Source organism: Ascidiella aspersa, chromosome 3, assembly GCF_963924565.1.
Source record: "Ascidiella aspersa chromosome 3, kaAscAspe10.2, whole genome shotgun sequence".
Classification (NCBI taxonomy): domain Eukaryota; kingdom Metazoa; phylum Chordata; class Ascidiacea; order Phlebobranchia; family Ascidiidae; genus Ascidiella; species Ascidiella aspersa.
In genome coordinates this window covers 31,093,213-31,150,703 of record NC_139449.1, presented here as the reverse complement: position 1 = coordinate 31,150,703, position 57,491 = coordinate 31,093,213, and the positions used below count along the sequence as shown (strand labels likewise).

Below are 57,491 nucleotides of genomic sequence, written 5' to 3'. Positions count from 1 at the left end.
CAAGCTGCTTAAAATGCCAAGGTTGTGACATAATTTTTCCTGTAATCTGTCGCTCTTTCGCTCGCCAATTTAACGCTGTTGAACTAGCTGAATGGTTTCCATACTTGAGATGGTTACTCAATGTAACCAAAAACGAAATGAGTACAACACAAATAAACGTTGCACAATGTACAAAAACTACTTCATGATCTATTCAAGTTTACTGGTACCGGTAGGCTACACAAAGAATTGCATATAACAGGCTTCCAAAAGTGAAAAAAAACTAAAATAAAGCAGGGATTCGAACCGGAACTTTATCAACCGGTTTTGGGTCAATTTTTTCCGAACCGTAGCCGAACCTGAACCTGTCACAAAAGCGTTTAACTCCAGCATGACGTCATAACTTGTATTTTACAGAGTTAAGTTACAACATGTTCGAAATTTTATGACAAAAATCATAAATATTGATTAAAACAACATTGATATTTTTATTTTTTAGATATTTCAATAATGAGAGCTGATTTTTTAATACGTCACGTAACTTAGATTAAATGACTTACAATTTAAAGATTAGTCTCTACATGAATTGAACAACATTTTATTAACGCAACTTGTAATTGTATCCGAACCGGAACTTTTTGAACCGGTTTTGAAATAACGATGGTCGAACCAGAGCTGAACCGGAACATTTAAATTGCTCGAAACCGAAACCGGAACTGAACCGGATTTCGAAAAATATCCTTGAACCAGAACCGAACCTAAACCGGAATGGTCAAACGGTTCGAATCCCTGAAATAAAGCATCACATCTTTAAACTTTAAAAAGGAATCTCAAAATGCGGCAATACCCTTGTTGTAACCAAATAGTCTTGTCAATACAACGTTGCTGTGGTTACCTCTTTTAAACGTGTTTTGTGTTCTTTTAATTAATTTCTGAACTCGCTAAAATATAATCGAGTTCCTGGTAGTTAATGTTACCTATTGCATTGTAACTTACTTAAAGTCATCTTTCTCAAAAAGTTATTACTAAGAAAACCCAAATTTTACTAATTTAATTGGCAATTATTCATCAGTGGATTTTACCTAAGGATGTCCAGTAATAGTCCAATCAGTTAAGAGCTACACTTGGCAGTAGTATACCCTTAATGTTAAGTTGCTTGTACTGTACTGACAAAATGTAGAAAGCATTGGCTGATGGTTGTTTCTCAACTTAAAAAGACGGTCCGGGTATAACCCGAGGTCGTGAGTTCGAATCTCACTGCAAGCTAATTGTTTTGGTAGCCTGCGTTGCTTGCATCATTAATCGACAGATTCGGTGAGTCTGCGATGACTATCGGTCTACTATCATGATACGGAAGTCGTAATCGTTGGTCAAAAAGCAGCTTTCCAGGGGTTAAATCACAGTTGTTATTAAACACATATGTGTGTGACTGTGTGTGCCTTTCATTGCTAGGCGAAGAACCGAGTTAGTTGATTGTAATCTGTGGTTAGACTCACTACTGTTTATCTGCAGTTACAACCAAAGGCCTACATTTGCTCGAAGAAATCTTTCTCAAATAGGCTAATGTTTAATTAAACCACGCTTCTTTGCCTCTTGTTATTAACTGATTTTTTTAGGAAGGATCTGTTTTAGAAGACACAAGTGGTGCGCGTTAGTTTTAACTTTCAATGAAGAGTTTGTAACAAAGATCTGAGGTAATAATGTCACAATTCACGTCCGTTTTCATATGCTGACAGCGGTGAGTTTTATCCAGTTTAAAAAACACAAAGCAACTTCGTAGTGTCGTGCGAACATGTAAAACACTGAGCTGTTACAATTCGTTACTTCAGTTTCAAAACAGCTTTTCTAAACAGGCATATTAATTTGCAAATAGAACCACCAAATTACAAATACACCTAATTATCGCTACATTATACTTAACCCATCTATATAGTTTTCAATCGTAATAGCCATTGTTGAAAAGTTACAAATAGGGATAATAATACATTTATCGTGTAGAATTCATTTTAAAAAAACGCGTATAAACTAAACATATTAATTGCCAACAATATGACCTGTAGTCAGAAAACATCATAGTATTAAGAGTTGCTGAAATTTAGTGACACTGTAAAGATCGATTAAATTGTCTTGCACAAACATATTGAGTCAGACAAATAATGTTATATACTCATTCGTTCACAAGTTTACAGCCCATATAATTTAAGCAATTGTAATTCGCCTTTGTCCTGTTTCTTTTTCCCACGCAATCCATACATCTTTTCAGGGCTATCTTGGTATCTGAGGAATTTCGAAGTTATAATTATAGACTCCTGGCAGCAAATCCGGCAATTCGCATAATTTCTTCAGTTCAGCCCTGCGAATTAAAATACAAATTGCGTCTGTTTTGTTTGGCCAATTAACGTTCAAAACACACAAGAAGTATTTTGGATAAAGCAAAAATTTCAAACACTGCGAAAAAATCACTATTATTTTCTTAACGACGGATTATCTTCCAAAAAGTTGATAGATTTCACGGTACTTTGTCAATTTTTTTAAATCCTTTTCTTAAAATGTAAAATAAACATATTTTAGCCGTAAATGTCGTGTAATGCCGATAGAATGTGTAAATATATGGCCGCTTTGGTTCGCGTTTTAATAAACGCACCACATTTTCTCGCCATTATATAATAGGTTTGACGTCAACACATGCAATTTGTATCTTGCACATAACTATTGTTTTAACCTGACTTCTTACCACGCATCTTTGCCGCAGAAGTACTTTGCTTTGCAAGTTTGAAAACCATTGAATCCTACAGTCATCATGGCTGTGTAGCATCCCATGTCTGCAAGGGGAAAAAACATTGTGATCTATACATTGGAAACCAGATCGACGACAAATGCGTTTTCTGGGCCCGTGGTCTAATCCATGTACACTTTTTTGACCCGTCGATTTGAAATGTCCCTCACCCCTGTAGTAATTATTATGTGGACATTTGAAGGAATGACCCTGTATTGAAAAATGTGAAGTAGTGACTTCAAATGTGTATGATATGACGTCACGAACTGTGTTATTCGAAAACGGACGTGGTTTCGTACCCTTCCATATAATCCACTCCCCGATGTTTATTTCCGCGAGCTCAGCACTTCTGGTGATGACGTCAATGCCGTCACACGACGGACCAAAAATGGTGGTCGTTATGGTTTCACGGTCGTCTTTTGCGTTCTACAAATGCAAATGTTTTTCAAATAATCTAACCGTACTTAACTTGTGGAAATTCAAAAGCCGGGCGCAATGAGCAATGCTTGTCAAAATCGCTAAACGTGACAAATTAAAAAACACACACCGTGTAACTCAGGCTAAATGTTTTCGGATGAGCAGTCATTCCCTCAATTAAGACATTGCTGAAACTGTTGTAAAGTCCATCGCTCACAACATAGGACATTCCACCTAGGGTAAAAACCATACAAATATATGGTTAATAGTTGTCAATGGCGGCACTGCCCCCCCTGGAATTTCGAAATGCGATTATTATTATTGTTTATATTTATAATACTGCATATTTTAGTCAGTTTTACTAACTTACTAATGGAATAATATTGATTTGTATATAAATTTTTACTGATATAAAATCGTATGTAAGCCAACATATTAATATCATGGGCACTGAAGTTAAATTATGCGTATATAATCACATTGGCCCTATTCTGGAAAATTTTCTGCGGACGCCTCTGATAATTGTTATACATGCTCTGCCATAAAAGCAAAATACCATTGTGATTGCATTTAAAGTTTCTATTACCCTTGATCTTTCGCTTTCCGTGTACGCTAGTCACCAAGTTAAAAGCTTGTCCTGGAAAGAACCGGCCTGGTTCGGCAATTAATTTCACGCCGCTAGATGGCGGAAAGTGCTCGTCCAGCGATTCTCGTATCGCTTCGGTGATCTGAAGCAAAACACCAACAACTAGACGGGGGTGTGGATGTTGTATATTTTGTTGGGGGTATATATTGGGTAGGAGGTTAGTGGACCGTTATAAATAGCGTTACTTATCAGGGTTGTTTTCAAATAGTATAAATTTGACCTTGGTTTGTGGTTTAGTATAAACGTTGTCTGTTCTATAGTTTCCCTAACTTGTTTCTGAGATTTGAAGCAATCACATCAACAATTCGGTGACACATATCAAAAGATAAAATATATATGACAGACGCCTGTTTGCTTTAAAGCCTTTTTTTATGATAAACACCATCAATGTCGTCATCGGACGTAAACAAACGCCAGTTTTAGTATTTAACTCAAGAAATAAACTTTTTGGCGTATAAATTGCCATAATTTAGAATAGGATTTTGGGTACAAAGTTTAGGTGAAATTTTGGCGGCCTTAAATCATGGGTTGTAGTTGGCTAAACGGGTATTTACAGTTTCTGTAGTCGATTAAAACCAACAACAAGACAAAATAAAGCGACAAACCATCTCGAAAGAAATAATTTCGTTGTCGTCTGCAGTTCCGGGAAAGCCACCGCCGATATCCAAAATGTTGAAATCAAAACCACAAGTTTTCGCAAAGTCGAATATTTGCCGGGCTCGCGAATTGGCTTTCCTGAATGAATCCACATCTCTGTTGCCACATCCGACGTGGTAACTGGATTTATCCGAAAAGATAGCTTTAAAAGGGCTTTCGACCCGATCCCCTATATTTATTAACCCAAATAAAATAAAACAAAAGACGTTGCTCAGTGAATTATTACTGAGAAAATATTTGCTTCTGTAAAAAATGTAAAATTAGATAACTTCAAAAGCTGTACTCCCTCTAAAGTGTCTAATACTCAATACAACAAAAACATGTATAAATCATGTTACGTAGACGTAGAAGGAACATCAAATTCATGTAAGTGGGTAAGATTTTAGATGTTTCCAATTTCTCTTTATTTATTTTCAACTCAGATATGTAAAAAATATACGTCCTCTCGTTTTTTGGCAAGTTTGCGGATGTACTCTCAAGCTTGTGTAGAGTGATTTTAGTCTTTTTACAGAGTAGCTGACAATCTCAGCGGCTGTGTTAATTAAATGTGTACTTTTGCAAAATTTTATACTGATTCTACTGATAATTTACACGTCAATAACCTGACTTGAATGCACTTTAGTTTTATTCAATAGACTGGACTTGGCTAAAGACTTTTGGGTAAAATAACATCATTTGACTTCAATTCGTTTGAAGAAATGACTTGATTCGAAATAAGGGTGTTTTCATTATGCATTTTTTTAATTTCGATTTATTTCAAGTTTTGCATACTAAACAATTTACTTGTTATATTATGTATGTTGCGTTTTTTTTTAGCCGAGGTTTAGCTCATGATGAGTCACGTTTAACTGTTCACGTTGTCGATTATGACAAGGACTTGACTTCAAGCTGACATGCATTAATTAATTATTACTTAATCTGGGAAAGTGATTACTTGGACTAGAAATTGACAATATTTTTTCGAACAGCCTTGACCTTATCTTGACTTGTTTAAAACACTGACACTCACCAAACGCCAACAAGGTCCACTCCGAGCTGTTTCGCCTTATTTATCAGGATCTTGCACTGTTCGACGTTGGCGCCAAATTTGCCGGCAAACTTAGAAGTTGTACCTGGCGTGTCGTCCATGTGTAAGCGTAATAGTAACCTGAAAAAAGAATTTTATTATAAGACAATAAACTATTCAACATGCCGCTTCTGAGATCTTATTTGACTTTTTTTAATAATTATTTGCGTTGAAAACCATTCTCAAAAATTAAAACAAATTCTTATTTGGCCCATATACCCTTATTTTATTATTAGTTTATCCAGACATCAATGTTCACTTTCTAAAAATTTGATTTGTAGCTGTATGCCAAACCGTGGTCCAAAAAATTACATACTATTAACTTTATTATGTTAATAGTTTCAAACACTTCCAAAAAATTACAAGTCATTTCGATTATATTGTTGCTATTTCTAACTCTTGTACAAGCAATTGACCTCGCATTAGGGAAATGCCGACTGATCTTCAGGAGTTCTTCCTCGCTGTCCAGCGTCATCATTTTGACGTCACGTGTGCGTGCGACGCAAATGTGTGACGTCATTTTGTAGGTGTTTGCGAAGACGATTCGGTCCGGACTCACACCACAGGACAGCACGTGATTCACCTCGTTCTAATAGAAAATGGTAAATTGGTAGATTTGCGCAAATTACGTTCCTAAGCACACAATCGATTCTTTTTTTTCTTCTACGAATTTTGCGATAAAATTCACATCAAACAGGAACAGCGTATTAGTCTTCTAGGTTTTTTTTTATTTCCGTTGCTTACTTTTTCGTTGATAATTTCGCTATTTGAACAATATCCAATTTTGTAACCGCATAGTTTTTTATTAGTTAGCAGCGCCCCTCTATCAGGGAGGCAGTGTTAAAAATAAGTTGTGAGATTTTAAAATCATGTCAAATGAGAAATTTCTATGACATTTTCTTCAACACACAATTTAGTCACTTTGGATTCGTTTATAAATCTCTAACTCATCAGTATAACACAAATTGCACGCTGTTATTTTATTTTGTTGTACACCTGCTGTGTGATTTCTTGTAAACTTGCTACTTGGTGAGTTGTAAGTATGAACCCAGAGTAAAACATTGATCCAAGTTTTTAGTGCGAAACGAGTGTGGGAACTTGGCTTTCATATAAACAAAAACGTTTGGGACTCACGCGTTCAAGCCAAATCACATCATTATCTTCAAATGCTCAATCAGACGCCTTACTTTACTGGCGCAATCAAATCCAGCGCCGAGAGCCGCCAGGGTATTTATCATTGGAGTGAGAGGGTTGGATTTAACAGCGTAGAATGGTTGTACGTTTGGAAGTTCGCGCATCCAACGCTTGTATTGCGACAAAACGATTCCGAGATCACAGACGTAGAAAGGCTCATCCCAATCCTGAATGCATAAACGACGAAAAAAATCTTACAAAGAATGGGTCAAAAGTAGGCTTACAGTTATGAAAAGGAGGGTTTGGGTCTAAAAGTAAACTTATTGATTTGGGGTTCTTCCCATACACCTTGTTCTTTACAACACACCAAAAAAAGGAATCCATTGGTGTCAGGTCAGGTGAGCGCGGTTGCCATTGAATGCTACCTTGTCTTTCAAGCCAACGCTGTGGAATAACTGTAAGCCTACTTTTGGCCAACCCTGTATTTAGAACGACTTTGTAAATTGTAGCTATAGATGTTGCAAGACAAAATTGGCCTAACCTTATGAATTATATTCGTTTATTACTGCTTCAGTGCCTTAAAATTGGCAAATATAGCAATCCGAGAAAGCGTTTCAACACAATACGACAATATCTGATCACGCTATAAAGATAAATATATCTATCAATGAAATCTATATGTGTCAGGGGGAAAGTAACAAACTAAAAAGCATAATGTCTGGCCAAACATGAATAGAAATATTGGTCCAACTATAACATAATTATTCAAATAGCAATCAAAAATAATTTCGGCAAAATCAAGACATAGGCTATGTCGCAAAAATAATTTTTCGGCCCACATAAACAACAATTACTTCGCATTTGGAATATTCTTTAATAGTCATCCTGGCCACGTCAGTAAAGCTTGATCCATTTTCTACTAGCATCACTTTCTGGGGCCGCGTCCTTATCACTGGGTCAATGAAGAAATCCGGGTGCAACGACATCTTGAATCAGTAAAAATTTGGGGGGGCTGCCTAGCGATCTATTAAAATAAAAGGAAGTAGGGATTTGTTATATGCCGATACCCGATTTCAAGTAGTGGTGTGTGCTCGTTTGATACTTAAGAGTTGTATACCGAATTAGTTTATGCATTTCAATTACGGTTTTGCATTCGGATTAAATTTTCAAAAATTATTTAAAAAAATCAAAAGCTAACCACGTTCCTAGCAGAAATTTAACTAAACTCGCAAGTTTGTTTTATCATTACTGCTTGTATCACCGTATTAGTGACGTCATTTGTCATCGCATCGGGCGCCGCGATTTTTGTCCATATAAACTCGGGGTATCGCTATCTCAATAAAATACGCAGTACACAACACTCCTTAATATCCAACCTTGTCCTAATCCACGTTGTAATGGCTGTTGCTCAACTGTCCTACAAACGATAATTGTTTCGGCAGGATTAGGCTGTCATCTGAATCTAAATTATAAACAACCTGTTCTGGAATATTCCACTGGTGTTTCCATCAATGCAAAGGCTACTATCAATCACGTACAAAAATATTCTTCCTAAAGAGGAAACATGGTCAGCTAATGCTGCACGGGCGACCTCTTGCACGAAGGACGGAAGTCTTGCGGAAATGTTGTCTCATGGTTGTAAGCCTCAACAGGTAGACAAGATAAAGCTAAGCAATTGGCGGTTACAAAAAAAATGTTGCAAGCTTAACAATTTATGGAGAAGCTATTTCTTTAGCCCGTTGGTATTAACTAAAGTATTTGTTCTAATAAAACTTACGTCGTGTAATTTTATATTTTTTTGTTCTTAATGGTTCCATTAAATATTTTCTTACATGGTGCAAATATTTATTTTTTATGTTTATTTTAGCTTCGTGGTATATAAACTAGTAGTACAGCGCAAGAGAGTATATAAACTAGCGGCTTTTTTAGAATGTATAAATGTAGCTGTAATTCGCCAATCAAATGGTCATACTTTTATATGCCATACTTATTGCGAGTTTTAATTAACATTGTATTTTGTCGCTAAGGCGTCACATTTGAAAGTTGCTTTTAACGTGAGATTCAAAAGTGAAGGAAGTCAAATTTTCTGGTATCGCTAAGTCATAATCTTTTTACACAAAAAATGGCGTTAATGGCACACTACTTGGGTTAGGTCATGCAGGTTGGCGCGCATGAAAAAAGAGAAAGGCGATTTCTCTTCTATCCGCGCTAAGGTCTTCGATTCACATGGACTTAGTCACTTAACCCGCATAAGAACGGGTTACAGATGTGTGCTGTTTAACTGTGTTGCAGTTGTTTCCACAATATGATTACTCAATTCTAACAGTTGTTTATACGACAAGTGACAGAAAACTAACGTTATTAATGAGAAAGATATCTCGCCAAAGAACTATGAGAACAGTTCTCCAACTCATTTTGCATATCTTTGAAAATTATTTGGTTCTTTCTTTGGGTCCTGTAATCAATTTTCCGTAGCACATTCTTTTCAAGAACTAACTTCAATAATATATAAATTTCTTCATTTGGTCAATACGCTTTCTTAGTTTCACTTATTTAAAAAAAATGTTCCGTGGATAATGAACATGCTTGCAAAATCTGTACCTTGTCTTTCTGACTTATTGGGCCAGCATTATTCCTAATTGACCAAAACTAAATATCAATTTGTTTCGATTTTTTTACTACAGTTAACTTCTCACAATATTTTCTACTTCAATTGTTAAAAACACAATTTGCCTAAATACATTGTATTTAAAACTATAGGTACTTGCGAAACAGTTCATGGCACCCGCATGGCATGCTCGTTAACTTGCCCGCATGGCATGCGCGTTAACCTACCTCTTACCAGCGGGTTAAACTTGCCGCTAATAAACCCGTAAAAATTCAGTCAACCATAATGACCCAATTCGTGTGTCAAACTATGCGGGCTAAGTATGCGGGTTAACCCGCATATTCGCGCCACGTAAAAAGGCTTTTCACACATAATTCCACCCACAATCGACATTCTACAAAAAGTTGCCAGAAAAAGTTACCGAAAATTTTGTCGAATTTGAATAGGAAAGTTTGAAAAAACCCCAAACTAAATACTAAGTTACCACCATACAAAACATTTTCTTTCGCTGTTATGACTTAAGTCAAAAACTTGACTTTAAGTGCATTTAAGTCACTGTTTGAAAATTACTTGACTTTACATGAGCCTTGTGGACAAATTACTTTTAAATCGGATTTACGGCATTGAGTAAAAATGATTTGGATTGAAATTAAATGTTTTTAAAAATTGCGCTCTTATAAAAAATGCCCTGTTATATTGATAAAATTGCGTTATTATATCAAGTTTTGCACATAAAACGATTAGATTGTTGTTGTATTTTGTAACGGATTAGTTAAATTATTTTTCATAATAGGATACGTGTTAACGAATTTTAATGGTTTATGTATCGTTATATATTTACGTCAGTAATTGGACTTAAAGATGATTTTCTCTAATAATGACTTGACTAGACCTGACTTGTTATTTTGAAAAAGACTTAGCTTAGACTTAAGTTATTTAAAAAATGACTGTTTACAACACTGGCGGTTAGTTAACGCCTTGTGAATCTGCATTCAAATCTTTTCATGTGATGGCTAAGCAATGTAACTTTCTCAAAGTTGTGCTAGACGTCCTTTATTTAAACATATATCTAAGGTTTGTAGTCAAATAGTTAAGGTAAATCTATTCTAGATCAGTGGTTCTCAATCTCAACCGCCGGTCCGCGGACCGGTCCTCATCAACTTTCCTGCCGGTCCTTCAAATATATTACAATTTTATATTGTAGTTGCAAAATGCAAGATGTTAAAAGTTGTCGATCAAATGTAGAGCTTCGCCAGTTCCGTAATTTGATGCATTGTGACGCAACATAGAGTTAATCGTCTACTTTGGATTTTATTGTTTGTCACAATGGTGCAAGTGTTATAGTAGGCTACAAGTCGTTTTAAGTCTTAAGCTTTAAAACCATTTGGAGGTAAAAACTTCTATGAACCACGTAAAACACGTATGATAAAAAAAGACAGAAGCAAATTGCTTAATAAATTGAGGCTTTCATTCTTTGCCTTTAAGTTGCATATACTTTTGTCGTAATTACATTTTGGATTGATTTTGATTTTTGAAGGTCTACCGGTTCGCAAAACTTGTTTTCAAATTTTACCGGTCCGTAAGCTAAAAAGGTTTAGAACCATTGTTCTAGATAATACGTTGCAAACCATTTTTATATAACGAAAATCTGATTTAAGCAAAGCTCTAAAAACAGTTGTTGTCAGTCCTAATAACCTAAACGAAAGTTTGTACATCGCCTTTTCGGTTAAATGTTTTACCAGCAGCTGTTTCAAATACAAAATTCGCCATGGAACAAATCAATATGCTATGTTACGACTGTCGTTGCACTCATATATCAAACACAAGACGGAAATCGTAATTATTCATGCGAGATTCTTTTAGATTTTTGTAGCGCTCTACAGGGGAAGTTTGTATTCGTTCTACAACCTACAAGACATCCTGGTACATAGTTAAATGTATTTTTGTTGTAGCCATACGAAACTTAAAAACGCTCAAACATTGAGAATCGTTGACGCCCTAATATTGCACGTAAACAAGTAATTACCTAAACCAGTGTTTCTCAACCGTTTTTCTTTAGTGGCCCATTTTCGTTGCACAAAAACTCTGTGGCCCAATAAATGTTTATGAAGAAAAAAAAAACTACAAAATAGGTTGAGAACAAAAACAGCAAATCATGTTTCAAAACTGATTATTTATTTAACCGTGCATTAGTGAGATACTTGCTGCTAAATAATCAATTTACATTTCTTCTCAATTCTTCCCCAAGCCGTTATTCCTGTAAAATTAACTATAGTGATAAATGAAACTGAATTCTTAAGTACAGCTAGCTTTTTAAATTGGTCTGTGGCCCACTTCAAAATGTTGCCGTGGCCCACCAGTGAGAAATGGCCCACTGGTTAAGAACCGCTGACCGAGACGCACGGCTAAGGCTTTCTGTCATTTTATACTAACAAACATTTTGAACCATATATTTGACGTTTCCTGAAGAAAGGCATTTTATTTGAGTCGCAATTACATTTTATTTGAGTCGTAATTACATTTTATTTGAGTCGCAATTACATTTTATTTGAGTCGCAATTACATTTTATTTGAGTCGTAATTACGAGAATAAAGCATTTTGCAACAGGAAAGGAAGGGCGCAATTAAATTACGATTTAGCCCATTTAAATTTTTAGTGTTGCAAACCAGGGATTTTGAAATGACTTTAGTCGCAGTCAAGAAACACTATTTAATGAAAACACATAATTTCAACCTAAGTTAAATCACACTTCACACAATGACTAAAATGTAAAATCCAATTGAAGTCATTTGTCCGGTAAATATAAGTCAAGTCAAGCAATTTTGTACAGACCGCTTGAGTCAGGCCAAGTCAATTTAAACAGTGTCTTCAGTGCATTTCAGTCAAGTCATTCATTATTACCTTACAAATTCCTATTACGAAATCGCAATTAGATTCCTATGTAAATGCATAAAGATCGTTTACCCCGATCCTATTATTTTTTTAATTTTTAATTATCTACTTTACCGGTAACATATATTTAGGTCCAATATAGGCTAGTCCTTCTTTTTATACCATTGGCAAAAATGTTTCTCCATTACAAAATGGTTCCAACAGAAAAGGTATTTTCACTGTTTGTTTAAAAATGTGCCCATCTCTTTTTCCGTGTATTTTATTTCAAGTCTTTTCAGTATCTTCGATTTCTATGATCTGGTGATCTGCCTATTGCTTATACAGCTGCGCCCAACTTTGGCAACTGAAGCTGGAAGTGCTCCACGATTGCAACTGGAGGAATATCCATTTCCATTGTTTTCTATAACGCCGGTTGATGATCTGCCACTTTAACAAGTTATGGACAACACTGTTCATATCAACAATAATACTGCATAAGTAGCCGTATTTTTTAAATATGTTCGCTATTTTCGTTAATTCGTTATATATAAAATCTTTCTGGGAGCCGGTCATCGTTTTCTTCTATTTGCGCAAAGCTAATTGTAATAAATATAGTATTACCAGACGACTTTGTTCGAAATTTTGTTTAAATCAGTGCTCCGCAACCGGTGTGCCCGCGACGTTCCTGGAGGTGTGTTACTTTATCTTGACCTTATGCAATATTCCAAGTGTAACTTTATAAACTTTCCTTAATATTTAAAACTTATGTTATCTTCTATCGTTGAAAGTCAAATTTTAAACGCGTATTTTAACTGACTTAACTACAAGGTATGGCTATAAACATAAAACAATTGTTTTCAAACTTTACACCAAAGTGAAAAGGCATATAATTCATATGCTCGAAGCCAGTGATATTATTGTAAATGTGATTTTATAATTGAAAGCTGCTGTTTCCGAAGAAAATAATACAAAGCCAAAATTGTCAGGATTTATTTTCTGAACATGCTATTAAAAACCACTAACGTTTTCTGCTATTGCAAACGGGTGACATTTTTAGGACTTAAGATATTTTAGGACAGACCGGACTTAAGATATTTTTAGGAAAGACGGCTTAAGTTATTTTAGGAAGATCGTTAAACCGCAAAATCAAGATAAACAAAGTAATTTGTCAAATTCTCGACGGCTTTGGCGTGTTTAATCATTGTACTCTCCTTTTCCTGGGTGTCTAGAATAATTTTCTTGTGTTGTTGATCGTCATATATTTCGTAGGTGTCCGGTCGACCTGTTTTGGCCCTGTTGGGGAAAAAGGCGAAAAACGAGTGCGGGCACTGGTTTAGATGGCCAGAATTTGACAACTTTTTTTACGCCTGAATTGTGTACTTAATACGTCACGTTTGAGTTGTTTGTTTAACCAAAAAAGTACCGAAATTCCACCAAGTCTAGCGAAAACCCATTTGCGCCTTTTTCAATATAAGATACTAAACTTAATTTAACTTTCACCTTTGTCCACGAGTTACAACGATAACAACAGTTACTTTACTTTGTCACGGTACGACGTGCTGGTGGCGTCTTCTCTAAAAAAGATCATGTCTCAACCAAAATATAATTATTGGGTTAAGAATTTTGAAAATTCACACGGCCCTCCAAAACATATCTGTTATTCATGGGGGTCCACTTTAAAATGCAGTTGCCATTAGTTGCTTGCTAAAAAAACGCATTGCAAATTCTCACCTATCTGCACAAAATGTGGTAAACAGCCTCCATATTTTAGACTAAGAAACAATAAACATTTTTTTACATTTTGTTTGCCTAAAAGCGCATGTAAAGCGAAACGAGCCTCGCTGAATAAAGTAAACTATGAACTAAAGGTACGTCATTTATTGGTCATCACTGACTTTATTTATATGTTAATTAGCTGCGTAGATATCTCACAACAAATGTTTTTCGTTGTTTGAATAATTCATTCTTCCTAACCATGCATAATGATAGTTATATACATGTATTTTTTTTTAAATAAACGTTTTTAGTCGTTTCACAAAAAAATATTTTGAACACCCTTTGGAAAGCAGTATCTGAAGTTGAGAAATATAACAGACAAACAAAAAAAAGCAGTTAAATGACCCGAAAAAAAACACCTGTAAAATACTTTTATCCCAAAAAAAAGCATCCGATTAAAAAACGGTTCATAAAGAAAATAAAAGACGTTTGAAAAAACACTCATTCCAAAATTGGCAAGCCGGTAACTACTTCATGCATAACTATTTAGTCAAAAAGTTAACTGTGCGGCCACATCGATGTTTAGCATGAGTTTTTAAGAACTGTAAATACAAGTTTAGTTTAAAAACATAAAAACAGTTTCAATTTTGATATAGATGACAAAACACGCATTTAAAGCGCACTTGGGTGATATTTACACAGTTTGCGTCAGTAACTTAATTGGTAACAGCAGTTTGCCTATTCAACAGCACAAATTGGCCGAGCGCCAACTTTGAATCGCTTGCGGCAAATAAGCTTAACAGATGCAAATGAACGCGTGCGCGACACAATTCTGTGAATTTGTTGTTAGATTTCGTGTTTTGAAATCGTGCGCCGCCTTTGCAGATGTAAACGTGATGCCAAAGAAGCAATAGCAGTGAATTAGGTTGTGATTCTTCTGCACGTTTGTCTGTCGAGGTTCGGAATTTTTGAGGAATACAGATAAGAGGTGTTGACAAAAGTGTCTGCATATTCCATGACTTTTTTTGTACCTTAATCACTAATCAGTACTGGCAGAATGTTTTGCAAAGCTAGCAATTCATGTCAGACATTATTCATCGATGCCGAAATATATCTATATCTTTCAATAGTTTTTGACCTGAATTGTTAGCTTTAATTTTTCGTATGTATGCATATTTCGATTAGAATGAGGTTTTCGATTTGTAGCCAAAGTAATATAAAAAAGATCGTATTCCGACTGAAGCATTTTGGCGATTTAAGCAACATTAGCTTAGAAATTTAATAAAACATTGTCCTCAGTACATTAATTTAAAATTCTCTATACATTACTTACTCTTATTGGGAGTAGGACTCGAAAAGCAACCAGGCTATACTCCATTCAAATAAATATTTTTGCCAACTTTTACTATATGTATAGACAATTTGTTTTCCCCTTAGCGTAAGTTTTATTTTTTACTATGTTTTTGTACGTGTAAAGTAAATTTATTCAGCCTAAAGATCATAAGCTCTACCAAACACAATTTCAGTTAATTTAGACCATAACAATTTTAGGTTAATTTTATCCAAATAAACTCAATTTTTACCTCGCCTATACAGTATTTCTACTCGAGATCGCTCGAGGAGAACAGGCGTTTTTTTAAATTAACTGTTTTATAACGCCGCGTTATGATATTACTTGCTGGCAATATCTGTTAAGATTTCATGCATTCCCAAACTGAAATTTTGAGGCCGCTTCTAACTGGAGTTGAGTTTGTTTAATTTGGACTACAGGCCCGGGGTTGAAATGATATGAACGGCCGTTTAAAAGCTTTCCTTATGCGATCAACGGTTTGAAGTCCTTTTCTGTATTTCTCACAGGGTGCCATCATGGCAAATATGAAAATAAAAGGACACAAGCGAATGCGAATCAGCAGTGATGCAACAATAACTGAGGAGAGCGACTACAAGCTTTTTGGGTACATCAGATTGGAATGTCTACGGCACATCAACAATCCCAATGCTTTCCTCATATTTGCAATGGTGTACGTGCTTGCGAACGGTAGGTTTCCAGCTTTTAAATTTTTCCACCGAGGATTAAGTAGCTAACGCCGGCACAACAAGGGTACCTTTTCAAGTTAACCTGACTATTTTCGATTATTATCGTAACATCTTACGACAATGGCAGTCTTTTTTCGGCGATGAATACCGTTTTAAAAACCAGCCCAGTAAAGTGAATGGGTATATACGTGGTACCCATTAACCTGGTAAAAAATTTTCGGAAAAACTCCAAAAAAATGGGGCAAACTAAAATCCATTTACTTTGCTAAACTTTTAAAAAAATAAAGGAGGCATTTGTGTGTTACTGGTAGTAGCTCAATGACTTGCTGGCTGAAAACTCTTTTTTTGTCAGCCACTTTTGTTTAAAGGTTCTACGTTAAAAAATTAATTAGTTTAACATGCTCGAAATGTGAACCTATATTCAAAAAGCTGTTAAGCCTTATTACACCCTTACCAAGAAAGTAATACCTCATTTTTAACCAATTCTATTCTATTTAGTAGATATTCTGAAAGCCTTATTGGTATACCACAAAAGGTCAATAAATCATACCACGACCCACCCTAGAACCTAATAACTATTTTTCAACCAGCTGATTGAATCCATTTTTATCGAGGCGCTTGAACCCCGCGCGTGTGTATCTCCAACAAATGGCCCTTACATAGTGAGCAATCCACTAGCCAAAAAGCTGTAAATTAACTAAGGCTCTCAGCGTACGACTTTTTGCAGGAATGGCCAACACCGGAGTAATAAGCATCAACATAACGCCACTCGAGCTGCGCTTCGGTTTCAGCAGCGCCCAGTCGGCCGCCATCGTCGCCTCCTTCTCGGTGGCTTTCTGTCTGCTCAGCGCCGTCGTCGGGTACCTGGGCGCCCGGCGGAACCGGCCTAGGATTGTGGCCATTGGCAGCCTCGTGTATGGCCTCGGCTCGGCAATATACGCCCTTCCGCATTTCCTAACGCCGCCTTACCACTACGGAGAGTATCGGGCGCCAGGTTAGGTCATCGTGCAACCCTCAATACACATGTTTGCCTATTTAAAGATACGCCAATGCGAAAAGTTGAATCTTGTTTGGCTTTAGAGAAGGTTTCAGTCCGTGGTCTAATCAAGGCGTACAATATCGTTCTGTTCTTGGCATTTTGTATTTAGTTTACACAAATGCGTTTTTTGAGCGCTTGTTTTATCATGATAAAGGTGTATAACAGCCCTAAATCAATGTTCACAGTTTTTAACAATTAGGCTACACTAGTTAAACGATAAATTATATAGTTTCCCGGAAACATGTTTAATAATTTTTCGTTGCGACGATATTGGCCATTGCGCCGTTGACTAAGGGCGGATCCAGGATATTTGATTGGTTGGGTCTGAAATGGTTTAGGGATGACGTCACGCCTTATGACGAGACGTCATGAAACAATTAATCTTAAAAAAACTTGTTTTTCTCGGGAAAACTCATGGGCAAATCGAACGAAGCGCGAAATGTGTTTATTTGGATTACATTGGCAACATTTTTAATTTAAATGGATATTCGTGTCGCATTCCGCACATAAAAGAGATGGGCATATTGCTCTGAATACCAGCATTAATAGTTTAATTTAAAATAAATTGCAATTAATAAGTTTTATAAGTTGGCACGGCGTGATAATATAGCCTGAGTTGGCGCTAATTTTAACTTAGCAGATGTAATGTTGCAATGACCACACGAAAACAATACCCTGGGCTTTACGAAAAAATAAAAAGAATGATTGTTAACTTTTATTTATCGAAATACCCTACATTATTCAAAAAATAGGCAACCTTAGTTTAAGATTTATAATTTCAACGTTTAAAATGGATGAAAAATGTGTTAAAAAAGAAGCGGCAACTGTGTAAACTGGCCTGAAGGGAAAAATACCTACCAAGATAACAAAAACAGCGCTCTGCTCTTAATGATTCACTTATTCACTTTTTCCAACAGCGTTGTGTGTTCCTCTACCTCCTTCGAAGAAGTGCGCCGAGTTCGACTCCATGTTCTGGCTCCTCCTCGTCGGACACACGATCATGGGATGCGGAGTCGCTCCTCTCTGGACCCTAGGTTACGCCCACGTCAACGAGAGCGTGTCCAGGAAGAGGGCGCCCATTTATATCGGTAACGTATATCGACTGAGTCAAGGAATACAGATGGGTGTATATTGAGGTCTTGCCCTGCTAAATATTGCTTATCAGCGGCTACGGTATACTCATTATAGTGATGTCATGTGCATCCTATAACCAGTGTTGTATACAAGTCATTTTGAAATGACCAAATTCCCAGTCAAGTCAATTGTAAAATAATTTTAGTCCAGGTCAAGTCTTTTTAAAAAATAAAAGACCCATTCAAAGTTATTAGTTACCCTAGTCAAGGACCAGTCAGTTCATTACTAGAACAAGTCAAGTTCAAGCCAAGTCATTGATAAAAAATCAAACCTTAAACTATTGCAATAAGCGTATCAAGTCATGTCATTGACTTAAGTCATTACAACACTGCCCAACACTAATGCAATCAACGATCTAATATGAAAATCGCCACTTTTGCACTAATCTATTTGATCAATTTCGCCTATAACGGGAAAGTGCTACTTTGTCCCCAAAATAGGGGTATCAATTTTGAAATAAAACACCAAATATCATCATCAGTGTTATATATCGGTTTCATTCAGTTGCTTGATCCGGGCTGCTGATCCCCTTACCATGACGGTGCATGTACGAACAGGATGCAGCAGGAAACGGGGTTATGATCGTTCCTCTACCATCTACTATTGTTCATACGTATAGCTTATTCGGTATAGCTATGATCCCCAGATTACAAAGGTCGCAAGTTCAATCCTCACCGCAGGCTATAGTTTTTCGACCTTGCCTTGCTTTCGCTACAATCCTGATTAAGAAGAAAAACGATTTTTGGTAAAACAAATTTGCTGCCGGAACGCCATTCCGGTAAAATAATCTTTTTAGGTACTTTAAGTCGGTTAAAAAAATTTCTATTTTTAACAGGCCATTGCCTTTTTTCTTGTCAATTCGGCCCGCCTTTTCCTTTAATGTATTTAAAGTAGGTTTTCCGTTGCATATTTGTGCAGCGAATCAAGCGACAACCTCAGGTTTCCTAAGGTCACTTGTTTTTTGCGACGTTAGAAAGTGACTTGGTGACGTTTTTTTTCCGAAATTTTAATTCGTTTCGTTAAGAAAATCTTTGGACTTACACCACTCAAAAAAATAAGGGCTCCTGTAAAAGTAAACTTTGCGTGTGTGAGTCTACGATAATAGAAATGTGACGTTTATGACATCTTATAAACCATTAACTATTCACCCGGTTAGGTTGGGTTGTATCTAAGCAATGGTTTAAGACGCTTAAGTGTGTGCCAGTATTACGCACATAAACAAGTCATTTTGATTATTACTCCAAACAACTTAAGCACTAATGCACTTAATCTTTTAGTAAACTATGCTGCTTGTTGATATTACTCTAAAGAACTTAAGCTGATTGCAAGATTACAACTTCGCGAGAATTGAGAATTCCATCTCGTGTTTCGAATTGGATATATGAATTGCTGTTTAAAATTTAGTTTACGCCAAGTCCATCAAAATTTCTAGAGTCTCTACGATATGATGGCCATCTCTCAAGTTGATCCAGTGCCTTAAACAAGTAATTTTAAAATGACTTAGCTCCCATTCAAGTCATTTGAGAAATATTTACAAAATTACTTATTTTTACAAATTACTTATTTTTTTCTTTAAACAACAAGTTAAGTTTTACTCCACGTTATATGTTAACTAGTTCCCGTCCAAGTCGTAAGTCAATTCAATGTCAAGTCATTGGCATCACAGATAAATGTAAACTGTTTAAATTTATTAAATTCACCCTAATTGAAGCAATATTTCGCACATTAAACAACAAACAAAACTAATGGCAAGGAGAAGTTTACGTCTAAAAATTAAACATTTTATTAGGATTAATGTAAGTTATTTACATTTTCTAAAATGACTCAAGTCAAGTGAAGTGTCAAAGTGTCGGCAAAAATATTTAATCCCAGTCATATTATTTTAAAACAGTGACTTAACACTTAATATACAATTACAAAATTACAAGCAAAATTTTTAATTTAGGACACATGTTTTACGACGTTTGTGCAAGCGTTTTTTTCGAAGCGACAATCACGTCATAAAAATCGCGCTAAGAATGTTGTGTCACGTAATTACAAAACGTTCTAGACTTAATTAAAAGTCCAACTTATTCTCTTCATCTTCGTTTGTTCAGGAATTCTTAACTGTGGAACTTTTATCGGGCCCATCATCGGATATGTTTTCGGAGGAGTAATTCTACGAGATTATTTTGTCGATTTCGATAAACTATCGAGGTATTGTATATTGTAGCAATTATTAATTACTGAAAAAGTTAGTATAGGACTAGACACCTGTATAAGCAAACGAGGTGACGGCTTTAATTTTGCTTCGAAAATTTGGAACAAAAGTAAAGACGTGTCTATTAATGTAACGTAGCGCAACTTATCCCGAAGATCGAACTTTTTGCGCGAGGGATCTCATATGTTGGAACTGACCGCATACAACTAACTTATTATATCTATGTCTTTGGGCTACATCGTGCAGTCAAAACGGCGTTCACCTTAGGGATTAACGACATAATCAGATCAGAGCCCATACCAGAAGCCTATAGTAAATTGTATGTGCATTATGGCATTTTTTGCGAATTAACGTTAATTTTCAACTTAACAAGGTAAACACAACACCTATCACTTTTTTGTTCAGTTTGCTCATTTCACTTTGGTAATGAAATCGTTTTGTAGCCGATCGGGTGGCGATGGTTTTTCCCCAAATTATCGGTTTCGGTATGGGATTAAAATACCAAGAATCGGACCTTCCTAGTGTTGACAACTATTAAATGAAGCGTTTCATAATCTGCTTTTTCTAATTCCAGCACTCCACTTGAGAACACTGATACACGATGGGTGGGTGCTTGGTGGGTAACCCCCCTAATTGTGGCGGCAATTTGCATAGTGGTTGCCGTACCGCTCATGGGATTTCCGAAAACTATGCCAAGTAAGTTTTGTTTTGATTAACGTGACTTGTCACCACTTAAGTTTATTTACACTATGCTAGTGTTGTAATGACTTAAGTCGTTAACTTGACTTAAGGTCACTATTTTTAAATAACTTGATTAGATCTTAGACTGTTTATTTATCAAAACAGATAAAACATAAAATCATTTCTTAAAATCTTTCAGAAAAAGTATTTTTTTTTTCATCTTTGGATACGAAGACAAGAATCTTTCTTTTACATTTTATTGTCCGCGGGAGATCCTTACTTTTCTAAAGTGTTTCAGCTTAACTTGATTAGACTTACGACTTTTAGGTAAAATAACTTGACTTAAGTCATTCGGACAAATCACTTAACTTAGACTAAAATCATTTACACAGATGACTTGACGCATGTCAAGACGCTTTAATTGAATACTTTTTAGCAAATTGGGATATTTTAGACAATTATTAAATGTAATCTTTGTTAACTTGCAATTATATGGGCCGAAAATTTATTTTCGGGACATATCTTGTTTTTGCCGTTATTATATGGGCCGAAAATTTATTTTCGGGACATATCTTGTTTTTGCCGTTATTATATGGGCCGAAAATTTATTTTCGGGACATATCTTGTTTTTGCCGTTATTATTCTTTTTTGGTTTCCTATGGTTTCCTATGGTTTCCTATGGTTTGTTTCAGACCGACTTTTGTCCGAAGCTTTATAGAAAAAGTAGACATCGTAGAACCTTCAAATTTTCAGACATGGCGTAGAGTGGTATGTAGGTGCTTTGTAAAAGTTTATGAGGCTGCACTCCCAGGGGCCTTTGCTTGGGGGGTAAAAACCTGAAATATTGCGTTTTAGCACTTTGTAGCTAACGACAGCCATCTAGCAGCAGAAAAACTTTCATACAGAATTCGTTCATATTCGCTTGCTTTGTCCAGCTCGCGTCGCGACGAGGCGGCTGCTGGCATCCCTGCTGCGCCCTATTGTCCCGCGCGTGCAACATTTGTGTTGGAAGTGGCTTGCCTAGTAAAACTATGCACATGCGACTTGCCTTTCATAAAGAGGCCTCTCTAAGTAAAAAAACCTATTGCTCTTACAACACAAAATATTTTACCACCGCAAATTTAAATGCGAATCCTACAGGCAGTGTACACATCTCTGTTAGCACATGTTGTAATTGTTGCACCATTCAAACATATCAACACCAGGTCTAAGCAAATATAATTATACAAGGGCCGCAACAACAAAAAGCTTAAGTTTAACGCATTCTTAACGACGACGTTACAAAGCTACGTCATAACATGGCGTCATAAATAAATAAATCTTGCGTTTATTGGATTTAAATTGGCAAAACTTTCAATATAAAACGTGGCTTATTAGGCACATAAACGTGTTTGCATATTGCTCAAAACTACAGATTTAAACTCTGTTTCAACAGTGATTGCTCAGACCAAGGCATGGTAAAAATTTACACAGTAAAAGTTGGAAAAAGTATAGCAAACCATAGACGTTAAATCATTTAGAGAGAATGAAAATATTGACTTTTTAAACATGCTAGCTGACCAAAATGTGATAACATGGCCGTAAGCATTATCTACGTAAATTTTTATTGATCAAATGTATGTTTCGATCATTTGCCAAAATCTACGCCATATTTGAACCCCCTTCGCTTCAAAGCCATAAGTTATTATATTATTATACACAACTTATAATTGTGTGTAGATATGTTGGATTGGAGTAACATACAGAACAGGTGCAAATAGCAAATATTCTCCAAATACGATGTTTCCAATATTCTCCAAATCGTATTTCATCGTATTGTCGCGGTAATACACAAAGAGGTAAGGCCGTGAATAAAGTTTCACCCACCGTACAATTAACGGAGGGAAGCATTTCGAGTAGGGATGTTCAAGGCAGAATATCGGCGACACATTTATAATGCTTGCTTTAAATGCGGCGTCAGCATTTTTGGGGGCGACCAATTACTTCGCGATAAGCTTCGCCTAATAATTAAGTGTCAATAGGGTGTATTTACCGCCGCAAGTTTAAATGCGAAATCTTAAGGCAGTCTACGCCTCTCTGTTAGCACCTGTTGTGCATCTTGCTCCAACCAGCATACCAACATCAGGCCTAAACTTATCTAGCAAAACTTTCGATTTAATAGTTTGCGTATTAGGCACGTAATAGTGTTTTTCATATTGTTTGAAACGACAGATTTAAAGCCTGTTTTAACAGTGATTGCTCGGACCAAGCTATGGTAAAAAATTACCTAGTGAAAGTTTGCAAAAGTATAGCAAACCATAGGCGTTAAACCATTTTTAGTCTTTAAGAGAATGATAATATTTGATTTTCAAACACGTAAGCTGGTCAAAATTTAATAAAATAGCCATATGCATTATCTAAGTAAATTCTATTTATCAAATATATGTTTCGATCATTCCCCAAATTCTACGCCATATTTGAACCCCTTTCGCATCAAAGGCGCCGCAAATTTAAATGCGAAATCTGGTGGCAACTCTAATCCAACATATCAACACCAGGCCTACACAACTTAAAATTGTGTGTTGATATGTTGGATTGGAGTAACATACTATACAGGTGCAAACAGCAAATATTTTCCAAATACGATTTTTCCAATATTCTCCAAATCGTATTTCATCGTATTGTTGCGGTAATACACAAAGAGGTAAGGCCGTGAATAAAGTTTCACCCACCGTACAATTAACGGAGGGAAGCATTGCGAGTAGAGATGTTCAAAGCAGAATATCGGCGACTCATTTATAATGCTTGCTTTAAATGCGGCGTCAGCATTTTTTGGGGCGACCAATTACTTTGCGATAAGCTTCGCCTAATAATCAAGTGTCAATAGGGTGTATTTACCGCCGCAAATTTAAATGCGAAATCTTAAGGCAGTGTACGCCTCTCTGTTAGCACCTGTTGTGCATGTTGCTCCAACCAACATACCAATATCAGGCCTAAATAACTAGCAAAACTTTCGATTTAATAGTTTGCGTATTAGGCACATAATAGTGTGTTTCATATTGTTTAAAACTACAGATTTAAAGTCTGTTTTAACAGTGATTGCTCGGACCAAGCCATGGTAAAAATTTACCGAGTAAAAGTTTTCAAAAGTATTGCAAACCATAGGCGTTAAACCATTTTAAGTCTTGAGGAGAATGATAATATTTGGTTTTCAAACACGTAAGCTCTGGCCAAAATGTAATAAAATGGCCATGTACATTATCTACGCAAATTCTATTTATCAAATATATGTTTAGATCATTCCCCAAATACTACGCCATATTTGAACCCCTTTCGCATCAAAGTGGGGAAGTTTTCGGCCCATATCTGTTTTTGCTTGCAGAAACAAGTTAAGGAAAATGAAAAACAAAATATGAAATATATAATATAAAATACACAATACAAAATACAAAATATTAAAAAATAAAAAGTGTAAAATAAAAAAAATATTAAATAAAAAAAAAATAAAAAAATAAAAAACACACAAAAAAAATAAAAAATAAAAATTAAAAAATGAATATGAAAAATAAAATTGAAAAAAAAAAAAAAAATAAATAAAATCAATTTCAAAAAAAAATTAAAACTAAATAAAAATAAACACTAAGCCCTGACAATATACCCCCTGACAAAATATACAACAACCGCACCCCCGTCTAGTTCTTTTTTGGTTTCCTATGGTTTGTTTCAGACCGAGTTTTGTCCGAAGCTTTATAGAAAAAGTAGACATCGTAGAACCTTCAAATTTTCAGACATGGCGTAGAGTGGTATGTAGGTGCTTTGTAAAAGTTTATGAGGCTGCACTCCCAGGGGCCTTTGCTTGGGGGGTAAAAACCTGAAATATTGCGTTTTAGCACTTTGTAGCTAACGACAGCCATCTAGCAGCAGAAAAACTTTCATACAGAATTCGTTCATATTCGCTTGCTTTGTCCAGCTCGCGTCGCGACGAGGCGGCTGCTGGCATCCCTGCTGCGCCCTATTGTCCCGCGCGTGCAACATTTGTGTTGGAAGTGGCTTGCCTAGTAAAACTATGCACATGCGACTTGCCTTTCATAAAGAGGCCTCTCTAAGTAAAAAAACCTATTGCTCTTACAACACAAAATATTTTACCACCGCAAATTTAAATGCGAATCCTACAGGCAGTGTACACATCTCTGTTAGCACATGTTGTAATTGTTGCACCATTCAAACATATCAACACCAGGTCTAAGCAAATATAATTATACAAGGGCCGCAACAACAAAAAGCTTAAGTTTAACGCATTCTTAACGACGACGTTACAAAGCTACGTCATAACATGGCGTCATAAATAAATAAATCTTGCGTTTATTGGATTTAAATTGGCAAAACTTTCAATATAAAACGTGGCTTATTAGGCACATAAACGTGTTTGCATATTGCTCAAAACTACAGATTTAAACTCTGTTTCAACAGTGATTGCTCAGACCAAGGCATGGTAAAAATTTACACAGTAAAAGTTGGAAAAAGTATAGCAAACCATAGACGTTAAATCATTTAGAGAGAATGAAAATATTGACTTTTTAAACATGCTAGCTGACCAAAATGTGATAACATGGCCGTAAGCATTATCTACGTAAATTTTTATTGATCAAATGTATGTTTCGATCATTTGCCAAAATCTACGCCATATTTGAACCCCCTTCGCTTCAAAGCCATAAGTTATTATATTATTATACACAACTTATAATTGTGTGTAGATATGTTGGATTGGAGTAACATACAGAACAGGTGCAAATAGCAAATATTCTCCAAATACGATGTTTCCAATATTCTCCAAATCGTATTTCATCGTATTGTCGCGGTAATACACAAAGAGGTAAGGCCGTGAATAAAGTTTCACCCACCGTACAATTAACGGAGGGAAGCATTTCGAGTAGGGATGTTCAAGGCAGAATATCGGCGACACATTTATAATGCTTGCTTTAAATGCGGCGTCAGCATTTTTGGGGGCGACCAATTACTTCGCGATAAGCTTCGCCTAATAATTAAGTGTCAATAGGGTGTATTTACCGCCGCAAGTTTAAATGCGAAATCTTAAGGCAGTCTACGCCTCTCTGTTAGCACCTGTTGTGCATCTTGCTCCAACCAGCATACCAACATCAGGCCTAAACTTATCTAGCAAAACTTTCGATTTAATAGTTTGCGTATTAGGCACGTAATAGTGTTTTTCATATTGTTTGAAACGACAGATTTAAAGCCTGTTTTAACAGTGATTGCTCGGACCAAGCTATGGTAAAAAATTACCTAGTGAAAGTTTGCAAAAGTATAGCAAACCATAGGCGTTAAACCATTTTTAGTCTTTAAGAGAATGATAATATTTGATTTTCAAACACGTAAGCTGGTCAAAATTTAATAAAATAGCCATATGCATTATCTAAGTAAATTCTATTTATCAAATATATGTTTCGATCATTCCCCAAATTCTACGCCATATTTGAACCCCTTTCGCATCAAAGGCGCCGCAAATTTAAATGCGAAATCTGGTGGCAACTCTAATCCAACATATCAACACCAGGCCTACACAACTTAAAATTGTGTGTTGATATGTTGGATTGGAGTAACATACTATACAGGTGCAAACAGCAAATATTTTCCAAATACGATTTTTCCAATATTCTCCAAATCGTATTTCATCGTATTGTTGCGGTAATACACAAAGAGGTAAGGCCGTGAATAAAGTTTCACCCACCGTACAATTAACGGAGGGAAGCATTGCGAGTAGAGATGTTCAAAGCAGAATATCGGCGACTCATTTATAATGCTTGCTTTAAATGCGGCGTCAGCATTTTTTGGGGCGACCAATTACTTTGCGATAAGCTTCGCCTAATAATCAAGTGTCAATAGGGTGTATTTACCGCCGCAAATTTAAATGCGAAATCTTAAGGCAGTGTACGCCTCTCTGTTAGCACCTGTTGTGCATGTTGCTCCAACCAACATACCAATATCAGGCCTAAATAACTAGCAAAACTTTCGATTTAATAGTTTGCGTATTAGGCACATAATAGTGTGTTTCATATTGTTTAAAACTACAGATTTAAAGTCTGTTTTAACAGTGATTGCTCGGACCAAGCCATGGTAAAAATTTACCGAGTAAAAGTTTTCAAAAGTATTGCAAACCATAGGCGTTAAACCATTTTAAGTCTTGAGGAGAATGATAATATTTGGTTTTCAAACACGTAAGCTCTGGCCAAAATGTAATAAAATGGCCATGTACATTATCTACGCAAATTCTATTTATCAAATATATGTTTAGATCATTCCCCAAATACTACGCCATATTTGAACCCCTTTCGCATCAAAGTGGGGAAGTTTTCGGCCCATATCTGTTTTTGCTTGCAGAAACAAGTTAAGGAAAATGAAAAACAAAATATGAAATATATAATATAAAATACACAATACAAAATACAAAATATTAAAAAATAAAAAGTGTAAAATAAAAAAAATATTAAATAAAAAAAAAATAAAAAAATAAAAAACACACAAAAAAAATAAAAAATAAAAATTAAAAAATGAATATGAAAAATAAAATTGAAAAAAAAAAAAAAAATAAATAAAATCAATTTCAAAAAAAAATTAAAACTAAATAAAAATAAACACTAAGCCCTGACAATATACCCCCTGACAAAATATACAACAACCGCACCCCCGTCTAGTTCTTTTTTGGTTTCCTATGGTTTGTTTCAGACCGAGTTTTGTCCGAAGCTTTATAGAAAAAGTAGACATCGTAGAACCTTCAAATTTTCAGACATGGCGTAGAGTGGTATGTAGGTGCTTTGTAAAAGTTTATGAGGCTGCACTCCCAGGGGCCTTTGCTTGGGGGGTAAAAACCTGAAATATTGCGTTTTAGCACTTTGTAGCTAACGACAGCCATCTAGCAGCAGAAAAACTTTCATACAGAATTCGTTCATATTCGCTTGCTTTGTCCAGCTCGCGTCGCGACGAGGCGGCTGCCGGCATCCCTGCTGCGCCCTATTGTCCCGCGCGTGCAACATTTGTGTTGGAAGTGGCTTGCCTAGTAAAACTATGCACATGCGACTTGCCTTTCATAAAGAGGCCTCTCTAAGTCAAAAAACCTATTGCTCTTACAACACAAAATATTTTACCACCGCAAATTTAAATGCGAATCCTACAGGCAGTGTACACATCTCTGTTAGCACATGTTGTAATTGTTGCACCATTCAAACATATCAACACCAGGTCTAAGCAAATATAATTATACAAGGGCCGCAACAACAAAAAGCTTAAGTTTAACGCATTCTTAACGACGACGTTACAAAGCTACGTCATAACATGGCGTCATAAATAAATAAATCTTGCGTTTATTGGATTTAAATTGGCAAAACTTTCAATATAAAACGTGGCTTATTAGGCACATAAACGTGTTTGCATATTGCTCAAAACTACAGATTTAAACTCTGTTTCAACAGTGATTGCTCAGACCAAGGCATGGTAAAAATTTACACAGTAAAAGTTGGAAAAAGTATAGCAAACCATAGACGTTAAATCATTTAGAGAGAATAAAAATATTGACTTTTTAAACATGCTAGCTGACCAAAATGTAATAACATGGCCGTAAGCATTATCTACGTAAATTTTTATTGATCAAATGTATGTTTCGATCATTTGCCAAAATCTACGACATATTTGAACCCCCTTCGCTTCAAAGCCATAAGTTATTATATTATTATACACAACTTATAATTGTGTGTAGATATGTTGGATTGGAGTAACATACAGAACAGGTGCAAATAGCAAATATTCTCCAAATACGATGTTTCCAATATTCTCCAAATCGTATTTCATCGTATTGTCGCGGTAATACACAAAGAGGTAAGGCCGTGAATAAAGTTTCACCCACCGTACAATTAACGGAGGGAAGCATTTCGAGTAGGGATGTTCAAGGCAGAATATCGGCGACACATTTATAATGCTTGCTTTAAATGCGGCGTCAGCATTTTTTGGGGCGACCAATTACTTCGCGATAAGCTTCGCCTAATAATTAAGTGTCAATAGGGTGTATTTACCGCCGCAAGTTTAAATGCGAAATCTTAAGGCAGTCTACGCCTCTCTGTTAGCACCTGTTGTGCATCTTGCTCCAACCAGCATACCACCATCAGGCCTAAACTTATCTAGCAAAACTTTCGATTTAATAGTTTGCGTATTAGGCACGTAATAGTGTTTTTCATATTGTTTGAAACGACAGATTTAAAGCCTGTTTTAACAGTGATTGCTCGGACCAAGCTATGGTAAAAAATTACCTAGTGAAAGTTTGCAAAAGTATAGCAAACCATAGGCGTTAAACCATTTTTAGTCTTTAAGAGAATGATAATATTTGATTTTCAAACACGTAAGCTGGTCAAAATTTAATAAAATAGTCATATGCATTATCTAAGTAAATTCTATTTATCAAATATATGTTTCGATCATTCCCCAAATTCTACGCCATATTTGAACCACTTTCGCATCAAAGGCATATTTTAAGTGGGGAAGTTTTCGGCCCATATCTGTTTTTGCTTGCAGAAACAAGTTAAGGAAAATGAAAAACAAAATATATAATATAAAGTACACAATACAAAATATTAAAAAAAAAATTAAAAAAAAAAAAATTAAAATAAAGTAGAAATTAAAAATAAACACTAAGCCCTGAAAATATATCCCCTGACAAAATATACAACAACCGCACCCCCGTCTAGTTCTTTTTTGGTTTCCTATGGTTTCCTATGGTTTCCTATGGTATGTTTCAGACCGAGTTTTGTCCGAAGCTTTATAGAAAAAGTAGACATCGTAGAACCTTCAAATTTTCAGACATGGCGTAGAGTGGTATGTAGGTGCTTTGTAAAAGTTTATGAGGCTGCACTCCCAGGGGCCTTTGCTTGGGGGGTAAAAACCTGAAATATTGCGTTTTAGCACTTTCTAGCTAACGACAGCCATCTAGCAGCAGAAAAACTTTCATACAGAATTCGTTCATATTCGCTTGCTTTGTCCAGCTCGGGTCGCGACGAGGCGGCTGCTGGCATCCCTGCTGCGCCCTATTGTCCCGCGCGTGCAACATTTGTGTTGGAAGTGGCTTGCCTAGTAAAACTATGCACATGCGACTTGCCTTTCATAAAGAGGCCTCTCTAAGTAAAAAAACCTATTGCTCTTACAACACAAAATATTTTACCACCGCAAATTTAAATGCGAATCCTACAGGCAGTGTACACATCTCTGTTAGCACATGTTGTAATTGTTGCACCATTCAAACATATCAACACCAGGTCTAAGCAAATATAATTATACAAGGGCCGCAACAACAAAAAGCTTAAGTTTAACGCATTCTTAACGACGACGTTACAAAGCTACGTCATAACATGGCGTCATAAATAAATAAATCTTGCGTTTATTGGATTTAAATCGGCAAAACTTTCAATATAAAACGTGGCTTATTAGGCACATAAACGTGTTTGCATATTGCTCAAAACTACAGATTTAAACTCTGTTTCAACAGTGATTGCTCAGACCAAGGCATGGTAAAAATTTACACAGTAAAAGTTGGAAAAAGTATAGCAAACCATAGACGTTAAATCATTTAGAGAGAATGAAAATATTGACTTTTTAAACATGTTAGCTGACCAAAATGTAATAACATGGCCGTAAGCATTATCTACGTAAATTTTTATTGATCAAATGTATGTTTCGATCATTTGCCAAAATCTACGCCATATTTGAACCCCCTTCGCTTCAAAGCCATAAGTTATTATATTATTATACACAACTTATAATTGTGTGTAGATATGTTGGATTGGAGTAACATACAGAACAGGTGCAAATAGCAAATATTCTCCAAAAACGATGTTTCCAATATTCTCCAAATCGTATTTCATCGCATTGTCGCGGTAATACACAAAGAGGTAAGGCCGTGAATAAAGTTTCACCCACCGTACAATTAACGGAGGGAAGCATTTCGAGTAGGGATGTTCAAGGCAGAATATCGGCGACACATTTATAATGCTTGCTTTAAATGCGGCGTCAGCATTTTTTGGGGCGACCAATTACTTCGCGATAAGCTTCGCCTAATAATTAAGTGTCAATAGGGTGTATTTACCGCCGCAAGTTTAAATGCGAAATCTTAAGGCAGTCTACGCCTCTCTGTTAGCACCTGTTGTGCATCTTGCTCCAACCAGCATACCAACATCAGGCCTAAACTTATCTAGCAAAACTTTCGATTTAATAGGTTGCGTATTAGGCACGTAATAGTGTTTTTCATATTGTTTGAAACGACAGATTTAAAGCCTGTTTTAACAGTGATTGCTCGGACCAAGCTATGGTAAAAAATTACCTAGTGAAAGTTTGCAAAAGTATAGCAAACCATAGGCGTTAAACCATTTTTAGTCTTTAAGAGAATGATAATATTTGATTTTCAAACACGTAAGCTGGTCAAAATTTAATAAAATAGCCATATGCATTATCTAAGTAAATTCTATTTATCAAATATATGTTTCGATCATTCCCCAAATTCTACGCCATATTTGAACCCCTTTCGCATCAAAGGCATATTTTAAGTGGGGAAGTTTTCGGCCCATATCTGTTTTTGCTTGCAGAAACAAGTTAAGGAAAATGAAAAACAAAATATATAATATAAAGTACACAATACAAAATATTAAAAAAAAAAAAAAAAAAAAAAAATTAAAATAAAGTAAAAATTGAAAATAAACACTAAGCCCTGAAAATATATCCCCTGACAAAATATACAACAACCGCACCCCCGTCTAGTTTACCTTGTTTCCGTATTTCTGATGTGCGAATTATTTGTTAGAATCGAACGTGTTCAACATTTATGATGTTTAATGTCAATTTCGATGCCAATCTGTGGCTTAAAATGACTTGCGTAACTAATAACTTTGACTAACATTTTTTGTTTTGGTGTGAAAATGACTTGACTTGGGCTTGGTCATTTTAAAAAGTCTTGTTTACAACATTGCAAATCTTGCTAGTGTATAGCGTTAGCTAACTGAATCAGCGTCTTTAAAGACTTGGGCTAAACCCTTTATCGAAAAAAAGATGCGTACTATTATATCCTATTTCTATCATTTTTCAATCACTGATTGTTTGAGAAACTGAATAGAGGCGAACGCAGAAATACCTACATTGGATTTAGACGTGAAATAGAATGCTTTCTACATAAATCAAATAGTGTTATAGAATAGTATAAGCTTTATACATAAGGAGTACACCGAGTTTATAAGGGAATGAAGCAATAATACTTTTCATATCGTAGCTATATCAAAGCGTGTGCAATATGTTTTAAATTTTAGGTATCCGGGATGTATATACTGTAACTGTAGTATTGGTGACGATGTTTGCAAGGTTATTTGATTATAATTGACAAATGTTTAACCTGAAGTTACCTTAAGACACCGTTCTTTGTTATTTTTTTTAGCAACAAAGAAAATTCTACGAAATCAGATTTCCGAAGTTCAAAATGACGAAGGCGACGACAAATCGCCAAATGACGTCATCTCGAGTTTACGCACGCTCATGCGTAACCGCACCTACGTCATGATCGTGTTGGGAGGCGTCTTCACGCAATTCTGTTTCAAGGGCGTGACGTCATTCACGGCCAAGTTAATCGAAAACGAGTTTTTCCTGACAGCGGCCGACGCCGCCATACTTTCAGGTGTCGGGAGTTGCAATAAATATTTATCGTTGCATTTTTTTTTTCAGCATTTAAATGTTGTTCGGATATTTAGAGGTCTTTCAGTGTCATTCACCCTGACGAAGGCGGCCTGCATAGGTGGCCGAAACGTTGGTAAAGAATTAAAATTACCAGAGAAGTTTTTTAATTTGTACCTTTAGACCTAATTTAAACTCAGGGTTCTAGCTAAGGACCAATGCCGCGAATATATTGATTGTGAGATGCCGTGCATCTTTTAATTTCACTGGCGGGTTGAAGCTTGGGACAACACTATATACTATTTTTTTTTACTGTTCCAGATATCATGTGAATTTCCCTTTGTTAGTATAGTTTTACTAATTTCTCCTAAACTACACACGTTGCCTGGATTTATATAACCACAACTATGTTTTGTTGCACCACTCATAAAAAAATAGAAAAAAATTCGAGCAAAATAAGTTATTTTGGCGTCTTCAGTCTCTAGGAAAAACAACAAACAATGCAACTTTGTTTTATTCGTTTTTTTGGGGGGGAAACTGATGATGCCCTATTTTGTGGCAAAATACATTTCTTTTTCAAATGACTAGAAATCTGTTAAAATAAACAAAAATGTATGTGCCAAAACAAGTCGGTGACTCAAGTCACCACAAGCCTGACTATTTATCTTTCCCCTTTCTTTACAGCAAGTGGCCCAACGCGAAAATTGAATTGCCATTAAACAAATACTGAGGCCTGAGCCTAATTCGACCGATGTTGAAACACAGGTTCGGTTTTGCCTCCTGCCGGCGTTCTGGCCCACATTGTTGCCAGCATTCTGGTGAGCAAAACTGAAATGAGCATCCGCACGATTCTGAGGTTCAACGCCGTTTGCGTTTTTCTCGCCGTGGCCCTGTGCTCGATTTGCTTCGGAATCTGTGGCGAGGAGTCGGTAGCCGGGATAACTGCTCCCTATGAAAGGTCAGCGGCAATATCTATACATCGGAAGAACCGGTAACTTAAAGATTTGCTACTTCCACACCACGACCTTTATACTTGATTGTAATTTATTTATTTCCAACTTGTCGTTTTGAAAAGTTAACTTAAATGTTAGAACAACGGAGAAATAAAACAATGATGCATGACCCGCCCAAACGCTAAATCGCACCCAAACCTAAATATTGTAAGCAATATAAACACCCCTGGACGTAATATATTGAAAGCAATAAAACCCCCTGGTACTAGTTTTAATCATTCGAGTAACAAATCTATAATTTTGTTAAAATATGTGACTCAACAGAGCCCCTTCGCTTTATTGGCGCCAGTGATGTTCGCCTTAGTTTGATGTCTGTCATTTTGGTAATTTCAAAAATTTTTAATTTACCATGTACCTCTTTCGTGCAAATTTGAATCCCACTTAATGTAATTGCTCCCCATTTTCGTGTAATTTTTCAACGCGTATCTAGCTTACCCGAAGAAAGTGGAAACATAAATGTTTAATTTTTGGGCTTCGCAGTAACTCCATTACTGCGATGGGGAGCTTGGTGTCAACTTGCAACGAGGACTGTGCTTGCCAGGAGGAGTTCTACGTTCCTGTCTGCGGCTCGGACAACATCACTTACTTCAGCGGCTGTCACGCTGGCTGCAGTTATAATCTAACACTTGGGGAAAAACCGGTAGGTTGGCTAATTCTAAAAATGGTAAAGAGGCGTAGAGAAGTTATTAATGACGCAGCAGTCAAGCATCTCAAAGGGTACCACATTTAAAAATACTAAAATAATTGGTAATTAAATGTAAAACAAAAAACTCCATAGAGATGTGTAGATGTAACCTTGTCCTTTCGATGCAGCAATACCCAACAATAAAGCACACTTATTAATAGTACACCGAGTTCCTTTCAAAATGCTTACCGAAAATAGCAGCCTTTGTAAAGTTTTCCGTGCTACCAAGGCAAGGCTGGGGAAAGGTAGTCTCACCATGACATTATAGAAGTGACAGGCTATACCAAACTGGTCATAATTGCCCCGTACAATACGGCGAGGCAAATTATACAAATACAGTGACTACTTAGGTTAATTAAAGTTAAAGTTTTAAAGCACAACTAAATAGCCAACAGCTTCAATTTAGAAATTATCTTTGCAGTCTTTCGGCAACTGTTCCTGTATTCTGTCAAGTCCCCAATCAGCCACAATTGGAGCGTGTCCAATACCAGCTTCCGCATCAGCTGATGGATGCGTCACAGTCGGCGTTTTTCTGGCCGTCATGTCCTTCGGAATATTTTTCACCATGTTGTCTGTCACCCCGATGATGGTGGCGTTATTCAGGTAAAGCGAGGTACGCCTGTTGTAGTGATTTCTCAAACGACACCCTTAGCTTGATAAAGACCGTAATGTTAAGTAAAACACCTACAACAAAAATCTAGAATTTGTTACTGATATCATTAATTAGCATTAGAAGAACCAATAATATTTTGAGCTTAAGATTTACTACTGAAACAAATTCGATCATATCAGCTTTGCTCTGAGAGAGTTTTGAACAAATATTCCTTAACAGATAAATGTTAGCTATAATTTTTCTAACTTTATATTTGTTTAATCTTAAAATTTTTTTAAGACCACCAAGACTAAATATATGTTGATTAAAACAATAATGTAATACCGCTATACGGTGATCTTTTAACTCTTGAGTTTCACTTCTCTTCTTACTTATGTTAAGCTGTTGTTTACACAACTCACTGTAATTTCATAGGGTGGTGCCCGAATCGACCCGTTCGTTCGCGATCGGCATATTCTGGCTTCTTGCGCTTGCAGTCGGTATGATCCCAGCACCTCTGGTGTTTGGAGCAATTATCGACTCAACTTGCTTGTTCTGGCAAACCCGGCAGTGTGACGGCATTAGGACTTCGTGCATCATGTACGACAACCGAGGTCTAGCCTTGGGCTTCGCCGTGTTTTGTAAGTATTGACCCAACAGATACAGGCGTTATGCGAATATCTTGTATCTTCAGTGTATATTTAAGTAATCAATCGGAACGAAAAAGCTTTTTAGGGGTTAAACTTATTAGTATTGTTGCGAGGGTTGATTCCGTAAAACCGAATGATCTAAAAAGCGTATCTTCAATTTTAATTCAAGGTAAGGCTGGGAAGGAGCTTGCTATGAGATTCTAGCGCTGTTAACTCCAAATTAGGTCAATTTAAATGATTTAAAACACCTGAAGTGCTCGATCTCAATTTTTGAATAATCTCTGGAAATCAATTGCTAGCCATTTCAATGACAATTGATAAACTAAGGTTTGTCTTTTCGATAACCTAATTTGAGCCCAAATATGTCAAATTTATAACAAGACATTATATATATATTAGAAAAACATGTAATGTAGCACAACACATAGTTGTAACTATTGCATACTCAGCGCCTACCTATTACTGTTATTTTTTCATAAAATATACCAACACCTGTATTTCTAAAGTGTTAAAATTGTATTTCAGGCATGGTCACCCAGTTTTTGGCCGGTTGCTTTTTCTCGTGGGGATCTTTGTTTTACGAACAACAGAAAGTTCCGAATGTTTCAGAAAAAACTGATACCAGCGAAATGAAACAGCATGTGAACGCGCACTCGAGATCACAGAAATATCAACTTAAATAGAGATTTTTCCACTATCTGTTTTTAGGGAAATATACGTATTGTCGTCGGATATAACGCGACCGCTATCTGAATCCCATAATGTCATGTGCACAATGTTATGCGAAATGTGGTGTTTTTAAGCACTTGTGTTTGTTGTATTATTGGAAGTGATTTTTCCTGTGACAACGACAAGAGATTATATGTTGAATATTTCATACTAAAAGTATATATACCTCACTTGAAAGCCTCAAAAATCGTTTTCAAGTTCCTATACCTGTTTGCCTATTTTTGCATTGTTAAAAAATCATCCCGAGATTCAAAATTGCGCAAATTATTACAGGCATATATGGAAATATCAAACAAAAATATAACTTAAAAGTGAACCAGTGAAAGAATTGCCAAAGTTTTAAACTCAACAAACAGTTGTTGGACTGGATATACACGAATCTTTCTGATAGACTGACTGTATAGCTATTGTGCAAAGTGGGTAAATCAGATTTGTTATCTACTAAAATAGTTTTCAGGCAAATATACTAAAAAATATTAGTTTTTAACTTGAAAAGTGCACTCAACTTAAGTTATGTTCAGAAATAATTCATGATTGTTAGAGTCTGAAGTTGTCTTCGTTTAAAGCTATTAGCTATATAAAAGTCGGTAAACAGTTGACGCATGGCCTAAAAAGGCGACTATAAACTAGGATGGTAGTTAAATAAAAAAATAACACAACTTTTAACTGTAAACTTTTGTGAAAAAAGTTGTATATTTGCAACAAAGGGCCAACTAAACTTTCCATTTTAGTTAGCCTTAATATTGACATACAAAAAATTGGACCCGGATAATTTTCCTAATGTTTCAAGATAAGACGAACTCGACGAGTCTCTAAATGCCTAGATTTATTTCCGAGTCACCTTTATACAAAACATCACGCCGGACTACTCTTCTTTGGCCTAATTTTGTTTGAAACTCGGCAGTTTTTTTGGGTCAAGCAAAGGCTACTTAAAGGTCAAGCCAAACTTAGAATTGAAAACTCGCGAATTCAAAAACCCAGACGCTAACAATTGCAATCGTTACGGCCGCACAAATACGTCCGGGTTTCAGGAATTTGTAGTTAGACTTCGTGATTAAAAATCGTGCTGTGCCAAGTCAAAAGTAAATCTGGTTATCATACCAGTACAGAGATGTTTATTCTTCGGAAGGGAGTCCGGCACGTCTGTGGGTTTCTCGGATTGTATAAATTAATTTTAAATTGAAGTCAAAATCTAATATTCATTAATATGAGATCGAATTATTTTGTTATTAGCGGTTTTTAACAACTGAAGTACTTTACTGCTGCTAAACCTAATAATTAAAAAAAATAATGTCCAGACGAAGGCATCTTAGTAGATCAACAGCTTTGTTTTTGAGAGGTGTAAGCAAGTTTGCAGTTCCGACCATGTTTGAAGTTTAACAGTTTCATTTGTTCATTCTTAGTCAGATAGTTTCCTACAATTTCTGATATCCTACCAAGGGCAACATGACGCATATTGAATCCAACGGTGACCAGCGGCAAAGAGTAGGTAGAAATGCTTCAGTAAGTGATGAAGATGATTATGACTACAAGCTTTTTGGGTGCGTGAGGTCGAAATGTCTCCAGTATATCAACAATCCCAACGCGTTCCTGGTATTTTTTACGTTCTTTGTAGTTGCGAACGGTGAGTTTTCAGCATATTATTTAAGTGGCGCATATAGAATAAAATCGGTTGACTCATATTTTTTCTGTCCCTTGGGATAAGCTAGCTAAAATGACGTAAGTTTATTGTTTAATAATCTTGAAAAACAATAACTTGCTTATATAAATGCCATTATGTCGAAACGTCTCGTATTGAAACAAGCAAACCTTTATCAATATTTTCATATCCAATGGGTGGAGAATAATAAACCTTTTGCGAAAAAATTGTCTCTTTTACAACATCAAGGCATTCTTAATCCCTAAAAAAAAATATTTGAAACGGCTGGTAAACCAGATCAGCATTTCGCAATTATTCGCCCTGCAACTACAATCCTTTCCGGCAGTGTTGTTATGATTTGGGTCAATGGCTTAATTTAAGCGTAGGACTACTGTAATGTTTTGCAACGGCATGACTTGACAAGTCTTTTGGACAAATGGTTTGGGTTGAATTAAATTGTTTTTGGTAAGCTTTTGTTAAAAAAAATTGAGTTCGTTATGTAATTATTTGCACGTAAAACAATTAGCTTGCTATTGTTGCGTTTTTCTATCTTTAGTTTAGTTATTTCTCATAACGGACAACTTCACAAACGTATTGAGACTTTACTTGAGCAACTGATTCCAAGACTTGTACTTGGAATTGACTTGTTCTTTATTAAAAAAACATTTGACCTAAACTTAAGATATTTAACTATTAATTACTTGACTGGGACTTATGCACTTCAAAATGACTTGTTTACAACACAACTGGTGACAGGAATGGCCAACAACGGAGTGATTGGCATCAACATAACGCCACTCGAGCTGCGCTTTGGTTTCAGCAGCGCCCAGTCGGCAACCATCGTCACTTCCTTTTCGGTGGCTTTCTGTCTGCTTAGCGCCGTCGTCGGCTACCTGGGCGCCCGGCGGAACCGGCCTAGGATTGTGGCCATTGGCAGCCTCGTGTATGGCCTGGGCTCGGCCGTCTACGCTCTGCCTCACTTCCTAACGCCGCCTTACCAATACGGAGAGCATCGGGCTCCAGGTTCGCACTTCTATTTCATGTGACGTTTTGGTTAAAGCGAAAGTGCGCAGACACAGTGTTTTTTAGGCGCTTTAAAGGGTTTGAAACGGTCTCTAAAAATATAGCCACCTCTGTAACTGCGGCTAACAATTTGAGGTTGGTACTTTGATGAAAATGGATATTTCGCGATACTCTGTTGTCATCTTGCACCCTTTTTATTAGTATTGTTTCAAAACCACAATAATATTATAAAAAAGGGGGGCATAAAAAAGTTACGTCATAACGTGAATTCACAAAGTTGCAGACAAACTGGAAAACATAATACACAGATTTTGCGAGATTTCTTTTTTTGATTAACTGAGTTAAAATTCTATTTAAGGGGGCATGGTCATGTGACTGCTTTGGGATATTTTACGTGATTTCGATGTAGATATTCAGCAAAGATTACATGGTTTTAATCAGTTAATCAATCAAGTTTCGTAAAAGTTTTTTTTAAATTGAAATTAATTAGCCCCAGATTTTTGCTTCGCGCAATTAACCTGGCATCAGTCGTGCGTTAATTCGACATATAATCGTGCGTTAATTCGACATACTCGTAAATCAAAATAATCGACAACAGCACATATCGTTGAGATAACTTGAATTGTCATGTCACGTAATGAAGCAACTTATTACACAAAATTTTGTTATGCCAATTAATAATAAAATTCTAGAAACACGCCGACTTGCTGTCCTGCTGGGTTGATGCTGGTTGGTTCTGTGGTTTGTTATGTCATTATGCTAGCGTGCGTGCGAGTGTGCGTGTGTGTCTGTGTGCATGGGCAACTACTTGTCTGTGCATGTATCTGTTAGTGGTTTTGAATTTCCACTAGCGACCAGGCGGTTGGTTTAAAAATGATAGTAACTTGCTTGCTGGCCAATTTTCCATGATCTTTAGGCTACAGTTTTCAGGTTGATCGGATTAAAATTGCCTCGATCTTAAATCGTACTTTCGACCCTTGATAGCGCGAGAAAAAGGAACTGGTTTGGCCTAAATATTTGCTATTCATTGGCGTTACTTCTTAAATCAGACCACTTCCTGCACATTACTTCTTAAAACAGACCACTTCCTGTCGTTGTCTTTTCGACAAGTATGTTCCACAACTCGTTTAAAGCACCGAGTCTTACTCAGCGTCCTTGAAAAGTACAGCTCAAATAAATGCGTTTTTAGTACGCTTCCTATAAAGATTAATTGTGGATGACCGTTCTCGAAAGAAAATACGCCGTATAGATAGTTCACGTCAAACATACTGAATAGCGTGAAAAGGTAATGGGCCAAGATCTAGATGTCTTAAAAAAGACCTAAAAATAACATTTTCTGTTGAATTTTATGATTCATGGTTTGACTTGAATCAAACTATTGATGGAGCTGAGTTTAGGTTACATTTATTAGTTGTAGCCCATTTTATAGATTGATATATAAGCGCTCAAGCAAACTGAGTCTCAGCAATCTTGCCTAACAAATTGATTGAGTATATCATCATTCCACGAAAAATATGTACAAAATCATTGTAGTAAAAAGGTTTAAAAGGCACAAGATTGGTTTAGCTTCTAAAACAATATAAAGTAGCTCCGAAGGGCAGCTGAAAATACTGCTGAAATCAGGGTCTTAGTGCTATGAATCTGTCATACAAATCGTTATGTAACCGAACGTATAGCCTAGTGCAGTGTTTATGCATCATGTAAATGGTTCACCCCGGGTGAATAATTTATTTGCAGGGGTGAACCAACCAAAAGGGGTGAAAAGGGTGAACCGCCAGACATGGATATAGCTTGCAAGCAGGGCAGATATTCCGGGTTTTCAACCTGTTCAGTGAACAGATGAGAAAGTTTTTTTCCTAGTGAATATCACAGACTACCGGTGATGCTTCACTTTATGACTTTTTCCAACAGCATTGTGTGTTCCTCTACCTCCTTCAAAGAAGTGCGCCGAGTTCGACTCCATGTTCTGGCTCCTCCTCGTCGGACACACGATCATGGGATGCGGAGTCGCTCCTCTCTGGACCCTAGGTTACGCTCACGTCAACGAGAGCGTGTCCAAGAAGAGGGCGCCCATTTATATCGGTAAAGAACTTGCATGAACCACTATTCGATAGAAAAATAATTGTTAAACTGTTGCCTGTATAGTTCAATAGAGAAGACCAGTATATCTATACCGTGTGTTGTTGAGAGAAAATACATCAGTGTCAGCCGATACGGAATGAAAAAAAAATATTATGCATCTATAGATACATATATCTGTGTATATAAAATATTATTTTTTACCTAATTTTTGTAAAATAAATATGTATGTAAAATAATGTGTAAATATTATGGCCGGAAAAACAAAAACCATGCAAAAATAGAGTTTTCAAGTTAAAAGGCTAAAATAAATTAAGATTGGAAACTTGGTTACCTTTGATTATTAATTTACTACCTTTAACAAAATGTACAACATTTAAAAGTCAAATTTTACTCAGTATCGTATCAGTCGGATATCACTTTACAATAAGAGATTACCTGACACTATACTATATATTTCAACTATAATCGGATATTCTTACATTCGCGTAAGACTCAAAAAAGGGGAAAATAGCTTTTATTAATTAAGAGGTCCGGTGAGTTAAAAAGTATTTTTATAAGACCGCAATTTACCCCGTTTAAAGTCAAAACTTTGGTGCCAAATGTCGTACTTAATGTCATCACACTTACTTTAGCATGTCGCCTATATTTCTCTTTTCCATTGTATCAACGACCATTTGGGATTACTGAATGACTTCTCCTGTGTGAAATCCACCAAGTTGAAATAAATTCCGTCTTCAACCGTGTACCCAATATTTTGCTCTTATATGGATCGTTTATCATTTAACCAGGTATTCTTAATTCTGTGAATTTTTTTGGGCCCGTGATCGGATTCGTTGTGGGAGGAGTGTTTCTGCGAGAAAACTTTGTGGATTTCGACCAACTTTCGAGGTATGATTGGTGTGATATAATTGTGATTATATCCAGTACTTTTAGACACATACAAAGTGTTAGTTCTGAAATTCTAATCTCGCAGAAAACACGTTTATTTTGGCAGTGTTGTAATTCGTATTTTTTAAATGACTTGACTTGACTTTTTTTGGAAAAAAATACTCACTTAGACTTTTTTAGCAAATAACTTAAATTACAAATAAGTGTGTTACCTTCAATAAATTTTGCGAACTTTATTGTGGCATTTGCTTTATGTTTTTTTGCGTAGAATGGTTTTGTTTGCTATTTGTTTTATTGGTTGATTGTTTAATTAAAAAACGTATTTTGATACTAATGATTAGACTTGCATACCTGACTTGCCATATAGCTACTTGGACTTCAAGAAGAACTGTTATTCGTTGAGAATGACTTGCCTTGGCCCCAAAAATGACCTTTTCACAACCCTGTTATTTTTTCACTGTTAAAAGTGTTTTTTTATTTCTTACAGAATAGAATATTATAAAAAGGGAAAAGAAGTGAAATTGATGAAGTATAGACTAATTGTTTACAACATACACTTCGTTGATATATTTATTGTTCAGCACTCCACTTGAGAACTCGGACACACGATGGGTGGGTGCTTGGTGGGTAACCCCCTTAATTGTGACAGGCATTTGCTGGGCGGTTGTCGTACCGCTCATGGGATATCCAAAGACAATGCCAGGTTAGTTGTTGAGAACTTAGGGTTAAACTGTTTACACAAAAACAGATTAAAACGCACGAACCAGTTATAGTTCAACTATCATGTTACTGGAATTTAAATCTCATAATTATAATTGACAGGGTCTGTTTATAACGGTAAAATACATTTTCTCTTGAACATTCTCAAAGGCTTTTTTTGCATTTTTAATTTGAAAGATTCATGTGCAGCCTATTGAATCGAGAATTTTCCTTTTACCGTTTTTTTGTCTTTGGGAGATTCTTTCACTTCCGAAAAGCTTAGATTAATTTTATTGTGACCATCGCTATGCTCTATCTATTGGATATTTGACAAAATAGACTTAAGAAAGTCCATTACTTAGGAAATGCAAATCTTTTATTGATGAATAAAACGTCCCTGGGCAACATTTGCGGAAAACAAACACAACTATATATTAAATAGGATTAGAAACAAACTTTCTCGTGAGTGCGCCTATACAGTCAGGAAAACATTGCGTTTAATTTTGTGTTCGTACCAGTGTTTGTAAAACGAAAGTTTTTTATTTAAAAAAAACATTCTGCACATGGTTTAAATTAGTGGGTCTCGTGTGTATTTTTTTTTAAGTGTGTATTTTTTTAGCGAAATACCAAAACATATTTGTTATGACGTAGCGGTTCTGGTGGAGTCTGACATTTGTTTTGGCAAATTAGGAGTGGTTATAAAACTTTGAGAATCACCATAGATTTATTTATTATTCAAAATAGACTTTTCACAGAGTCCTTGCATTTATTTTAGGTACAAAGAAAGAAACACAGAAAACAAACGACGACCAGGACGACGCGAAATCGCCGATCGGCTTTGTCGCGTCACTGCGCGTCCTCGCGCGGAACCGCACCTACGTCATGATCGTGATGGGAGGCGTCTTCACGCAATTCGTCATCAAAGGGGCCGCGTCATTCACGGCCAAGTTCATCGAAACCGAGTTTTTCGTCACTGCGGCCGACGCCGCGATTATGGCAGGTACTGGAAAAACTGGTAAAATAAAAAAGTAAAGGGTTTTTGCCGATGCTAGGAAATAATCGACATACGAAACCAGAAGCTTTATTTAATGTTTTATTTCCATGAGAAAAGTGTTGCTATAAGCCAGGGGTCTGCAACCCAAGGTGATTTTGCATGGCACGCCAATTGATTTAAAGCGCACGTTATATCACCTGAAAGTGAAACCATTACATCACTACCACATCATTAACATTGCTATTACATCACTAACACTAGCGCTAACTAAATGGTTGCACACATTGCCAGTTCGTGTCACAAATAAGTGTTAAACTGTGTTGTATTTAATATTATGTTTTGTGGGCGTACGTTGTTTACCAGTAACCGTTCGTATTACGTAACAATGTCCCAAATTTGGCGTAACGTTTACTACGTTAAAGCAGGGCATTCTACATCACAGGTTCTCAACCGCCGGTCCGCGTCAAATATCCTGTCGGTCCGCCAAATATATTACAAATTTATATCTCAATTGCAAAAATCAAGATGTTGAAGGCGGCTTGTCCATCAAATTTAGAACTTAGCCAGTTCCGTAATTTGCAGCATTGTGACGTAACATAGAGTTAACGCTCTACTTTGGACTTTATCTTACGTCACAATGCTGCAAGTGTTGTGCCCAACTATTTAAAAGTAGGCTACAAGCCTACAACTCGTTTAAATCCCAAACTTTAATTACATTTTGGATTGATTTTAGTTTTTGAATTGATTTTAGTTTTTTTTTTAATTTTACCTGTCCGTAAGCTAAAAAGGTTGAGAACCACTGTTCTACATTAAAAGTGAGCACGTGTGTTTTTGTGCGAATTAGAAACCAACAAAAAGCGAAACTGATAGTTAACACTTACAGGTATCGACTTAAAAGCATCGAAGTATATTTGAAAAAATATACGTAAATTAGATGTCAGATCACAGCAGGGCTGCTGAGTCGGACTCGGGAGTCGAGTAAGACCAGGTAAAACTACCCGAGTCCGACGTGTGCGGCATGCGCAGTATCAAATTTCGAAACTGATAATGCAGCAAACTGTAAATTGTTAAGGTGGAATAGAATATGCTTGTGGTATATTTTCCATGACCCTAGAGTGGATTGCGGAATATCCACCTTAATTTAGTTTCGTAAATTGGTGAAAGACAGAGGCTGAGTCGGACTCGGGACGTAATGAAATCTGATATTTGGCCGGAGTCGGACTCGGGTTGTTTTTAACCAACTCCGCAACCCTGATTGCCAGTGCGAAACCAAACATAGAAAAATGTTTGGTACGCGAGTTGTTAATATTTTGACATTATTCATAAACTGGCACACTGCGTACGAAAGGTTGCCGACCCCTGCTATAAGCATATGGACATCGAGCGGACAGAGCATGCCTATTAAACCAATAGCAATGCCGTTTTCTCAACTGAAACAGGGACGAGTCAACCAAGACCCCCGTCGATATAAGGGCCCTGTAAACTAACTGGTTCATAACTGAGCCAAGATGATATAGCAAGATGTTTTATGTTGATACAGGTTCGGTTTTGCCTCCTGCTGGCGTTCTGGCTAACATTATTGCCAGCGTTCTGGTGAGCAAAACTGAAATGAGCATCCGGACCATTCTGAGGTTCAACGCCGTTTGCCTTTTTCTCGTGGTCGGCCTCTGCTCGATTTGCTTTGGGATCTGTGGCACCGAGTTGGTGGCAGGAGTCACTGCTCCTTATAGCAGGTCAGAACAGTATGTAAACAAGTCATATTGAACTGAATTAAGTCCCAGTCAAGTCATTTGCCAAAATACTTTAGTCCAAGTCAAGTAATTTTAAATACGTAACAAGTCAAGTCCTAGTCGAGTCATAATCAGGGCAAGTCAATTTCAAGTCAAGTTATTGTCATAACAATTAAACGTTAAGTTATTACAATAAGTGCATTTAAATCAAATCATTGACTTAATTCACTGCTTAGCACTAAATCAAACTTCGGTGTAATAAGTTAAGACAAGTCAAGTCATTTTGTCCTAAAAAACTTGAGTCAAGTAAAGTCATTTAAGAACAGTGATCTCAAGTTATTGACTGTCATTACAACACTGGGTCAGAAAGAGTACAGAGAGAATGTCTACCGGTAAAAGATAACACGTTAAGGCCGCTTGTTTGCAGTGCAAAGTTTTTCACCATGACACCCATTTTATTTTGATACTTGCCCTTAATAATGTCTGATCGTAACGAATGAGGCTTTTTCGTTGCTTTGCCTGGCGGATGTCAGTTTATCTACTGCCGTGCTGAATACGTAAGCCTATTAAGTAAATTCGGCAATTATACGCAAATATGCCACAAAAATTCCTTTGGGCGTACAATATATTTTTTAAAGTTTCAATTAGACAAAAGTTAATGCTTTTACCTTAAAAACACGTGTTTTGTCAATTCACTATTTCTCGGAGTACGTCGTATATACAGATAAATCGAAAGGTAGGCAGTCAAAAAAAAGTTTGACAACCCCTGTCATAGGCCATAAAGTATTTGTTCTACTCTGTAGTAACTCTTCCTCAACGATGGGGATCTTGACAGCAACTTGCAACGAGGACTGTGCTTGCCAGGAGGAGTTCTATGTTCCTGTCTGCGGCTCAGACAACATCACTTACTTCAGCGGCTGTCACGCTGGCTGCAGTTACAATTCAACCACTGGGGATAAACAGGTTAACTTTTGCGTTGCTTCTATAAATGTTATGAGGTTTCCCTGTTAGGATTTTTACTCTCAACTTAAGAACCGCTGCCGTATGGCCTGACGCTAAACTACGAATCTAACAGCAGAAGCTCGGTTTAAATTAGATTTATCCTACATCAGTGACTTGGTTGAATATGCAGTGGCAATTTTTCGTTTGATAATACAACAACCTGTCCATAAACACCAACTTAAAGCAGTCAACGAGTATACTCACACTAAAACACGAGCTTTATTTCCATGACTGTGGGTTCCTGTATTGACCGAAGCAATATATATCAAAGTATTTTTCACCAGGACCCCGAATTCCCTAAATTTCCACAATTACTGTTCACGTGGTAACCGCACAAACCGACTTATAAAACAAACAAAACAAAGATAAAACAAAACAAACCTTTTAGAATTGATGTACAGCTTAAGTGTCTTCGTAGCCAACTCCGACTGTTACTTATATATGACCCTTAAAATGTGACCTTATTGTGACGAATTTAGGTTTTTATTCGTTTCGACAAGGAAATAGTCAAATTATTATCATAAATGCGATTTTCATGTCCATATTATTTCATAAAAATCCTCATTGAAGAACTCGAGCAAGCGAATACCTAAATAAATCAAGTATATCATATATTCTACAAAACTGTGGTACACCTCAATACATACTAGCAGATATTTACCTATATACTCAGCGCCTACAGGCGTCAAACCATGCTTATACACAAGTATATTTGCAGTATCTCAGCAACTGTTCCTGTATTACGTCAAGTCCCCAATCAGCCACAATGGGAGCGTGTCCAATACCAGCTTCCGAAACTGCTGATGGCTGTGTCACCGTCGCTGGTTTTCTGGCGGTCATGTTCTTCAGTATATTTTTCACCATATTGCCGGTTACCCCCATGATGGTCGCGTTATTCAGGTAAAGGCCGATTTGTAATTTGAACCTATAGTCGTTAAACTTCTTCTTGGGGGTTGGGCTGGGGATTGGTAAAATGTTCCTTAGGCTGAAGGGTCTAGATCTGATTCCGATTTTCAACAAAATCCGACTTATAAATTAATCGTTTATCAGTAATATTTTGAACTGTATTTTATTCCGACCGACGTGGATAATTCTCTAATTGTAGTCTTACTGCAATAGTACCAATTTTTGTTATCTTACAACAATCAACATTTTTTTTCATAGGGTGGTGCCCGAATCGACACGTTCGTTCGCGATCGGTATATTCTGGCTTCTTGCGCTTGCCGTCGGTATGATTCCATCACCCCTCATCTTCGGCGCAATATACGACTCTACTTGCTTGTTCTGGCAAACCCGGCAATGCGACGGCAGTAGAACTTCGTGCATGATGTACGACAACCGAAAACTGGCCGTGGGCTTCACAGTTTTGTGTAAGTAACTGGCAATGGGCGTGAACCACGTCAAATGCTCAACCATTGAACTTATTCTTTTGATCGCCACATTTCACATGTTTGATTGCGTCCAATATGTGTTCGTCATTACAAAGCGGTAGATTAAAAATAAAAAATAAAGCGTTCTTTGACATAACAAATTTACCTCCACAGCTGGCTTGGAATGCAATTAACGCTCAAAATGTTTAGAGTTCTTGTGATTTTTTTCCGAACCAGTCCATCGAGAGTCTGTAAATTATATTTCAGTCAATCTGCATTAAACATAACTGGCCTACCCCTGCCATAAGGCGTGTACAGGCGTGTACTTTTAATGTGAAATTGCGTTTCTTTCAGGTATGGTTGCCGAGTTTTTGGGCGGCTGTTTTTTCTCTGCCGGATCTTTCTTTTACAAATCACCAAAAAGGTCCGAGGATTTACGAAATGTCGCCATTGTCGAGATCACAGAAGCAAAAACCTGATGAGCCTGCGGTGATTTCTGGTGTCAGCGACAAATAACACACTTTTACTAGTCAGCCATATAAACTGCACTATTCAGACCGGTTTTGTATCGATCAGTTTGATATTATTATTTGTCGTACCTCAAGTTGTAACCTGACCGTAAAGTTCATACTTTTTAGAATAGCAGACGTTGAAATGCGAATCACCCAGATTTCCAATAAATAAAGGAGTATTGCAGGGTGAACGCTACTTAAAACGAGTTTATACTGAACTTCAACAATTTGCAGAATAATGGCCTTAAAAGAACGGACTGTAAGCCGTTCTAGTAGCACTAAGCAGGGCTGTGGATTTGGTGTGAAATAACTCAAATCCAACTCTTAAATCCAATTACAGGCTAGAAAAAAACAATTGCATCCGTCTCCCGACTTTTGTATAAACCTTTATCAAGTCCCGAGTTGGACTCATCAGCTTTATTTGTCACCCATCTTATAATCATAAAAATAGTATAAAAATACAGCTAACTTCGTTGACAAATACCTACTTTGTTGTGATGTCCATGTTATGAGTGAAAACAAACCCAGAAAATGCAAATACGATGTGCGCAAAGCGAAAAAACTTACTTTGAGATAGTAAACCATATATGAGGCATTGTCTCGCGCCTAAAAATATACAAATTTTGGAAGACACAGATTTATTTTTTTCAAAATGAGCGGCAGCAAATTTGCGTTGAATTCGACAAAATCATGGCAAAGGTCTGTCGAGCAAGCTTTCGGGGCACTGCCTCCATCTATCTTGTCGTGGTTTTCGTAATGTTCGAGGAACAAAAGCCACGGAATACTAAAAAACGAAAAGGCTGGACTTGGTGCTTCAGTGAAAACCCGATAAGCATTCTGGCGGGTTATTTTCGACTCTAACAAATTGAGCTGAGTTTCGGAACGCAGAGCTCGCGGCTTGTCAAGCATTCATGTTCCTTAACACTTCGCTGATCAACCTGAACCTGCTGGAGGTGTAGTGCATGTTGTTGCAGTATTTTAAAATAATATAACGCTTTAAATCTTCTCACGCTGTTTTTCATACAGACCCAGTGACCAAAATTTGCCACCCGCCAACAACATTACAGGTTCGCCATTTATAATTTTAAATCACAAACAGCTGATTTAAGAATATGTTCTCGAAAAACGTATGTTAGAAACCAAATGATGTAAATTAGAGTAACGTTTAAGGCGTTATATTTTACGATTGGTCTGCTTAATTAAAACTTGATGATAAAATAAATGTTTAATATAGCAGTTATTATCAATTTTGACTAAAAAATTCACTACTGTGTTTTTCATTCATAAGCCGAAGTACTTGACCTAAAAGTCTTCTATATAGAAAGTTTTTTTAATATACTAAATATTTTAAAGTCCCAAAATAAGGCACTATAGTTAGAACACGTGTTGTGCAATCATGTGAGGCTTAAGCGATAAATTTAGGTTCTGTAGTTCCCCTGCAATTCAACACTATTTAAAAAAAAGCGTTACGCTTGACATTATAGGATTTCAAGATACGCAGCAACTTCTAAGCCCAAGGTTTACAAAGTATTTCACATCGTTGTTTTAACCAGGATATACTTTTTGGCCTGCTGCTAGTTCTTACAGTTGTTTGTTTTTATCAGTTTAGAAATTCAGATCAAGAATAGCATAAAACTAAACTGTTATATAAAATGAATTATCTTACTAAAGGCCGCTAGTTTTTTATGAAATGAACTGTGGAAGCAATGTAGATTAAAAGATTAGATTATATTAACTGTTTTAATTAAAAGATTAAACATGTTCAAGAAAGGTGATTTGACAGTGTAACGTATTTTACTCAATCCCTCAGCAAATACTATAGGCTAATGTAAAACTTGTAATATAGGAATGTATTGCAAATCGCAGGAAGAAAACACAAATTTTACTTTCAATATATTTTGTAAGTCTTATGAAACTGACAGTTTTTTCTTAACAAAATATAGCTAAGTTTTGCACCAGACAAACATTACTGTCGATAAACTATAAACCTTGTTTTAAGAATTATGCTGCAGACCGAAAGAGTTACACCAGCCGATCGAATTTAGCCGACGGGCTGTAGTTTGTTAACTCCTGGTTTAAATTAATATATTCTTTAAATAATTTAGTCCAAATAAAATATTTTTATGTTCTCTTTTGGGACAAAAGCAACAGCCTAATAATAAGGCTCTTCGCTTAATGCCACGTGTCGCTTGCTTTGGCAGGCACGCATAACGCGATAATTTTAGTTTTAGAAATTGCAACGCTAATATCGCTTTTGAAAAAAAACCGAGAAGGTCATTATTCTACGATTTTAACATAAGAAGCAATGTTTATCCCGAGGTTTACAAAATACATCGTATCGCTCGATTTAAAGTCACTGTACTTTGGCTCGTTACTATAGCTCTCAGTATAGCCTATATAATTGCTCGTTTTCACCATTCTCATGAATAAAGAATTTGAAAAGTAAAGTATATAGAACTATATGCAATATAAGTTAGTGCTTCTCTTAAGGCGTGAATAGTTTCCGTACGGTTTTATCGCATTTTTTAAATTTTAAATAAGGCTATTCTTATTATTAGGTATTTTGATGTTATTAAACATTTTACTCCGATAACGATACCAGATTTTTGTACAGGTATCGCGATTCGATCCAAACGAAATAACGTCTTTACTATGCCCAAACAACCAAACTAAATCCGATTGAAGTGTTCAAATGCACACTTTTAGGTTATTTGGCCCAAATTAACATTATTGTTAAGAAGTATAGGTACCTCGAATTGTTAACCTACTACGTTATAAAAAGTTTACTTTTCGAGGTAGAATTCGCTGTGTAGCATTGCAAATCAAGGCTTAAGTTCCTTCAATTCACAATTGTATCGGAGACGAACAATAACTTATCCATTGGAAATTACAACAATAACTTATCCATTGTTACTATTTAATTGATGATGATTTTACTATATAACTTGAAAAATCATTTCAAGGAATGCTGCATGTTTGCCTAGTAGTTACAATCTGTTTAGGAAAATGAACAACAGCCAGATAGAAACGTTAAATTCAACAAAACCATGGCAAAGGTCTCTTGAGCAAGCTGCATGGGCCGTATTGACCACTGCTTCCTTTTATCTTGTTGTGGTTCTCGTAATGTTCGAGGTAAAACGCGAAGAGGGGCAACGCAATACTAAAAGATGGAAAGGCTGGACTTGGTGCTTCAGCGGAAACCCGATGTGCATTCTAGCGGCGGTATCCTCGCTGCTCAGATGCGCTTCATTGCAAATCGAACTAAGTTTCGGAACGCAAAGCGACGCGGCCTGTCAAGCATTCATGTTCCTTAACAGTTCGCTGAACAACCTTAACCTGCTTGCGGTGTATTGCATGTTGTGGATCCGTCAGCGCGCGCTCTACAATAATGTAACGCTCAAGTATCTGCTCACACCTTGCTACCGGATCCTGAACGTCGCGGTGTTGGCCGGATTTGTTATTGCCATGGTTGGCATAACGTCACTGGTGTTCGCCGGCCTCAAGCTGGTGGCGTCGCCCATCGGGTGTATGTACGTCACGGTGCACGAGTCTTTGCGGTACGCGATCAGCGGGGCTTCATTTGTCGGTTTAGTAGCGGCTCAATGCTTACTTCTGGGCCTTATGCTTTATCCACTCTTCCGTCATTACGGGATCGCTAAGAGCTGTTGTTGCAGTAAAGGAACCATTAAAGACCGTAGAAACAAGATACAGGTAAAACTTTGGCTATTTTGTACGAAATATATGCTCTTTTGCTGTATTTTTAAATTGAAGTAAAATGTTGATATTTTGTAAATAAGAATCAAAGATTTTTATTTTTTTTAAATACTAAATATATTTCGAAAACTTTCTAAACGACGTTCTTTTGCGTAATACCTTGCTGATGGGCATTAGCATGCAAACATATAACTTCATAACCTTAATGAGAAGGTAATTAAGAGGTCACCACAAGTCAAGGACTCAAACTCAAACTCGAATCAGTTCGTTTAGTCAAAACGACAGCAATTCAACCCTTTTCCTTCCTAACGTAGAACCTTGTTACGCGCCTCTGCGTCAGCACGACCGTGTGTGTCATATCTGACGTCATACTAGGCCTTGGAGTGTCCATGTACGATTCCGTGGTCAACCCGCGTTCAATCCTAACCTGGCTTCTCAACAACCTCAACATGATCGTCAACACGGTGGCGCTAGTGAGCTCCTTCAAGGACTGGACTGTGCGACTGTTGCCATGGAAACGTCGGCCGATTTGGTCCTCTGACGTCGCCGGCAACGTCACTGATGCTGAAGGCACCCCAAGCAGCAGTGTTGACGGCACGCCATCGCATCACGTGACATTCATAACAAAACCTTAGAAAATAGAAATCTCACGTTTGTTTGAAGTAATAACGTTAGATGCGCTCATCTCGAACAAGTTTGTCCTTCTGTTGTTTACATTTTCATCGACTTATTAAAGCAGCGTGGTCTGTACAGGTCTGCGAAATAGTTTTATGGACCGACGATTTAACCGCTCGGCACACAATGCATTCATTCCTTATCTTTTTATTTCGCTGCTGTATGTAGCTCCTAAACTTCCTATTTTACTAACTTTAACAATCGAAACGCAAGTTGTTTTCCGCTTTACCCCAATATTCTTCGATTTTGTAGTATGTTGTGCATTACGGAATAACAATGTTTTCAGCATGAAGACGCCGTGTTATATTTTTACCATTTCTATATATCCATGGGGTATGGAATATTTGACGAGATATTTAGTTATTTCAATGTTGTATACAACTTTTCATCGTGGCTACTGTATGCTAAGTAAAACTTACCAATTTTGAAAACATGAAAAGCACATTGTTTGATTTTTTTGACTTCGTGAAACGTTTGGAAGTCAAAATGCAAGAAATTATTTTTCGCTTTGTGCAATTAACATAGCGTAGATTGTTGTGAACCAGTTATTTCTGAAACAGCAGGTTCTGTAAATTTATTTAAATTATCACGTCACGTTATGACGTAGCTTGTGACGTGACATGTAAGATTTTTTTATCACCCCTCTACCCAAATAAAATCCTGGATTCTTATGGAACGAATTGCTTCTGATGGCCCGAGAAAAGGCTACATGAAGCTATAACTAAATCAAATAAAGAACCAAATGAGGTGTTCACCCTAAACACGTTTCAAACTTTATTTTCTCGACAAGATTTATTTTATTATGTTCTAGGAATCTAGTCTTCTAAGATTGGTTTTGTAATAGGTATAATGCTGGTCTATATGGTATATTTTATATTTCAAAGTTGGAAAAATCATGGAAATAAATCTTCATTTTCTTCACTTTTAGTGATGTGCCCAAACTAAAGTTTTAGTGCACAAACTCATTAATGACAAAAGCAGTGTTTTTTTAGGGACGGCCCCCCAAATTTCTCCAGCGGTTTCCCAAAATTTGGACTTGGAACTACAGTAGAAAAGTAATGGTTGTTTCTCGCTATGTCTTGTCGATAATACGAATATAGCCTACGATCAATAGTTCACGTCCGGAAAAAAGAATAAGTGGAGGTACAGCTAACAGCTGAATCAAAGAGTTATTCACAAAAGAAGTGCTCCTTCGATACTCGTCAATGTTTATTTCTGATTTATGGCGCATAATGATCAGTTTTTACGTGTGGAAACATAACAAGCAGAAGCCAACAAGCACACTTTGTTTGATTGTGCAGATATTGCTACTTTTCAGCAATATATTACATTTGTTCAGTGCGTCAATAAAAAGGGACGCCAGGCAACTGCATTTTTGGATATCCGTCGGATAGACGCTCGCGGGGCAACTGCTGCCAACCTATTCCGACTCCGGAAGAGGTCGCTGCTAACTACAGTCTTGATGTGGGTAAACATGTCGCTATTGCATGCGATGGAGCTGTTGCACTGATAGGCCGCCGAAATTCCCTCTCACAGAAATTGACTGCACAAAATCCGATTACCTACACAGTGCACTGCCATGCGCATCGCTTAGCCTTGGCATGTACGGACACGGTAAAATAGCTACAACACATCCAGGATTGCGAACGTGGCATAGTCCAGACGTGGAAGTACTTTTCAATTTCGCCGCTCAAGACCACAATGCTACAAAAAATGCAAACTGTTGATGCTGATTCGTCTGCGGGAAAATTAGTTAAAGCCTGCCGTACTCGCTGGCTATCTCATGGTCAGGCTGTAATCGCAATGAAAGCAGAACTGCCTGCTGTACACGCTACGCTTCAATATTTTGCTACCGAGAAGAAAGATTGCACAGCAGTTGGTATTCTTCATTTAATTTGCTCCAAACGCTTTCTTTTCTCCCTTTACTTGCTGAATGCTGCTTTGGTCCATCTCAACAAGTTATCATTGTTGTTTCAAAAAGGTAGTTTTCACTTTTCTCACATGCAGTCGGCACTTTCAATATGCAAAAAAGAGATTAGGGGCATTGCCAATTCAGATCAGGTTTCAAACAGCCTAAAACTTGACTGGGAGAAGATTTCAAAAAATTTACCAAGATCTCAAAATACACTTCTTGAAGATGAATTTAGACTGCTGCGATTCACCACAGAAACATACTGTGAGGCTTTGCTCTGTAATCTCGAAGAACGTTTCCCTGAGCCTGAGGTACTCTCTGCTTTTCGAATCGTTGATGCTAATGAAATTCCTCTTGATACCCTCAGCGCCAGCTTTATGGGAATGATTATCTCTCGCTGCTTATCAGAACATTGGACATTGTTCCTGCTGAACAAACCTTGAAAGTACTAAACGACTATCAAACGTTGAAAGATATAATGACAATGCCAGAATTTGAGTTCTGCCAAGATCCCGGTAATGTCTGCAGCAAAATTGCTCGAGACAACGTATTCCAGCAAATGTTTCCAGAGCTGCATCGACCTTGCTGAATTGCATTGTCAATTCCTCTAGCAACCGCCTGGCCAGAGCGAGGATTTTCGACTCTATGTCGTGTTAAAACAAAGCAACGAAATAGGCTACTATATATCACCCTGAATGCTCTAATCAACATTTCGATGAACGGTCCGGAGCAGCTCACTGACGAGGATGCACAAAAGATAGCTGAGAAGTGGCAAAAAACAAAGGACCGACGAACAGAGTGCGAGCATTGAAGGCGTTGGAATCTGCAAACAACGAAGCAATGGAAGCTGACGGATGGGAACGGGATTGCGAATCTGTTTTATTGCATGAGATAGAACCTGAAAAATTTGTTCTGTGATTGTGCAATGCCAGTAGCCTAATAAATAATTCGTTTAAGCAAATATGGCTATTTTTTGGTATTTAAATGAAACACTTGCGGTCTCTTAAAACTAGTTAGTCACCCAAAACTACTTGGTCACCCAAACCAAACATTAAAAAAACCCTGGACAACAAAAGATTGTTTTACAGCAAAGCAAACTCTTTTGCGATACCAGCATATTACAAAATGTAGAAAATAAATCGCAAGTTAACTGATCACGCGGACACCCGCATATTGTTCTGTAGATCGGTCAGGAACACGAATGAAAAGCTGTTCACAGTTTCGCTTTGTAAGTTTTAGATTTACAATCAATTTTTTTTGGAAATTGAGGTTTGGATGATGTTAACACTAACAACAACGTACGGGTGGGAAACGTGTTTAGTCCAACAGTGTGTAAGGTAAATTTTATTAAAAACATAAAAAGCTGTAAAACATTGATTGTGCTAAATGGATGCCCCACAAGTTGCTTATAGTGACTTTGGAGATTTATAGCACTTAAGCCAGGGTTTCTCAAACTTGTCATTCTGGCGCCCTTTTCCATTTATTAAAACTTAGTGCCACGTTTGACAGGCAAGAACATTCTTTTTTTCTGCTTCGGCAAGCATTAGTTCAAGCAATGTGCAACTCAGTAACATTATGTTTCTCCTTAATGCGACATTTACATATTGAAATTCCGGAAAAAGTACAATTTTTATAGTTGTATCTCGCAAGATTGCAAACCTCTGTCTTGAAGCACTTTTAAACGGTCGCACTAGGGACTTACAAAATGTTTCCCTTAGTGCTTACTGGAAACAGTAGTGGCCTTTGCTATGGATCACCTTTTCCGAAACTGCAACATGAGAAACGATTTAAACTTCTTAACGACATACATCGTTAACCATATTTAAACAACGAAAAATTAACGGTAAATTTATCAAAGATTATGAAATAAAACGGTAACCTACCTATTCCAGGTTCTTACGCAGACGCCTAAAACCATCAATAACAAATAATGCAATAGAGAGACTTTAATCTGAAAATATCCAAGTTCTTTCGCTCAAAGCGTTTGAAATAAGTCGAATCAAGGATTAAAGTTGCCGCCCTCCCAATTTGCTTTCGCATTCGAAACATGCCCAAATAATCTATAGTATCACACAGAAAAGCCAATAGTTTTATGGGTTTAAGTTTCTGTGTCTTAAAAAAAAATTAGAGCCAACCAACCGCCAACAATTATAGGTTCGCTATTTATAATTTTAAATGACATAAAACCGATTTAAGAATATGTACTGGAAAAACGTAAACAACAACCAATATAATGTAAAACCAAATAGAGTAAAATTTCTCAATTGGTGATATAGGACGTTATATTTTACGATTGATATGTTCAGTAAAAACTTGACGATAAAATAATTGTTTAGTATAGCAGTTATTATTATCAATTTAACAAAACGTATAAACCATAAATTCATTTCTGTTCACATCTTTTTGTTGTAATCACAAAATTACTAAACCTCAAAGTCGTCTATAACGAAAGTTATTTTTTTAATAGTTTCCTAAATATTTCAAAGTCTCAAAATAAGGCACTGTGGTTAGGGCTCGTCTTAACTGCATTCCTCTGTAAGCGATAAATAGGCTATGTAGCTCCCCTGCAATTCAACATTATTTAAAAAAAGCGTTACACTGGCCATTATAGGATTTCAAGATACAGAGCGATTTCCAATAGGTCCGCTAGTTCTTACAGTTTGTTGTTTGTTTTCATAAGGTTAAGAATAGCATACTGTTATGTAAAATGAATTAATTATTATCTTACTAACGGCTGCAATGTTTCTTTATGTAATAAGGGTTAGCGACGTATAGTTTACAAAGTTAACTGTTTTTATTAAACATGCCCAAGGAAAGGCGATTTGGCAATTTGACGTATTTTTCTCAATTTCCTTAGCAAATAGCAATTTGTAAAACCTATACCATAGAAATGTTTCGAATGTATCTAATTTAGCCCGCGGGCCGTACTTTG

General features: G+C 36.6%; 4 protein-coding genes across 4 annotated transcripts; 3 read left to right on the top strand and 1 right to left on the bottom strand.

Annotated features, from left to right (window-relative positions):
* Positions 1–2,244: 2,244 nt before the first annotated feature.
* Positions 2,245–7,661, bottom strand: LOC146161588 (ornithine decarboxylase-like). The gene is made up of 10 exons (XM_083385199.1): positions 7,530–7,661; positions 6,729–6,902; positions 5,958–6,130; positions 5,485–5,622; positions 4,424–4,595; positions 3,759–3,900; positions 3,303–3,406; positions 3,055–3,181; positions 2,714–2,801; positions 2,245–2,332 (listed from the first exon to the last, which is right to left on the bottom strand). The coding sequence occupies exons 1-10, from the start codon at positions 7,659–7,661 to the stop codon at positions 2,245–2,247; spliced, it is 1,338 nt and encodes a 445-aa protein (XP_083241325.1).
* An 8,976-nt stretch (positions 7,662–16,637) lies between these two features.
* Positions 16,638–36,273, top strand: LOC146161587 (solute carrier organic anion transporter family member 4C1-like). Its single transcript, XM_083385197.1, has 8 exons — positions 16,638–16,902; positions 17,865–18,035; positions 32,418–32,654; positions 33,416–33,608; positions 34,144–34,303; positions 34,770–34,951; positions 35,376–35,581; positions 36,116–36,273. Exons 1-8 carry the CDS (start codon positions 16,638–16,640, stop codon positions 36,271–36,273), a joined length of 1,572 nt encoding a protein of 523 aa, XP_083241323.1.
* A 1,550-nt stretch (positions 36,274–37,823) lies between these two features.
* On the top strand, positions 37,824–48,225 carry LOC146161586 (solute carrier organic anion transporter family member 4C1-like). The gene is made up of 11 exons (XM_083385195.1): positions 37,824–37,943; positions 38,715–38,981; positions 40,893–41,063; positions 41,852–41,951; positions 42,533–42,654; positions 43,426–43,650; positions 45,185–45,377; positions 46,178–46,337; positions 47,095–47,276; positions 47,541–47,746; positions 48,101–48,225. Exons 2-11 carry the CDS (start codon positions 38,717–38,719, stop codon positions 48,223–48,225), a joined length of 1,749 nt encoding a protein of 582 aa, XP_083241321.1. The 5' UTR covers positions 37,824–37,943; positions 38,715–38,716.
* Positions 48,226–51,226: 3,001 nt separating this feature from the next.
* LOC146161585 (uncharacterized) lies at positions 51,227–53,080 on the top strand. Its single transcript, XM_083385603.1, has 2 exons — positions 51,227–51,969; positions 52,287–53,080. The coding sequence occupies exons 1-2, from the start codon at positions 51,265–51,267 to the stop codon at positions 52,605–52,607; spliced, it is 1,026 nt and encodes a 341-aa protein (XP_083241729.1). The 5' UTR covers positions 51,227–51,264; the 3' UTR covers positions 52,608–53,080.
* The last annotated feature ends 4,411 nt before the right edge of the window (positions 53,081–57,491 follow it).

Excerpts from the sequence above, each read along its gene's own strand:
- LOC146161588 (XM_083385199.1), bottom strand. The coding sequence starts at position 7,661 with ATGTCGTTGCACCCGGATTTCTTCATTGACCCAGTGATAAGGACGCGG. Across the intron at positions 3,901-4,423 it reads AAATTATTTCTTTCGAGATG|ATCACCGAAGCGATACGAGA; the intron begins GTTTGTCGCTTT and ends GTTTTGCTTCAG. Across the intron at positions 3,407-3,758 it reads CGGAAAGCGAAAGATCAAGG|GTGGAATGTCCTATGTTGTG; the intron begins GTAATAGAAACT and ends TTTTTACCCTAG.
- LOC146161587 (XM_083385197.1), top strand. The coding sequence starts at position 16,638 with ATGGCCAACACCGGAGTAATAAGCATCAACATAACGCCACTCGAGCTG. Across the intron at positions 32,655-33,415 it reads CGACGCCGCCATACTTTCAG|GTTCGGTTTTGCCTCCTGCC; the intron begins GTGTCGGGAGTT and ends GTTGAAACACAG. Across the intron at positions 35,582-36,115 it reads CTTGGGCTTCGCCGTGTTTT|GCATGGTCACCCAGTTTTTG; the intron begins GTAAGTATTGAC and ends ATTGTATTTCAG.
- LOC146161586 (XM_083385195.1), top strand. The coding sequence starts at position 38,717 with ATGGCCAACAACGGAGTGATTGGCATCAACATAACGCCACTCGAGCTG. Across the intron at positions 42,655-43,425 it reads ATATCCAAAGACAATGCCAG|GTACAAAGAAAGAAACACAG; the intron begins GTTAGTTGTTGA and ends CATTTATTTTAG. Across the intron at positions 45,378-46,177 it reads GTCACTGCTCCTTATAGCAG|TAACTCTTCCTCAACGATGG; the intron begins GTCAGAACAGTA and ends TCTACTCTGTAG.
- LOC146161585 (XM_083385603.1), top strand. The coding sequence starts at position 51,265 with ATGAACAACAGCCAGATAGAAACGTTAAATTCAACAAAACCATGGCAA. Across the intron at positions 51,970-52,286 it reads ACCGTAGAAACAAGATACAG|AACCTTGTTACGCGCCTCTG; the intron begins GTAAAACTTTGG and ends TTCCTAACGTAG.